The sequence below is a fragment of the Elephas maximus genome, chromosome 13 (assembly GCF_024166365.1).
Source record: "Elephas maximus indicus isolate mEleMax1 chromosome 13, mEleMax1 primary haplotype, whole genome shotgun sequence".
Taxonomy (NCBI): domain Eukaryota; kingdom Metazoa; phylum Chordata; class Mammalia; order Proboscidea; family Elephantidae; genus Elephas; species Elephas maximus.
Window position 1 is genome coordinate 59,747,300 of NC_064831.1, and position 71,686 is coordinate 59,818,985.

Genomic DNA, 71,686 nt, shown 5'->3' on the forward strand with positions numbered 1-71,686 from the left:
GGGGGGTGGCGGTTACTGAGAGGTGGATGGGGCAAGGGGCACCAGAAGTGGTGTGGACATGATGTGGAAGTTGGAATCACACAGCCTTGCATTTTAATTCCATCTTTCCTCCTTGCGCTGGGAGATCTTGGGGGTAGTGCTTTACTGTCCCTGAGCAATTGTTTCTCCATCTGTGAAATGGGATACTGATGCTGCGTCATTGGGCTTTTGTGGGTGTGAGGAGAACTGAAGAGTTGCAGAGCAACGAGCAGAGTGCTTGGCACAAGGCAGAGGCTACTGAAGGTACGCTCCCCATTCCCCACCTCTGAGAGGCCTATGGTGACAAACTTCTTTTTTAAAAAGCAAACAGCTCTGGGGGCGGGGGGAGGGGGAGCGTGGTAGCAAATCCTTTTCCTGACTTCGCATGAATCTCTTCAACGTGCTAGTCAGATCTTTGGCCAAGGACCCTCTCAGGGGCAGGGAGCTGGGGTAAGGGGTGGCAGTTGGGGGACTTGAAAAGTAAGGTGGTGTCTTTTTGAGGGACATGTGTGTGTATGTGTGTGTGTAAAAACCTTTGGTTGTGCTTGGAGTGAAGGGAGGGAGCAGGGTTTAGAAAGAGAGCTGAGAGAACCCCAGAGGCTTTGCCATTTTGCCAGGGAGTGGCTGCTGGATACTAGAGTGGAGGGTGGGGACAGCCATCTTCCTGGACTGTAGAGCCCTCTCTGGTTTGCATACTCCTTTCACTTCCACAGTCCATCTTGTCTGCCCGAGAGCCCCCATGGTCATGAGTTCAGAGTAAAGCTGCATCATTTGGAGAGTCCTCTGTAATACGAAAATCTGTGGCTCCTGGTTCATCATTTATTAAGAATTTCAAGAAGGCAACAGCAGAGAGTTAAACTGAGCGCGAGCCCTTGTGTGCATCGGGCTTAAGAGGGACACGAGTCGTATGCCCTGACGCGGCCCTGGGGCAGGCATGGGCTGGGCCTCCCAGTGAGCTTTTTGTGGGGAGCTGGAAGCCGTGGGGACCAGGAGGAATAGAAGGCTGTTGCTCCCTCAGAGTCTTCCCCACTGCCCTGAGGAGAACTAGAGTCGACCACCTTCCTTATCCCACTGAGGTGGAAAGAGCTGGCTTTAGGCCCATCGGGGTTTCCATCCTGGTTTTGTCATCAAGAAACTGTGTGACTTGGGATGGAGCACCTAATTCCTGGAGCCACCGACTCCTCAGCTACAAAATGACATTGACACTTTCCTCATCAGGTTATTGAGGGGCTAAGTGAGAGGATACAAAAGAGCCTAGTACAGTGCAGGACACAATGTTGGCACCCAGTAAACGTGTACCCTTCCTCCCCATCATCACAACACTCATCACACTAGCCTAAGCAGGACTGAAGGCCCACTCCATTTCACTCGGTTTATTAGGATCTATTTACCCACCCCAGTGCCATCGAGTCGATTCCAACTCATAGCGACTCTCTCTATAAGACAGAGTAGAACTGCCCCATAGAGTTTTCAAGGAGCATCTGGTGGATTTGAACTGCCTACTCTTTGGTTAGCAACCGTATAAGAACCTATAGAGAAGAAAAACTGTGTACGAACTGGAAGCTCAACGGCCTTCAGAGGCTAAGCAGAGAATAGATATGAAAAAGCAAGCCCCAGGGTAGTGCTTTGGGAGCGGTGGAGACTGTGGTAAATAAGCTGGAGGATTGATTTGTGCCCTACTTAAAGCCACTGAAATTCAAAAGAAAAATTTTAACAGAAGGATTCTGCAGCTTAATTTGGCGTAGGCTGCCATTTTGCAACCTACTGGGATAGGGAAGGTATTCATTAGTTTAATACCAAGGGGGGAAATTAAAATGTCAAAAGATCCTACATGGTGGCCTATAAATTTAGTTTTAAGCTTCTTAGTGGCCAAAACAACAACCAGTCAAATGCTTCTAATTGTCTATGAAGGAAAAATACACAGGATTTCCTGTTAACTGGTTCTGGAAGACAGTTCTGGGGTTGTGTTTCGTGCATGTTGACCTGGGTACCAAGGGTGGGGTAATGGAAGTGGCCTTTCCTAAGTGCAGGCAATCCGTACGTGTAGAGGAGTTTAAAAAAAACGATAAATCTGACTGAAATTTGGCCTGATTTTATTAACACTGTACACTGGCAGGGAAAAATACCCCTCCATGAAACGTCTTTTCTTGCCTAAGGTCAATTGCTATAAAAAAAAAATAGTACTGTGGAATTTAATAATAATAATAACTCCTTGCTGTCGAGTTAGATTCTGACTCATAGAGACCCTTTGGGACGGAGTAGAACTGCCCTACAGGGGTTCCAAGGAGCGCCTGGCAGATTTGAACTGCCGTACAGGGGTTCCAAGGAGCGCCTGGCAGATTTGAACTGCCGACCCTTTAGTTAGCAGCTGTAGCACTTAACCACTACACCACCAGGGTTTCCGAAATGACATCAGCTCAGTGGAATTCAACAAAGAAAATCAAAAAGAGCAAAAGAGGAGGCAATTGAAGCAACGTCTGGTTATATTTTAAGATATGTGATACTTTCACTAACATTTGTGTATTGTTAGTGAAAATTCTGAAGAAGGGCCAATTGGCACATCCAATACAGAGTACTTTGCTATTCTTCGTTTCATTTCAGGATTTTTTTACAGAACATAATTTTGTTGTAGAGAGGAGGGGAGAGTTAAAAAATGGTCCTTCCCGGGTGTCAAATACTCTAGTTACACCACTGTGTCTGCCACTCTCTGGATGAGACACGTGAGCATGGCCCGGGGGTGGGTCTCGGTCAGCAGCAAAGACAAGGCCAAGTCAGAGCCTGACAACAATTGGTCTTCTTTCTGAACTGGCTCCCACTCCCTTGAGAAGGGGCTTCTCTTCAGGCTCTTGTTTCGACAAGAATCAGCAACCCATCCAGCCTGGCTCAAGTCAAGTGTGTGTGGCTGCTCGGCCCTCCTGTCCCACAGTCATAGTCCATGCTTTCCTGAGGGATGACACTGAGGCTGACCCCGGAGTGTCACCAGTCCCTGGAATTGCCCAGCTCATAGCAGCCCCTCTGTCTGTTTTCAGGTAGCCATGTTTAAAATGGGATTATCTAGAAGACACAAATAGGTACAGAGTTTTTTCCAAGGCCCTCTGGGAAAATTTTATTAGTTTTAGTCAATAATATGTATGAAATGCCTTCTTTGGCACTTGTGCTTGGCAACATGGGGTACACAATGCAGAAAAGACCAGTATCTGTCCTCCTGGGGCAGTAATGACACACATGCACGTAACTGGAATTCAAGGAAGGGCGGAGGCCAGCTCCACGAAAGAGGTTCTGAGGGAGCTCAAAGAGGGGTGGGAGAACTGCCCTCCAGGGATCTCAGGGAGGCGCTGGGACCTTTGTAGGATCTGAGATACACTAGGAGGCTGACACGTGTGCTCATTTCTTGGAACCACCCGTGACCAGCTCCACGGTTGTTGTGGATTGCATCGTGCCCCTCCAAAGTATTTGTTGTAAATTCTAACCGCTGTATCTGTGAATGTGGTCTCATTTGGAAATAGGGTTTTCTTTGTTATGTTAATGAGGATATTAGCAGTGTAGGGGTGTGTCTTAAGCCTATCATTTCTGAGATATAAAAGAGCAGATTTAGCACAGAAGCAAGCAGGCAGGAAGGGAGAAAGATGGATGCCACGTGGAGATCACCAAGGAACCTGGTCATATTGAGGTTACAGAAGTTGAGAAGTACCTTCCCCAGAGCCCACAGACAGACAGCCTTTCCCTAGAGCTGGCACCCTGAATTCAGATTTCTAGCTTCCTAAACTGTGAGAAGATACATTTCTGTTTGTCAAATGTAGCCACTTGTGATATTTCTGTTATAGCAGCGTTAAGAAACTAAGACAGTGGTCTTGAGTAAGTCCGTCTTGCCTTCTGGGTCTCAGCTCACTCCTCTGAGAAATTAGGGGGTGGGGTTATTAGTGTGACCCCAAAGGGCCTGAATGTGTGGGGAGAAGGTGAAGCCCCACCCCTGCCTGAGGAAGTGCTTAATAAATGGTGGCTGATGTCATGGTCCCAGGATCTCCCAAGAGATTCCCTTAACTGGTGGCTCTTGACCCTGATGGACCGTAGAATCAGGGATTAACTCACGTCTTGACTCAGCTTGGCCTTTCTGCAGAAGCTGAGCTAATTCTGGGTACGTGGTTCTCTGGAGAGCGAGCCTGATCCAAACTTGGAATACCCAGAGGAATGGACAAATACCGTGGCCCTGGCCCAACCTTCCTCAAATATAAATTATCTCAGCGGGGCTTTGGAGAGAAACTGGATAGCTCTCATAAAAATGTGAATCGTCGTTTTTGATGCTAATAATAATGATGACAATAATTCCTGGGCTCCTGCCCTGAAATCATAGTCTGTAGACAACTTTCACCACTCACTCAAGGACTGGCCTGGCCCCCAGAATAATAATTTCAACATTGTCTACACCCCAGAGTCTCATTGAGACGGTGCCCATGAGTTCCTGGCTCATCTCTATAGATGGTGCATGTGTTTCTCTCTCTATGGAAGCATGGTTATCTCTATATATGGTACATGTAGAAGATCCTGATGTGCCAGGCCACGTATTTCAGGTGCTTTAGTTATATGGCCTAATTTAATCACACGGCAACCTTGTGAAGGAAGTCATCTTATCTCCACTTGACAACTGTGCCTCAGAGAGGGTAGGTGACTTACCCAAGGCCACACAGCTTGCAAGAGACAGAGCTGGGATTCAAACTCATGTCTGTCTGAGTCCAGAGCCAAGCTCTTAACCACAGCCTCTTTGCTATTTGATGGAAATAGTCCCAGCTCTCAGAGTTACAGGATAAGATGGCCACCCTGAAACAGACGAATAAGAAAAGGAAGGAAGATAAAATTCTTAACCTACCTCAATGAAATGTCTTATACTCAGATACCACCAAGTCAGAATTTGTAAAAATCTGGTCAGTCCTAGGCTGAAGTTGCCTGTAGGACTCTCAAGGTAGGAGAAGCTGTCGAATTAATAAAACACATTAACGTAATTGCAGGGGAAACATTTAATCTCAGAGGATAATACACTGTTTGGAGGCATTTTCAAGTACTTTCGAAGACACCCTTTTCCACACCCATAATTGATAGACCAACCTCAAATTGTTCTTATTTGTTCATTAAAATAAGTCCCCCAAGGGCTTGCTATGCAACACTTTATTAGCCTGAACTGAGTAATATATTTTAAAGTAATAAAACTACATTATTTTAAAATTATTTTTTAATGTGGACTTTCCAGTCTTTGACTGCCCTCTCTGATAGGCCTGAATTAGTGAGTTTTAATTATGTGTAAAGAAGCAATAAAATGATCATTACTAAGATGATGGGATGCTTAATGTACGGTGGGCACTGTGCTTGGCACGGGGCATGCATTGTCCCACTGTCGTCACAAAGTCCTTCACAGGCAAGGACCCCAACTCTGAGGGATTAAATGCCTTGCCCAGGATCTCTCAGCTAATGAGTGGTGGGACCAGGAGTTAAGCCCAATCCCATCACCTCCAAGGCCACACTCATTCCACAACGCCCACTGAACACGGCCAAGGTACGGGCATTGTGTGGTGCTGAGTGACCTGTGCAGTACAGTGAATTACTGAATATATCCCCTTTAGCCATGGTCTTGTGACTCCCATAAAATTATCAGAAGGGACTATGCAAATAAGGTGTTTATGGCCCACCAAGGAGGTTGGACAGCCTGCTAATAATGTAGATAAAGTACATGGAACACTTGTGGCAATGGGGCCATGCAAATAAGGTGTATAGAACCCTAATGAGGGATTGGTCATTTTTGTCATTCCACTAGGCTTAAGGGGAGCCAATTCCAGAGTCGGGAAGGTGACCTCAGCATTATCAAGAGAAAAAACCAGCAGCAGAGCATGTCTTTTGGATCCAGGGTCCCTGCGCTGAGAGTCTCCTAGACTATAACACCAGAGCTATAACACCAGAGAAGGTGCTAGATAGCAAGAAGTGGTGGCAAACACGGCAGAGTCCAGTGGCAGAAAAATGGCTGAAGCAGAACCAGGAGACTCATGAGAGACAGTGCAGTGGACTTCCCGGACCTCAGAGTGAGGTGGCTATAGGGGATGTACTGATAAACAGAGTGAGAGAGCTGAGCACCTTTGGGCTGAGGCTTGCTGATGGAGTGGGGTGCCTCTGAGTCCTTCTGGTGGCGCTAAAGAGTTTTGTAGCACTTTGCCAAGCAAGGCAGAGGTCAAGCTGAGGGGCTGAAGGGCCAAGGGGCCAAGGAGCCAAGGGGCCAAGGGGTCTAGAGCTGAGACAGAGGCCTGCCTGTGGGCACTGCCAAGAAGCTCTTCTGACCAAAGAACTGTATCCTGAGTCATTCCTGATCCTGAATTGTAACCTGTCACTTCCCCAATAAACCCATGACTCTGAGTATAGTCTGTAGGTTCTGAGTGGCCATTGCAATGAATTATTGAACCCAGCACAGAATGGAATATGCCTGGGAGCAATGGCTGTTGTCAGAGTTGGTAAAAAGTTTGGAGGGTGGAAGTGTGTCTGACCTGCACCTCATAGCAATCCGCCTTGGACTGACGTTGATCTTGATTCTCTCTCCTCCTCCTCGTGAAGTTGACAAGGAGGTCTGATGCTGCCTCTGTGCCATCTTTACAACCTGGGACAAGAAAAAGAAGAGAGAAATCAAGATATGTCATGGCACACTTAGGACTCCCCGTCATTTATTCGCTCAGGATGCACCATCCCTGTGTGCCAGGTGAACGTGCAAAGGTGACTAAGAGGTGGAGATGTGGCTGCTTCTCACATCTCCTGGGGGGTGATCAGCATGTGTCAGACAATCATGGCAGCGGCGGGCGGGGGGGGAGGTGTCTAGGGTCTATTAGGGTAGCCAATATCCTTATAAGTAGAAGCAACAGGGTACTACATGTTGGGGACCCCAAAGAAGGTGAAGAGATTAAAACGGAGGCGGAGAAGGTTCAGCCAGGCTGCATCATCTACCCCTGCCACACCTGAGCATCTCCTTCCCGCTAAGTCTTGGAGAATCTGATGTTTGTTTTATTATTATTCCCAGCCAGTATTCACTCTAGAAGGGACCTTAACCATCATGAAATGCAACCCTTTTGTTTTACAGATGGGGAAACCAAGTCTCTCAGAGCTTTCTGTCAAACTGGCAAAGGTAGCAGGTCTTGGTGACCAGGAACAGAAACCACAGCAGTTCTTCACTCCTATTTTATTTCAGTACACCTGCCCATAATCATATTAAAATATATTACAGCCCCCAAATAACTGGATTTTTATCATACTTGATTCCACTGAGGAAGAATCAAGGAAAATAAAGGACTCTCAGGGATTTATCGGAAATTCCCACTCTAAGCCCATCTGGGCTCCAGGTCTACTCAACGCTGTCTACTACAGCCACCCTTGTCCAGCCATGGGCTGTGTGGTCCTGCAGGCTGGCAGGACACATGCTAGCAGAGCTGTCTCTAGGCATGGTCCCAATGACGTGCTCTTTCAGGAATCATAGAAGGATTTGTAGCCACAAGAGTTGAAATCAAAGAGGCTTCTAATTATCTAGAAAATTCAATTCCCCAGCACGTGCCAGGAGATCGATTTCTGCTCTGGAGCCCTTTGATCAGGTAGCATTGTGGCCCGTCTTGCACGTGTTATCTTTTATTCAAATATCTCCACTACAAAGGGACCTGTAGGAAACAGGGGCTCATGAGCTCTTGTCCTCATTTCCACTCCTACTGGACAGTGGTCACAGGAAAGTAGAGATAGTTCTCATTTTATAAAAGGAGAAACTGAGGCAGAGAGAAGGGTGCCATTAGTTGCTGATCCTGGCCTGCACTGATGGCAAGCCAGGGAAGGAGTGTTGGCAGGGCAGCCTGCAGGCGCTGGCCCCAGGGAAGCCTGTCTGTCACGTGAGGGGACAGGGGCACCATTTAACTTGGCCTTGCAAATTAGAACCAGTGAAGCTGCTTCCAAGACGCCCAAGTCGGTGAAATGTGAGCATGTGGGCAAGCGTTTAAATAATCATGATTCTTTCTGTTCCTACAGTTCACTCAGATCCAAGGCAACCCCATGTTGTTGGAATGCTCTGTGATCTTCTGTCCTCTCTTCCAGTCTTACTGACTCTGGAATGAAAGGTGCTGTCCTTGGGGAACAAGGATTTTAACTAGAGGGTCAGGGAGAGACATCTTCTGTTAAAATAGACAGAGAACACAGTCTGGATACCTAGATTTTAATCCCAAATTCCTTTGTTTACTAGCTGCGTGACCTTAGGCAAGTCACTTAACCCCTCTGAGCCTCAGTTTCTGCCTCTGTAAAATGGGAATAGTAAGAATAACTGTCCCTAGAGGTTTATCAGTGTATCAAATGAAATAATAAACATGACTGTGTTTTGTAGACTCTAAAGCGATATATAAACATTAGTTATCTTGATCATTATTTTTCAATATGTCCTAAAGGAGATGGGAGAAGGGAGAGGCCTAGAATTGGGGGATTTGGCTTTCTCCAATCTTATCGTGTTACAGTGAGGACATTTGCCCCAAGTCTCAGAGAGCAAGGAAGCAGGATTTGGGTTGGGTCAAGAGGTTAGGTGGAGAGCTAATGGGATTGTCCTATTAGTGCCCAGGGACAGGAGTATGATGAGACCCAAGAGGAATCCAGGAGGGGAATACTGGGGGGCAGTGGGCAGCGAGGTTGGGAAAGGAGGCCGAGCCAGGCCAGGTGGGCAGCAGCTCAAACCTGGGCTGAGGAGTCAGCCCTGTTGTTTGGGGGAAGTGCCAAACCTGTTCACCGAAACCTGAGTTGGGGTCTCTGCGTACAAAGACACACAGTGGTGCCAATCACTCCTGAGATGTGGTTTCTGCTTTGGAGATATGAAATAAACAGAATGCTGCTATTCAGACTATTCCAGAACGGTAGTTAAAGCGGTGGGTAGGGAGAGGGGGCGAAAGGCAGAGTTTTTCAAGGAAAATAAAAATCAGCACTTTCACTCGCCAAGGTTGCCATCACTAAAACGATGACCTAGTCACTTTTGGCTAGAATTTAGGGAACACGGGGCAGGGAGGCAGGGTGTGCGTGCCTGTGTGGGCACCACACCCACACACATCCCTCAAATTCGAGTTTACCTCTAAAAAGGCCTGAAGCATTCTGGTAACAAGAGTTGTCGTTCTAGGCAGGCCTTGACTCATTCCTCCCTCCCACAAAGGAGGAAACTGAAAAGTCAGCAACAGGTAGTCGAATTCATATGTAGGTGGATCTTGGGTGCCCAGTCTACCCTCCCTTCTATCAAATATTTCCCTCTTTGGCCTCTCTCACTGCCTTACATTTCAGCATTACAGATTTATTCCTTTGGATAGTCAGTCTCCAAGAGTTGTGATGCAAATGCAAAAATTCCTGGAAGAGGCAACAGGTAAGCCTGGACTGTGATCCAACTCAGGTAACTGGGATCCAGTATTGGTACTGTATGGGGGGTGGTGGTGTTGCTAGGTACCGCCGAGTAGATTGTGTCTCGTAGCAACCCCATGTAACAGAGTAGAATTGCCCCACAGGATTTTCTTGGCTGTAATTTTTATGGGAGCGGATCACCAGTCTTTCTTCCACAGAGCTGTTACGTGGGTTCAAACTGCCAACTTTTTGGTTCGCAGCTGAGCGCTTAACTGTTGTACCACCAGGGCATGAGGGCCAAAAGGGTTGAGAGAAAGGGAGGGGTAGAGACTGAGATTATTGTCTCCATTTTACAGATGAGGAAACTGAGATTTAGAGATATAAAGAAAGAAAGTAACACAAAGAAAGCAAGTGACAGGCTTACTTCCTTACTCAAAATTGTTTATCTCCTTCAGAGTACACTCAAGGGCCACTCCAAGCTCTTCAGAGAAAACAATCATTCTTTGCCTTTCCCACCTGTGAAAGGGTGGAAGTAGTCAGAGCCTGTCTAACTTCAGAAGGGATAATGAGGACAAGATCAGCCCAAATCTGATTCCTGTGAGGCGGAGCTCAGACATACCTCCATTCTCCAACCTTTCTACCAATTCTGGCACTAGCTGTCTCTCCCATAGCACTCTGCTTCTCTGCGGTGTTTGCCAATCCACTGCAGTGGACACACAGAACTCACAGACCAAACTTACAGTTAAGTGGTTTATTAAGGAAGCAACAGGCTACACCTGGGATCAGGATCAACAGGCTACAACTAGGGACCAGATCAGGATCAGGGAGCACGTAGGCGGTCTCCCTTCTGCAGTGTGGGACAGCTCTCTCGGCTCCTCCGGGCCATGCAGGCCTCCTCTCAGCCACCTTAGGACAGGCTCCCCTTGGTCCCCTCAGGATAGGCTCCCGTTGGCCTTGCCATCTGTCACCACCGACTCTGCTGCACTGCCCCTTCCAGGCCTGTCATTGTCGTCAGTGTTATAGCCCTTGACCCGTTTTACAGCTCTTTTAGGAGGTTCCTTGCCTCCTCTCTCTCTCTGCTTCCTCTCTCTTCTTTCTTTCTCCCACTTTTCTTCTTGCCTCTTTCTTTCTGAAAAACCTCTGTGGAGCTGGCTGCATCTATACACAACTCTGTGTCAATTTCAAGGCATGGCCCTTCCCAGCTGGGGGCCACAAACTGACTAATTCCCTCTCAGTAAGACATAGACACTTCATTTGCATGGTTTGCTGAAGGTGAAGATGACTTGAAACACTTACCGATGAAGATCAAAAGACTACAGCCTTCGGATGGATTACACCTCAACATAAAGAAAACCAAAATCCTCACAACTGGACCAACAAGCAACATCATGATAAATGAAAAAAAGATTGAAGTTGTCAAGGATTTCATTTTACTTGGATCCACAATCAACACTCATGGAAGCAGCAGTCAAGAAATCAAAAGACGCATTGCATTGTGCAAATCTGCTGCGAAGGACCTCTTTTAAATGTTAAAAAGCAAAGATGTCACCTTGAGGATTAAGGTGCACGTGACCCAAGCCACTGTGTTTTCAATCGCCTCATATGCATGTGTGAAAGCTGGACAATGAACAAGGAAGACCAAAGAAGAATTGATGCCTTTGAATTGTGGTGTTGACGAAGAATATTGAATACACCATGGAGTGTCAAAAGAACCAACAAATCTGTCTTGGAAGAAGTACAGTCAGAATGCCCCTTAGAGGCAAGGATGGCGAGACTACGTCTCACATACTTTGAATGTTATCTGGAGGGATCAGTCCCTGGAGGGTGTGTCTCCTATTTTTCCTCTTTGCAACTGTTCATTGCCAGTATCTTGTTCTTGTTGCACCCGTGGATACTGAGTGCTGGCAGGGGGTAGTAACAAATTCTTAGGTCATAAGTCTCTGAGTCAAGAGCAACCATACCTGTATGTGATGCAGAGGTTACTGCGCATTACTCCTGACGTACAGACCCCGACAGCCACCCTGAGATCCTGTACCTTGAGCTCGATGCTGTGACTGGATTTGGGGAGCTGTCTCCTTTGGGGGAAGGAGCCCTGATGGCACAGTGGTTAAGCACTTGGCTGTCAATCAAAAGGCTGGTGGTTCAAACACACACAGTGGCTCTGTGGGAGAAAAGACCTGGCCATATGCTCCTGCAAAGATTACAGCCAAGAAAACCCTGTGGGGCAGTTCTCTTCTGTGACATGTTTGGGTGGGGCTGTATGACTCCATCAGGCCAAGGGGTTGTAAGCGGGAGATTTAATGGTCTATTTGAAGCCCCTAATCGCTCCTGCCCTCTGCATCACACGATGCCAGCAGCATTCGAGATGGTGGCTGCTCCCTCAGCCTGAATCCCAGAGAGAGGAACCGTGCAGCAGTGCCCCAGACAACCAGGTCCAAGAAAGAGCCCTTAGTCGCTGAGGATTGAGTTGTGTGCCCTAAAAAGATATGTTCAAGTCCTAACTGTGGTATGTGTGAATGTGATCTTGTTTGGAAATAGGGTTTTTTGCTGACGTAATCAAGTTAAGATTGGGTCATACCGGGTTAGGGTGGGCCCTAAACTCAATGACTGGCGTTCTCATAAAAAGGACGTTTGGACATGGACACACAGAGGGAAGATACCACGTGAGGATGGAGGCAGAAATTGGAATGATGCAGCTGTTAAGCTGAGGAACGCCAAGAATTGCCAGGAGCCGTTAGAAGCTAGGAGAGAGGTGTGGAATGGTTTGTCTCTCAGTGCCTCCAGAAGGAACTGACCCTCTTGACACCTTAATTGGACTTCTAGCCCCCAGAACTGTGAGAGGATGCATTTTGTTGTCTTAAGCCACCAAGTTTGTGGTGATTTGTTATGGCAGACCCTGAGCCGTGCAAACAGTTAATATGCTTAGCTGCTAATCTAAAGGTTGGTGGTTCTAGTCCTTCCGGAGGTGCCTTGGAAGAAAGGCCTGGCGATCTATTTCCGAAAATTCAGCCATTGAAAACCTTATGGAGCAGAGCTCTACTTTGACACACATGGTGCCAACTGGTGTTTAGGGAACTAAGACATTTGTCAAAGTGATTCTTTGCTACCATGGTGCACCTTGGCCTGTTCTGACCGGGGCTTTGAACTGGTTCGTTCCACTCCAAACCCCTGCTGAGAATGTGCATTTCCACCCCAGATATACTGAATCAGAATCCAAATGTCAGCAAGACCCGCAGGTGATTCTTATGTATAACTTTCTGGGAACTTGTTAGAAATGCAAAATCTCAGCAGGGGTTCGAACTGGAAGGTAATGGTTCAAAGCCCTGGTTCTGACAGATACTTGATCTTTCTCAGGGCTTGAGCATCTGGTTTTTGGAAAGTAAATGGAGGGGCTGCTACAGCTGGGCATCCCCAGGACTGGTGACATTCCCAAGGATCCCCCCCAGCCTCGCCGACATCCCTCAGCCTAGAGACTTGGAGCACCCGACAGCAGAGGGCACCAGAGGCCTGTCTCTGGTTTCCCCGTCCTGGCGCCATACTGCAGGTGCGGGTGGTGCTGGCTCGGTAGAAGGGGGGCGCTCGGGGCCTTACCGGAGAGACTTCAGGGACCACTCTTCTTTCGGTTCATTGTAGCTGTAGGCGAGTGTTTGTAAGATTCAGTCCTACCCCTCAGTAGGCTCCAGAGAGCACCTGGGGACCAGGAGCTGAGGACCGCCTATATAGGCTTATAGAAGCAGGGATGGCAACTGCCTTCAACTGTCCTCAGTCAGACTTAGAGTGAGGCTGGGAGGGAAGCCAGGAGCCCGAGCAGAGCCTAAGTGGGCACGGCTTACCTACAGCAGGCCCCACCTGTCAGAGCAGCGAGAGGTTAGGTCTGCCCCCAGGCTTCTCCTCTGGGACTTTGCAGATCCCACCATTGGACTTTTGCCCCATGAGCACAGGGCTTTCATCTCTATTAAAATGCAGCCCCTGATTGTTTTTTGGGGGGGTGGGGCTGGGTGGAAGCTGCAGAGGGCAGGATTCACCAAAGCTCTTTTCATAGATTGACTCTAGTGTGAGTGAAGGGTTTGAGAGCTTCATCTCTACAAAGAGTCTGGCAGCTGGGTGAGCGCCGCTAAATCCCTTTCCCTCTCTGGGTCTTAGTTTCCTTCTCTGTAAAAAGGAGGTTTGGGCCAGCCCCCAGCGAGCTTTGAGTCCCTTCCAGCTTTAGTCACCTATGCTCTTGGGGGTAGGCTTTGCTAGTCAGGAATGGGGATATAGCCTGGCCCTGGGGAAGGAGTGAAAGGAGGAGGAGGGGCCATCAATAGGGCAAAGGGGGCAGGAAGAGGGACACTCAGGCTACTGAGAGCCACTAGCTTGACGATGATGTTTTGCCAGGTGTGGCTGAATTGCCTGCACCCGCTTGCTTCTCTTTAGTTTCAGTATTTACATTTCTCCAGATCATGTAAAGACCAAGGTCGGGTCAAGTCCATTAAGCCTAACCCTAGTTGGCCCAAAGTCAAGCAGAAGAGGTTGCCAGTGGAACTCAGCCTCCTGGCCCTCCCTCCCTGCCCTCTCTCTGGGTGTTATTCCTTGTCTCCTGGCTCTGGCCACCTTCCACTGGGGCCTGAGGTCTGGCCTGGACTCTGGAGTCCTGATCAGGCTCAGTCTTCCAGAAAGTCAGGTGACAGGCACTCCAGGCAGTCACCTTTTTGGGGTGTAGTGGGGGCACGTCCACCCGGCTTCCTGTTGCTTAGTGGGTGGGGGAGCTTCCTTCTGCTGAGCATGCCTCTGCTTTCCCCTCCCACAATGCTCACCAGGCTACCTAGTCAGTCAGGCTCGCTGGTGAAAAGGAGGCAGTGAGCTCTTCCTGGCAGGAGCCCAGGAGTTGTGGAGGTGCCTTTTCGCTGGGGTTTTGCTGGATAAGAGAAGAGTTTCCTTCAGCCCTCATCCTCCAACCCTGGAAGGATGGGACTATAGCAGGGAGGGAGACCACTTCCTAACCCTTCATCAGCTCCCCCAGTGCCACTGTTTCTCTCTGCTCCAGAGGTGAGCAGGGCACCGCAGAGCTAACTGTAAGCCATTCTGTTTGTTAGATGTTCTGAGAGACTTCTCTCTCTAGTTGAGTTGTTGGAGCCCTGGTGGCGCAGAGGTTAAATGTTCAGCTGCTAACCAAAATGTTGGCGGTACGAATCCACTAGCTGCTCCTTGGAAACCCTATGGGACAGTTCTACTCTGTCCTATAGGGTTGCTATGTAAGTTCCTTGAGGCCTGGCAGATGGATTTTTGCCCTCTTGACTTGTTGGTACTGTCATGCTCAGTCCCTGGTGGATATCTTTTTATTCCATCAAGTCTGCCAATCCACATCATTCATTCATTCATTCATTCATTGAGGTCCACCATGGCCGGCAACCACAAGGAAAACATGATCCTTAAGGAGTTCTGAGCCTAGTGGGGTGTGAGACTTTTAACTAAGGTCTTACAAATCACGGTGGTAGGTGTGGGTTCTCACGGGGGCACCCAGGGGAGACCATGAACAAATGACTGTGGAGTCCAAGAAGAGACTCTTGCTTTTTAAGACTGGTGAGCCTTGACACTTGAGTGTCTCACCTCTCCCACCTCCGCACCCCCAAAGTGAGTCAAACTCAGAGAGATAACGGACAGGGAGTTTCCAGTTCTTATCCGGATCTGAACATGATGAGCTACCCTGGGAAGAATGCGAGGCCTGTTTGAAAAGAGCATTAGTGCCCTTGCCTTCAAGGTGAGGACTCCTTCTGTCTGGGGGCTTTCCTATAGACCCTGCCTTGTTGTCACCCCCAGGTGGTCAGCTAGACCTTCAGGGAAGCTCTGACTCACTGGGCTTTGGAGGCAAAGCTTCTCTTTGGGGGATTGGACAGCTGGAGAGCCTAGCCCAAGTCGGCAGTCATCATATGGAAGGAGCACTGAAGTAGAAGTCCTGGTCTCAGACTCTGGTCCAAGCTCTGCTCTTATCTTGTGTGAAATAGTCATCTCTCTGGGCCTCAGTTTCCCTATCTGTAAAGCAGGCATTCAATACTGTATTTACAGGGGTATTCCAAGAATAAAATGGGATAAGGGATGCAAAAGTGATGTGAAAGTAGAAAGTGTTACATGTATGCCAGGGTTTTCTTCATTCATTCATTCATTCACCCATACATGCATTGATTTAACAGAAAATGGCCAAGTGCCCACTGGGTGCAATGATTATAAAATACTAAGTGTTCGGAGTAAAAAGACTGGGCAGACCTTGCGACAGAGCTGACCCCTGACCACATCTCCTCCTGCCCCACTGTCTCCGGGGGAGAAGGATGCACTGATGGGGCACCAGGCATCAGTGCCCCTGTCTGGGAGGGTGGCCACCAGCCCTGACATTGCCCTGGAATGAACTCCCAGAGTTAGTAGTTTGTGCTGCCTGGGACTTGGCAATGCCAGGAATTTCCCCCTCTCCTGGTGGCATAGTGCTTAAGAGCTACGGCTGCTAACCAAGAGGTTGGCAGTTCAGATCCACCAGGTAATCCTTGGAAACCCTATGGGGCAGTTCTACCCTGTGCTTTAGGATCTTTATGAGTCGGAGTCGACTCTACAGAGATGGGTTGGGTTTGGTTTGGTTTCTCAGGGTAGGGGAGGGTTTGTAATGAGCAAGGTCAAGGGTAGTTTTTCTGCTTTGTCATCTTGACCTCACCTGTTAAGCAGCAGCAAGAGTTCATTGGCCATTCACTGGGCAAACATCACTGTCCTGGGATGTGTGAGGGAGAACCCAGGGGCAGCTGCAGCAGATCACCATCAGAGACATTTCAATGAACTCACAGCTGGCTCTGGAATATGAAAGACTTGTGTTCAAGTTAGGCGAGTGAACTTGGACAAGGTGGTTGACCTTAATGAGACTCAGCTTGCCCGCGGGACTCTTAATACCTGCTCCGTGTGCCTGGTGAGGGTAAGGTGAGAGTTGTGAGGGAACTTGGGAAAATTGTACAGACTCTCCTTCCTCCTCTTCCATTGATGTCATCAACATCATCATGTCTGATGCAAGTGTATTGTATCTAATATATGGGTACAATAACTGCTGCATCCTTCATGTATGCCTCAATTTGGGGGTCTCAGGCTCCTGGGGATGTGCAGAGTCAGTTCAGAAGCCATGGCTTCTGAATTGTGAGTAAATTAAGACAGCTCTTGTCTAAAGGGGATGGGGAGAGAAGCCCAGGTGTCTTCTTAAGCCCCACTTCCAAGCCAGCTCCCTGGATTGCTCTTCCTCCCTCCCTGAAGGTCCTGGGAACTTAGCCTGTGGCAATTTCCTCCTTCGCTCCTCCACCAATCATGACAACATAACCGTTGTCCTGCCCCTAAGCCTGGCTGGGGGGTGGAAACTAGCCTCCCAGCACATCACCACCTCCTCAGTGCTTCCGAGCACATGAATCCTTTCACAATGGGGGCTTCTTGCTAATCAGAGATGGGAAACGCCAGGCAACAACACAGTAAGTACAGGGAAGGGCAAAGATTCCAGGAATCCCACAGATTTCTTCAGCCTCAGGCCCTGTCACCTGGAGGCCCTGTTGGACCCATTCTTTCTGAGTCAGGGTGGGTGAAGAGGGCGGGAGCCAGTGGTTTTGACCTGCTGCATCATCTCCCTCCCAGTTTCAGGGGATTTCCAGACCGATGAACTACTCCCCCAATCACACCAGCCCCCTCTATCCCAGCGTTGACTAAATCCCTGCTTCTGGAAGGCGAGAAAGATGCCGTATTCCTTCCTGTGTCCTCAGGGCTAACACAAGCCTGGCTCAGAGAAGAGCACAGTGACGCTGGCTGTAGGCGCCTGGACTGCTCTTCAGGGTCATTGGCTCACATCTCTCCAGTCTTCTCTAGGGACAGTCTGTATGGCCAATGCCATTACCCAGATGTTTGCCTTGCTCGGCTCTCACCTTCTGGTAGAGCCCTCTGGGGGCTTCTGTGACATGTCCACTCAGTGAGACAGCCATTGAAATGTGTCCCCATCTCATCCCTCCTTGGCTCAATGACCCCTGGATATCTGGTTTGCTGGCGAAGGTTTGCTGGTAAAGATTTTGCTGATTTCTTGTCGTAACTCTATTCTGCCACATCTCATAGAGGTGGTAACCCAAAGGATTCTGGGTCTTGGAACCACAAAATATCAGAGTAGGAGGAAGCCTTGGGCAGTGTGGCCTAGACTCATCATATGACTGAAAAGAAAAATGTAAATAAAAAATTGTTTGGATGATGCCCTTCAGATGTGAGTGACTCTGACATCAATCCCACCAGCTCTCTGACCACATATAATGTGGAGAGAGGGGTCAAAGTGGGCATGGGTTAGGGCAGGGCCCACACAGGTGCACCCTATCCTTCAGCAGGCATCCATGGGGTATTCAGATTTGGGTGCCCTGGCAGGAGAAAAAGGAGGTGCAGGGGATCGCTGGGCTTTACTGATTAAGCTTTGAGGTTTAACCACCCATAATCGACTTCAGGAAGGAGTCCTGGTGGTGCAACGGTTGAGTTCTTGGGTGCTAGCTGCAAGGTGGGCAGTTTGAAGAAGACCTGGTGATCTGCTTCCATAAAGATTACAGCCTAGGAAACCTTATGGGGCAGTTCTACTCTGTCCTATAGAGTCGTTGTGAGTCAGAATCAACTCAATGGCACACAACAACAACGAATGACTTCAGGAGTCCCTGGGTAGTGGAAATACTTAACACAGTGTTAGTGACTACTAATTGAAAGGTTGGCGGTTTGAGTCCACCAGAGGTGCCTTGGAAAAAAAGCCTGGTGATCTATTTCTGGAAAATGAGTGATTGGAAATCCTATGGAGCACAGTTCTACTCTGACACACATGGCATCGCCAGGAGTCAGAGTCAACTTGGCATCAACCGTTTTTAGTTGACTTCAAGGCCCATTACTGTGGCCATTTTCAAACTGACCCAGGCTGAATGTGAATCATCAGTCCCCAGGTCACCTGGGAGGGACGGAGACTTGCCCCAGGAAAGTCCACTCATCGCTCAGCATCTCATCTCATCTCAAAGTGGATTGGCCAGGCTCTACCTGTCATCAAATTCTCACTAATTCTTGTGAAATGGTAATAAAGAAAACCAGCTGCCCGGAGTCGGGGCTATTTGCTCAAGGCACCATGTGGTGGAGGAAGGACGGAGACCTCTGGAGGCAGGCAGATCTTGGTCCTGCCACTCTCACCTTGTGTGGCCGTGGGCGAGTTGTTTCTCCCTCCACAAAAGAATTCCTAAATGTACTGGCCCTATGCGGCTCCTGTGCAGAGTGCAGCCTGTGCTTGCTTCCCTTCTCCAGAGCGGCTGCAGTCACACCGGCAGGCCTTTGTGTACAGCGGATTGTGGGTGGGTAAGTTGGTTCCCTGGACCCCAGACCCAAGGCCACCCCAAAGGCAGCCAGGCTTCCGGTCATCCTCTGACATTAGCGTCTCCACTGGGCCCGCTGGTGCCTGGAGGTCTCTCTCCTCTGTGGCTGAGGGAGAGGCCTGCCCCCTGGGAGCCCTCCTCCCCCGCCCACCAGTCTCCTCCCTCACTACTGGCTGGTGGATATCCGTCTGGGAGCAGGACTAGACACCCAAAATCAATTTGCTAAAAGCCAATTTTCCAAATGATCAATTCGCTGGATGACTAATTTGCCATAGGACTGAGGATTCGTTTTTAAATTTGTTTCCCCGCGGCTTTGCATAGCAGTTCTGGCAGCATATTTTGCATGAGTGTCAAATTTTCAGTGCTGAGTATGACTCCGGTGTTCCAGATTTGACATCGAATGGATTGGTTTGTCCCTACCTGTGCCCACAAATCCTCCCAGTCTCTGTTTGCTAGGTGGCCTTCAGCTGGAGCCCTGGTGGTTCGGTGGTTAAAAGCCCAGGCTGCTAACCAAAAGGTTGACAGTTGGAATCCACCAGTCGCTCCGTGGAAGCCCTGTGACCTGTGAGGCCGTCCTACTCTGTCCTATAAGGTCGCTATGAGTTGGAATCGACTGGAGGGCAGAGGGTTAACGGGTTTTTTTTCAGGTGCAGTTTCCGCGTTGTGTATTTTTGCAGACTTGCACGGGCCCTGTGTCTGCCTTTTGGAAATGGTAATGACAGTGGATTTCTGTTGGGGTGGGGGCCCAGCGCCTTCCTCTCAGGGGCTGAGTACCTCGTACTAGGGTAATTTAAAGGGATGGAAGAGTGATTCTGCTTGCGCGCTTGGATTTGTGGCGTCTGATTCATACCCGCATTATTACTACTTAGCATTTTAATAAAAGCTGTAATAAATGCTAAAATAGTGTGTAGGGCTAAGTGAAGAGATCCAATCTTCTATTTATTTATTTAAATTTTAGCATCTGAAGTTTGGTTTAGAACCAACTCCTTGCCAGCATGCAGGACCATAAAATTTGCTAATCACCCCAAACCAGCAGTTTAAGATCTTGAGTTACGGGGAAAAAAATCAGGTATTTGAATTCTTGATTTCCCATGTGTGTATATCTGTATGGAGCCCTGGTGGCGCAGCGGTTAAGAGAACCGTAGAAAATATTGACTCTGAAGGGAGGCTAGTTCAACACTGACCTTTGCAAAAAAGAGGAAGGCTAAGACCCTGGGAAGTAAACTGAGGCTGCCTGACCCACCTCTTCTGCCTTAGTGACTCCTTCCTTTGGTTCTACTCAGTCCTGTAGGGTCGCTATGAGTCGGAATTGACTCGACGACAATGGGTTTAGTTTTCTTTGGTTTCCGTTGGTTCAGAATGTTGGATGCTAATGCCTTAAGCCATTATTAGGTGCCATATTTAGGGGGGTTAGAGGACAACCAGCTGCGAGCCCGCCCCGTGGGAACAGGCAGCAGGACCCAGCGCTGAGGTGGGAAAGCACTGGCCTGGGATTGAGAGAGCATGGTTCTCTTCCTGTCCGGTCATACCCGGGCCGTGGAGCCTCCCATGAGCTGCCTACTCTTTTGGAGTCTCAGTTTCCTCATCTATTGAATGGGCCAATAACCTTGTCCCTGGACTGCCACTCACCAGGGAGGTTGTGAAGGGTTTCATGAGGGGACAGAAGTTGGACTGCCTAATTTCTGAAGCCATCCCATAATTCTAGGGGTGTCTCTCTTGGCGTCTGGCCTGGGACTAACAGGATGGTCTTAGCAGGGTTCAAGTCCAAGACAGAGCAGCGTGGGAAGAGGGTGCTGGTTAAGCAAGGGGAGAGGAGGGAGCATCCTGCTGAAACATCAGCTTCTCTTGGGCCCCTCTCTGATGGGCCACCTGCCCCACCCTCCCTGAGCAGGTTAACTGTTGGCAGACCCCTCTCTCACTCAGAGTGACAAGGGTTCCAACCTCATCGCTGGATTCCTGGTAGGAAAGCCTACTGGGGGGGGGGGACACAGAGTTGTGCTTTTTTAAGAAAAGTCAACATTTCCTCTAACATTTGGTGAGGGAGCTACTGAATGCTTCTCAGCACCGTGGGAATCCCTAGCCTGTGTTCCTCTAAGTCCAACAGCCAATCAGGGCCTTTGATAGGAAAGAGGTCAGTGTCACTAAGGGAGAACCTGGTTTTCACTAGGGCACATCTCCCGCCTCTCCTCCCCAGTCTTCAGGCGTTAGAGCTGTAGCCTCGGCCATGTCCTTCCCCATCAGAGCAGGCAGAGCCCTCTGACCTGGCTTCGTCAGCCTCTCCATCTGCCCATCCTGGCTCCCTCTTCCCTAGCACACATGAACGTGGCCCCAAAGCCCGTGTCGTAACCTAGCTTCCTTTATCTTCCTTCTGTCGTCCCAGCCCCCACACTGAGAGGCTAAGGAGACAACCAATCATGTGGAGATGCAATGGGGATGGAGAGGCTGAAATAGTCAGGGAGGCCTTCCTAGAGGAGGAGGAGGCCCTGGACTTGGCTCTAGAGGATGGATGAGAGGGCGGTGGTGGTTCACAGTAGTGGAATTCTTGCCTCCCACGTGAAAGACCCTGGTTAGAGTCCTGTCCAGGTGCCTCTCATGCTCACCCACCAGCTGTCTGTCAGTGGAGGCTTGCATGCTGCTGTGTTGCTGAATTACTTTCAGCAGAGCTTCCAGACTAAGAGGAGCCCTGGTGGCTCAGTGGTTAAAGAGTTCATCTGCTAACTGAAAGGTCTGAAGTTCAAATCCACTAGCTGCTCTTTGGAAACCCTATGGGGCAGTTCTACTCTGTCCTATGGGGTCACTATGAGTTGGACTCGAGGGCAATAGGGTTGGTTTTTCTTTTTTTTTTGGTTTTCCAGACTCAGACAGGCTAGGAAGAAAGGCCTGATGTTCTACTTTGGAAAATCAGCCAGTAAAAACCTTAGAGATCTTAACTGTTTCATCTGCAGCTGATCACGGGGACGGTGCAGGACTCGGCAGTGTTTCGTTCCACTGAGATGGCGTTGCCATGACTCGGGTCGACTGGATGGCAGCTAACAACAGGGTTTGGAGAAGCACAGAGAAAGCGGGACAGGCAACAGGAGTAAGAGCTGAAGGGTGGGTGTGAGGAGCCCAGCTGAAGACAGAGGTGCGCAGGGGTCACTGGGTGGGGTGGGTGTGAGCTGTGGAACTGGGAGGGGCCGGCTAAGAGAAGGTTGGGAAGCCACGGCCGAGACGTTTGCTTTGACACAGAACCCAGTGGTCCTTGGCCGCAGCTGTTTTAGCTAAATAAAGCAGTCGCTGTGATTTTGAAACCACAGCGGACTTGTCCCACTGCGATGACAACTAATTATGGATTGTCATTGTTGAAACACAGGGAGGTATTTTGACCTGAATAGTAATCACGTGACAGGCCTCCTTTGGTGTCTGCCCGCAGCCAGCCCTCTAGCCATGGGCACCTCTCCGCATACCCCACCCTACTCCAGATGCTTGGCCCGGGCAAAGGTGAAGCCAGGGGCAGCTTCCACTCTGGCATCAGGAGCTGTCCTCTGTTGCTCTTCGCTAGGCAGGCTGCAGTGGTGGAGAGAACCACAGAGAGACCTGGCTCGAATCCTTGTCTGTAAGCAGGGTCCAACAGCCCCTCGCTGGCAGGGCTGCTGTGGATGGAGTAAGGGGCAGGGGAAGGCACCTGCACGCGGCAGACACTGGACCAGTGAGAGCTGGACTGCTGTTGGTAGCAAAGCAAAAGTGACCATTTTACAGATGAGGAGCCTGAGCCCCGGGGGAAGCTTGACCACAGTCACACAGTGACACAGAGATTTGGGGCTATCGAAAGACTCTCACCAGCATGGTCTTATCTCATGTTCATAGTCACTCAGAGTCATCTCATTACTTTATCTCTCTGAGCCTCCGAGCCTCGGTGTCCTCATTTGTGAAGTAGGAATAATTAATACCTATCGGATACAGCAATTTGCAAGGTTAAATGAGATAATACCACATGACTCAGCAATTCCACTCCTGGGTATACACCCAAAAGAACTGAAAGCAAGGACTGAAACAGATATGTGTACACCAGTGTTCATTGCAGCACTATTCTCAATAGCCAAAAGGGGGAAACAGCCCAAGTGACCACAGATGAACAGATAAACAAAAAGTGGATTATTACTCAGCCATAAAGAGAAATGAAGTCCTGATACATGCTACAGTGTGGATGAACCTGGAAAACATTATGCTGCGTGAAATAAACTAGACACAAAAGGGCAAATACTGTGTGGTCCCACTCATACAAAAGATCTAGAATAAGAAAATGCATAGAGACACAAAGGAGATGAGGGGTTACCAGGGGCTGGGGGAGAGGGGAGTGGGGAGTTACTGCTTACTGGGTACAGAGTTTCTGTTTGGGGTGATGGAAAAGTTTGAGAAACGAATAGTGGTGATGGTTGCACACCATTGTGAGTGTGATTAATGCCACTGGATTGTACACTTGGAAATGGTTAAAACAGCAAATTTCATGTTGTGCATACTTTACCACAATTAAAAAAAGAGAGAGAGAGAGAATACATGCAGCTACACACAGTCCTTGCCTGCAGAACATGCCTCATAAGTGGTGGTTCTCCCCCTCCCACCCCACTGTCCCACCCCCACCATGTGGCCTTCATCAAGAGTCATGTCCCAGAAGAGGTCTTCAGTGGTGTTCACAGCCATCCCCCATCCTTCTGCAGGGAGGACAGTGACCCAGCAGTGGAATGTCCCAGGGCAGCACAAGGCTGAGGCTCGTCTTAGTCACCGTGCCTGACCGTGCGCAGATTCGAATCTTTCTGATTCCTCCGTTAGGGCTTGATTTCTTGCCTGTTCCAGTTCTCCACTTACAAGCTTTTAAACAGTATGAGTTTTCTCTGTTCATTTTGCCTGGAAGCCCCAAGAGAATGGGACCTTGGCATAGAGTGTTGTGGCTTCTCCCTGCCCCAGAGTAACCTAGCAGAGGCCCTGATCAATATTTCACAGGCTCTGGGTGCTGAGCGCTCACTTTACAGCTGAGAGGTGCAGAGCGGGGCGGGACACTCCCGTGCAGCCAGGACCGCAAGCTAGGCCTCCTGACCTCCACCTCAGTGCTCTCTCTGCAGCCTTGCTGAGTTCACACCTGGACTGCCTTCTGGGGGTGAGCACTGGTTTCCTCACCTGGAGTGCTTCCGCTTCCCCTTTGTGCCATCAGGGCTCCTTTTTCTGTAAAACGCTGTTAGGTGCTGTAAAGTCAATTCCAACTCACAGCGACCGTACGTACAGCACAACAAAGCACTGCCTGATCCTGCACCATCCTCACAATTGCTGTTATGCTTGAGCTCACTGTTGCAGCCACTGTGTCAATCCATCTTGTTGAAGGTTGTCTTAGTCATCTAATGCTGCCATAGCAGAAACACCACAAGTGGATGGCCTTAACAAACAGAAATTTATTTTCTCACAGTCTAGTAGGTTACAAGTCCAAATTCAGGGCATTGGCTCCAGGGGAAAGCTTCCTCTCTCTGTCAGCTCTGGAGGAAGGCTTCTCCTGGTCGAGGAGCTTCTCAGGCACAGGAACCCCGTGTCCAAAGGATGTGCTCTGCTCCTGGTGCTGCTTTCTTGGTATGAGGTCCCCCACTCTCTGCTTGCTGACCTTTCCTTTTATCTCTTGAGAGATTAAAGGTGGTACAGGCCACGCCCCATGGAAACTCCCTTTACCTGGGATCAGGGAGGTGACCTGAGTAAGGGTGGTATTACGATCCCAACCTAATCCTCTCAACATAAAATTATAATCACAAAATGGAGGACAACCACACAATACTGAGAATCACGGCCTAACCACGTTGATACACACATTATTGGGGGGACATAATTCAATCCATGACAATGATCTTCCCGTTTTTCCCTGGCCCTCTACCAAGCATAATGTCCTTCTCCAGGGACTGGTCCTTCCTGATAACATGTCCAAAGTACGTGAGACAAAGTCTCACCATCCTTACTTCTAAGGAGCATTCTGGCTGTACCATAAAAACAGGATGGGATACATTTCTTCTCGGTTTTCTTCCCCGGCTGGGGCTAAGGCAGTGTGAGCAGCTGAGAGAATCCCTGGTACTATAGGGGGTCCAGCTGTATTTTCACTTCTTTGGGGTCTTTTCAGAATTCCGTACCTGGGGACTGTTTTTTTCCCTTAATGGACAACACGTAGCTAATGCCCGTCCACAGTGAGCAAAGTAAAAGCTGTGCCTGTGTTGGCGCTTCTCTTTTCAGCTGGGTTGTTGGAGTAACTGGTAACTTCTAGCTCCATGAGGACTGGTAGCACATCGGAATTCCTCCTTGATTGTAATAGGAAAATGGAAATTTATGCTTCATTTGTTCTTCAAAAGTTTTTTGTTTTTATTTTTGTCCCCCCACCCCACCCCACCCCCATCTTGCCAGGGTTAGGGCATAGTTTGATGAATGTTTGTTGAATGACTAATTGTTGACTGATACGCTAAGAAAGCCTCCATTAAAGCAGGCTGAGCAAACAAATCGGAGGGGAATGTGGTGTCTAGGTTACACACTTACTCATCTGCTGATTCTTATTACCCAAAACATTAAAAGGAAGCACTAAAAATGAAACACGTTGAAACACCAGGAGAGGAAGGTGCCAAGTTAGAGTGAAGGGTGGGCGAGAGGAAGGGGTGAGACAGTCAGTGTTGAACAAATGCAGTGCAGAAAACAGGCGATTTTTAAAAAGGGTATCTTGGTAAAGAACTGTTTGGTTGCAAGAACTAGAATATTATAAACTTAGCTCTTAATAATAATAAAGAAATTTTTAGATGGCTGCTGGAAGAAGGGCCTGGTGAACTGCTTCCATAAAGATTACAGTCAAGAAAACCCTATGAAGCAACTCTACTCTGTTAACACGTGGGGTTGCTGGGACTTGGGGGCCCACTGGGTGGCAGCTTACAACAACAACTACAAGGAATCTCCTCGAATCCGAGGACAGTGATGGTAACTGGTCCCCATGAAAGGCTCAAGGTGAAACTGGAAAGTTATCAGAGACCCAGAGAGCTGCTTGCCCACGCTCTCTGTGCCTACTTTCCTGGGGCTAAAACAAACAAGGAAAAAAGCCAAACCCGTTGCCGTGGAGTCGATTCCGACTCACGGGGCCATGTAGTTTTTTTTTTTTTTTTTTTGTCTTGTCCCCTCCAGATATGTGTTTCATTTTTTTCTCAGCAGACCGGCTTTCTCTGGTCTGCCTTTTCCAGGTCCAAAAAACGTTCACTTTAAGCAAGACACGATCTCTCAGTTCCTGGACCCAACACTAAAGGCTAAATCCAAATTCCCAGAAGAAAGAATCTGATTGGCCAATGGCCAGCCAATGGGCGGCCTCCCTTCAGTCGGGCGTCCATCTCTGTTCGAACAGTTGGAACCAGGAAGGGGGGATCTTCAGGTGGAATAAACATGGCTGCCGGGATCTCTCCTGTTGGTGGGAGGGCGTTTTTCAGAGAAAGAGGCAGTGAAGGGGAACCAAATCAGCTAACACATCTGCTGTGGGGAAGAATTAGGATGACTCGGCGGCTGCGTGAAATATTCAACCACAAGTAGAAAATGCCCACCATGTATTTTAAAAAATGAATAGTTTCTGAAGCTTGGAGTCCAGGTCATGTTAACACATAATAGCTGCGTAATAGCTGACCTCTGAAGAATTTCCTCCTCATTTTCAAAGCCTTTGGAGAGAGCAGTTAGTAGAAAATGTTAACGAGCAATTTTAGCAAATGACCATTGTGGTGCTCCCTGGCCATTGGGGCTGGCTGGACTAATTTTTAGGATGCCCCCTTGATGATGCTGGCAACTTGTTTAATATTGGCCTAGAGACAGCGGTGGGCCCAGATCCAAACCTATAGCTAAGCCTACGCTTGTTTCATTTTTGGGCCAGGAAAAGCCTCCTCACTTCTTCGTGCAGATTTTCGCCTCTGAACACTCCAGGTCTTGTCTGATCTCATTGTAGACACACCAGGTGTGTTTGGGCAGTTGTGCCTGGTCTTACAGAGGTGGCCATGCTCACGACTCTCATCAGGATCTCTCAGGGGCCTTGACTGAATGCTGGTTTCATGGTTTCGTTTCTGTGCTTCTAGGCTCCCCTGGTGGACTGTAAGCTCTGGGACGCAGGGGAGGCGCCTTCCTCTTATGTCACCCATGCAGCTCTGTCCCCTCCAAAATGGCTCCCAGGAGGACCCTGACGTCCATCTTTACACTTGGATGTGAATAGGTCACTGTAGCTCCTCTCCTGGGCCTGTTGCATTTTAAGGCCTGTCTTTCACTGCGGCATATTCCACTTTGGGTACAGAGACGTCAGCCCAGCTCTCAGGGAGAATGCCATTCTGGGAAGGGGCTTGGTCACAGTTCTGAACTCACACCTAGTGGCTGAGGCGAGGCACCCGAGGGACAGAAAGACCAGCAGGGCCTTCCCAGGCCTCCTTGACCTGCCTGCCCTCCAACCACCCAGAGGTGCTTCAAAAGAAAGTCTTGGTGATCTCCTTCCCCAAAATCAGCCACTGAACACCCTGTGGAGCACGGTCCTACCCTGACACACGTGGGGTTGCGGTGAGTCGGAGTTGACCCTCTGGGAAGTGGTTTGATTTTTTCTCCATCACGAAAACATGGCAGCTGCATTAGCTTATCCACCAGGACCCTTCTGTTCTGTGCTTCCTGTCCTATTCAGCACAGAAGCTGGCCCCTAGTAGGTCCCCACCTAATGGGTGCTTGGTTGATGGATGGATTGGTAATCTCTCTGCTTCGTCATGTGGAGCCAATGAACCAATGAACCTTTCCCTGTAGTTCCTGACAGCAGAATTTGCTATATAGCCTGTAACAGCCTCACCATCACTTCTTGCTGGCTCCACCCCAAAGAACGGCCTCCCGTGTAACCTTTTTCAGTTGCTCCAACTTCCCAGGAGTGTTGACTTAGCCAGGAGCACGCTCCTCTCTAACCTCGGTGTGTTTGCTCAGCGGAGGAGCGGGGCATTAAGGTCTGCTCCACTCAGTGAGCACGTAGGTTCCTCAGTCTTTACAGCAGCGTCCCACGGAGGGGGTGTGGTGGTGCCGGAGGGAGGGGCAGCTTCCTGTTCTGCCACCAGTTATCACAGGCTGTTCTAATGCTGCTCAAACAATATGGAGAATAACCCTGGCTCAATAGCACCAGTGTTAGGCTGCAGAGTCAATATTGGCTGAACAAACACAGCAAATAAGGAGTTGCTATTTGTGTAGCTCTGAGTACTTGTGTGCTCCGGCTGCCTCGACAAGGCCCTTGGAAATGAGGGCGAGAGGAGGTGGTGTCTGGAGGTGGAGGGGCCGTGAGAGGGGCTAGGCCAGGGTTTCTCACCTTGGCGCTATTGACATCTGGGGCTGGATAATTCTTTGTTGTGGGGGGCTGTCCTGTGTATTGCAGAGGGTTAGCAGCGTCCCTGGCGTAGGCTCACTAGGTGCCAGTAGAGCCACCCCCCTTCAGCTGTAACAACGGAATGTTCCTTGGGGGACAAAATCTCCCCGTAGAGGACCACTAGATTAGGCCCCAGGCCCAGCTGAGGGACAGAAGGACCAGCAGGGCCTTCCCAGGCCTCCTTGACCCTCCTGCCCTCCAGCTTGGCCTCTCCCCAGTCTGTGTCAAGTGCCGAGAAAAGCCAGCCTCTTTAAGAAATGCATGCAGTGTCCAAGTGCCTCTTCAATCCAAGAGCCTTTGCAGCTGCTGGCGGGGTGTCTGTGGCTGCCCTCACTCCCTTGCCCTCTTTGAAACCCACTTCTGTCCGCCACCCCCAGTGAGAGCTTGTGGGGCGCCGCTGAGAACTGACATGTCTTCCTCTGGTGGAATTTCTGGCAGGGTTTTCTCTGGCCTGTGACCTTCTTAGTCAGACATGCCTATTTATAACAGTCTGTCCCTGGCTCTCCTTCCTCCCTTTTGCCGCCGAGACTGGCCTGTGTGCTCTTGAATCGTGCAAGTAGCCAAGGTCGGGCCCTGGAGGAGGGCATGTGGCAGGGGAAGCAGGGACCTCCCTGGGGACTGGCTGCTCTGGCTTGGCGTGTTCTCCTTCGGCTCTGCAGGGTTGAGTCCTGGCTCACCTTTGCTCCTCCCTGGGGAAGGCAGGGGAGAAAGTGTTTATAGCCTGACGAAAACCCAGGCTGCGACCAGGGCTTTCTGTGCCATAACCACCCGTCCTCATCGCTGGGCCTTAAGCTAGAGGAAGGCCAGCGAACCAGCCCTGAGCTGCCCTGGCCATGTCCTCATGCTATGCTGGGCTCTCATCCCAGGCTGGGGTGGATTAGGAATGAAAATAATGATACTACCACCAAGTGACCCTCACATACAGTTCCCCTCCCAGACGTTGGTCCCTTTTGTATGGTGGGAGCAGAAGGGGAGGCTGCACTTGATGGCCAGGAGATGGGGGTCGAGACCACCATACCCATTGTCTGACTCCAGAAGGCAGCATCTTAGGAGAAGGCAAGGCTCCTGTATCCTCAGACGCTGAGGAGGAAGGAAACGTGTTCATGCGTCAGGAAGGGAGGAAATGGGCAGTCAGAACTGAGCGGGGCAGCCTTAATGCATTTACGCAGCTATAGAAAGGCAGAAAGTTGTGTTACCTTGTTTTTTTTCTTTTCCCAAAGTTAATGCTTTTCCATGCTCCACCCCGTTTGGCTTGGTCCCCCACCCACCCATCCTCTCCTTCCTCACACCCCTGTCCCTTAGCCTTGCCACTTATGCTGTTCCCAAAGGCGATTGTTGTGTTAGTCACCATCAAGTCGGCCCCTGACTCATGGTGACCCCGTGCCCAGTGGGATTGGACTATTGTGACCCGGAAGGTTTTTGCTAGCTGATTTTCACAGGTCTGTCACCAGGTCTTTCTTCCTAGTCTGTCTTAGTAGCTCCACTGAGACCTGTTCAACATCACAGCAACACACCTGTCTCCACTGGCAGACGGTGGTGGCTGCACATGAGGTGCGTTGGCCAGGAAGAGAACCCAGGTCTCTCACATTAAAGAAAAAAAAACCAAACCTGTTGCCGTTGAGTCGATTCCGACTCATAGCGACTCTATAGGACAGAGTAGAACTGCCCCATAGGGTTTCCAAGGAGCACCTGGTGGATTCGAACTGCTGACCTTTTGGTTAGCAGCTGTAGCCCTTAACCAATGCACCACCGGGGTTTCCGGTCCCGGCAAGAATTCTACCGTTGAATCACCACTGCCATCTTCTCAAAGGTACTTGCCCACTAATGTCTAACAAAGCAATGGGGAATAATTAGAAACTTTTAAGACTCATTGCCTGGAAAGTATTCTTTAGGTACTTGGCTGAGGGCTGCTTGTTATAGTTAGGCCCCAGGCCCCAGGTTCCAAAGGTAGGAAACACTCCTTATGCTGCCACCCCATCTGTGGGGCCTCATGGGGAAACTGGGATCCCTTCAGAAGCTGAGATCTGTATTTGGAGCATCTAGGAAGAGAGTCCAGGGCATGACCCACCCCAGTCAGAGCCCCCTTGGTCTGATTGATCCTCAGTCTTCTGTGATCCTTGGTCCCTTAATACTGGCTCCCTGCAAGTGTGCTTCTCTTCCTGCTTGGAAGGTGGTGGGATGTGGGGCTGTGGAAGACCCTCAGTGAGATAGGTTTACACAGTGGCTGCAACAATGGGCTCAAACGTGGCATGATTGTGAGGATGGTGCAGGGCCGGGCAGTGTTTCATTCTGTTGTACATGGGGTCGGTATGAGTTGGAATGGACTATACAGCAACAGGTGTTTTTTTTTTTTTTTTTCTTTAGAGGATAATAGTAAATCAGGAGCTGTGCATTTCAAATGTTAGTTTAATTATGCACTCCCCTTTGGAATTTGCTACAAATGCAGATTTCTTGGCCCTCCTGCCCAGAGCTTCTGATATAATTGGTCTGGGGTTGGGCCCAAGAATTTGCATTTTAGACAAGCAAGCAGGTGATTCTGATGTAGAAAGGTTATTGAAACACTCGGGTGTAGTGTTTGTACAAACCCAGTGTTTACAGGTAAGGTCACCAACTTAGCACAATTACCCTATTCTCTCCGGCTCTGGCAGGACTACCAGCTAAGCCTTCTCAGGGATTCCTGAGATTGCCCCAAAGTGCCATGTGATGCTGTATCACACTCAGTGTCGGCCTGCCTCACTGAGAAAATAAGACCCTTAGGAGGAACCCGTCTCCAGCAGCCTGCCTCTGCTTCACCTGCTCCCCTGTTGGCCCCACACCCAACCTGGCCACCTTTCTCTGTTCCTGCTTCACAGGCTCACCCCCTCCTCTGCTCTCTGGGCTCCCCCTACCCCTGCCAGGGGCTTCATCCATTAGACCCCTTCTCAGTGTTTCATCTCTCCTCTGCTGCCTCTTTCCTCCTAGCTCAATCTCTTCCATCTTAGTGTTATTAGTAATAATACTACCTGTTTGCTGAATTCAATGCAGGTTATTCTTATATTTTTTTAATTTTTATTGTGCTTTAAGTGAAAGTGAACAAATCAAGTCAGTCTCTCACACAAAAACCCATATACATCTTGCTACACACTCCCAATTACTCTCCCCCTAATGAGACAGCCTGCTCTCTCCCTCCACTCTCTCATTTCATGTCCTTTTCGCCAGCTTCTAACCCCCTCCACCCTCTCATCTCCCCTCCAGGCAGGAGATGCCAACATAGTCTCAAGTGTCCACCTGATCCAAGAAGCTCACTCCTCACCAGCGTCCCTCTCCAACCCATTGTCCAGTCCAATCCATGTCTGAAGTGTTGGCTTCAGGAGTGGTTCCTGTCCTGGGGCAACAGAAGGTCTGGGGGCCATGACCACAGGGGTCCTTCTAGTCTCAGTCAGACCATTAAGTCTGGTCTTTTTATGAGAATTTGGGGTCTGCATCTTACTGCTCTCCTGCTCCCTCAGGGGTTCTCTATTGTGTTCCCTGTCAGGGCAGTCATTGGTTGTAGCCAGGTACCATCTATTTCTTCTGGTCTCAGGATGATGTAGTCTCTGGTTCATGTGGCCCTTTCTGTCTCTCGGGCTCGTAGTTACCTTGTGTCCTTGGTGTTCTTCATTCTCCTTTGATCCAGGTGGATTGAGACCAATTGATGCATCTTAGATGGCTGCTTGCTAGCGTTTAAGACCCCAGATGCCACTCTTCAAAGTGGGATGCAGAATGTTTTCTTAATAGATTTTATTATGCCAATTGACTTAGATGTCTCCTGAAACCACGGCGCCCAGACCCCTGCCCCTGCTACACTGGCCTTTGAAGCATTCAGTTTATTCAGGAAACTTCTTTGCTTTTGGTTTAGTCCAGTTGTGCTGACCTCCCCTGTATTGTGTGTTGTCTTTCCCTTCACCTAAAGTAGTTCTTATCTACTATCTAATTAGTGAATACTATTCTCCCACCCTCCCTCCCTCCCGCCTCTCATAACCACAAAAGAATGTTTTCTTCTCAGTTTAAAGTATTTTTCAAGATCTTATAGTAGTGGTCTTATATAATATTTGTTTGTCCTTTCGCAACTGACTAATTTCACTCAGCATGATGCCTTCCAGGTTTCTCCATGTTATGAAATGTTTCACAGATTCCTCACTGTTCTGTATTGATGAGTAGTATTCCATTGTGTGAATATACCATAATTTATTTATCCATTCAGCCATTGATGGGCACCTTGGTTGTTTTCATCTTTTTGCTGTTGTAAACAGTGCTGCAATAAACATGGGTGTGCATATATCTGTTCGTGTAAAGGCTCTTATTTCTCAAGGATATATTCCGAGGAGTGGGATTGCTGGATCGTATGGTAGTTCTATTTCTAGCTTTTTAAGGAAGCGCCAAATCGATTTCCAAAGTGGTTGTACCTTTTGACATTCCCACCAGCAGTGTATAAGTGTTCCAATCTCTCCACAGCCTCTCCAACATTTATTATTTTGTGTTTTTTGGATTAATGCCAGCCTTGTTGGAGTGAGATGAAATCTCATTGTAGTTTTGATCTGCATTTCTCTAATGGCTAATGATCGTGGAATTTCCTCATGTACTTGAATGTCTTCTTTAGTGAAGTGTCTATTCAGATCTTTTGCCCATTTTTTAATTGGGTTATTTGCCTTTTTGTAGTTGAGTTTTTGCAGTATCATGTAGATTTTAGAGATCAGGCACTGATTGGAAATGTCATAGCTAAAAACTTTTTCCCAGTCTGTAGGTAGCCTTTTTACTCTTTTGGTGAAGTCTTTGGATGAGCATAGGTGTTTAATGCAGGTTAATCTTATTGACGAGATTAGTCACAAGGGACCAGCTATAAAATGGCCACTTGGGGTGGGGTGGGCGTGTGAAAGGGAAGAGGAACCTGAGGCCCCTTAGGGGAGAGGAGAAGGGAGAACCAGCACCGCTTGAGCGTTTACTATGGCCAGACGCTTTATGTGGGCTCTCTTATTTAACCGTCACAGCGACTTTATGGAGTAGGTGTTAAATACTCTGTTTTGTCTTTGAAAGGTGAAGTAACTTGCCTCAGGTTGTACCAGCCAGTGAGCAGGAAAACAGAAGCTACCCCATGTGCTCCAAGTACAGAAGGTGTGAAGGCTGGGAAGTAGAGGCGTAGGCGGTGTTGGGGGGACTGGGGGCAGCCAGGTCAGGAAGCCATAACTGAAGGTCAGCCCGCAGGTCCTACAGGGGAGGGCTCTCACCTGGACGCGGTGGCATCTCAAGACTCTCCAAGAAGCTCAGGTGACATTCAGCCTGCTGCTGTGAGCAGGTGCTATGTGGAAACTGTCCAGAAGCTGCTACAAAGCTCACATCTGTCTGCCTCCAATTGCTTCTGGAGAATAATGGCCTCTCCTGTCTTCTGCCTTCCAAACATCATGAGTGTTTCTCATTGGCAGAATCCAGCCTGGGATCATCTGGAGAACACCCGTCTCCAGTTTGCAGGGGAGACCATGGCAGAGGATGGTGAGGGTGCTAAGCTGATCACAGACAGTCCAGCATGGGTGCTATGGGGCAGAGCTGGGGTTTGAACTCAGATCTGCCACCATCCAACCCTCCACGCCTTTTCTCAAACCACGCTGACTCCTGTGAAACGTATTCTTTCCTGACCACTCTCTAGAATTTTCTGAAATTCCTTCAACTGCCAGTGGATGTGGAAGACTATGGGCTACTGACTGTGGTCACAAATGACCTTTCATGTATTTTCCTTCCGCTGGAATAAAACTTCGTGCTTTAGGATCAAACCCAAACTATTGAGGTAGCAGTTTCCAACAAGTGGGCTTGAAGTAGGTTTAGAAGCAGAGTCCTTCATTCACCTATTACACCCCAATATATATATACTTGACAGGACTGCCTTGTTTGTCTGGGTCTCACAAGTTTTCCACTTTTGACAGGGTGCAGGCTTACCACTTTTCTATCACCCTCTATTAGTAGAAAATATTTGAGTTTTCCTTCTCTGATGAGTTTCCACCTTACACAGGTTCTGGCTCTCACAGGTTTTACTGGGTAACAGGAGTCCCTGAATGGTGCAAATGGCTAACATGCTTGTCTGCCAACTGAAAAGTTGGAGGTTTGAGTCCACCCAGAGGTGCCTTGGAAGAAAGGCCTGACTATCTACTTCTGAAAAATCAGCCATCAGCCTGTGGAGCACAGTTCTGCTCTGACACACACAGGGTTACTATGAGTGGTGGCGTTGACTCCTCGGCAGTTGGTACTGTGGGACCGCTGGATTCCATGCCGGGGATCCTGTTCTCTCCCCTGGGGCAGGTTTGGGTAATTACCAAGTTCTGGAGACCATCATGTAGAAGGGAAGGAGCTTCCTCTAAACCCAGACCGTCTTGGCAAGTGACAGAAGTGTGGGCTAAGAAGGAAAAGGCCTCTATCTATTTCCTCCCACTCACATATGTGACTTTTATAGTTCACTGACCAGACTTCTTTGGAAAGGAATGTGGCCTCGAGGTTTAATAATATCCAGGAATGGAGCTAAACAGAAATCTGTGTCCCTTTGACCACAAGTTTCCATGAGCCTCATCATCCTTTCCTGGAGTGGCGTTGGTGGGGAGGACTGGGGACTCTGTTGACATGAAGTTCCTGGTCTGGGTGGGGCCTTCTTTAGGGATCTTCAGAGTCTAGAGTTTTGTTTTCTCTCCCATCTCTAGTCCCTGCAGACCCCAGGGCAGAGTGTGTGTGTGTGTGTGTGTGTGTGTGTGTGTGTGCGTGTGTGCGTGTGTGCGTGTGTGTGTGTGTGTGTGTGTGTGTGTGTGTGAGAGAGAGAGAGAGAGAGACAAACAGGAAGACAGAGAGGGAGAGAGAGACACTGGATCCTAAATTCTTCTTGGTCAATTGCAAATATTGTGAAACGTGTTAACACTTTGGGCTAAGACAACTGTAATTTTGGATTATTAAGTCCACATGGCAAGTGAGTGCTTATTAATTTCTATTTGTCTTGAGTGAATTAACAGAAACTAGCAATGAAAAAAAAATGTCTTTCTGCCCCTTTGCACGGGGAACAGCTGATTTGGACAAAGCCCTAAGAAACGGCAGCATAATATCACGGAATGCTGGAGCTTAGAGAAACCTTTATTTGCTCTAATTCAACAAAATCCCCTAGGTCCTGGGGATTCAAAAGCAGAGAAGAAAATGTTCTAGTCCCCAAGGAGCTCAGAGTCTGGTAGGGACAACTACTGGTGGGAAACTATAACGATGGAAATTTTATCAAGGAATAAATTAGACTGTATGAAGTAGAGTTCAGCTATCATTAACTCTGGGGGAAAAGGGGAGTCAGGAAGGCTTCCTGGAGGAAGTTATATCTAAGTTGAGTTTTGCAGGATGAGTAGGAGTTTGGCAGGAAAAAAAAGGAGAAGAAAGACATTCTTATCAGAAAGAACAAGAACATGGGATTATTAAACTGTGTGGTGAAGTCAGAAATCCAGCAGTCTGAAGGTATAAAATGCAGAGAGATAAGAAGCGAGAGGCCAAATTGTGAAGGCTCTTTTCTGCTGTGCTGAGGAAGGGTTTGGACTTGTCCTCTGTGGGACATCAAAGGGGAAGCAGGAGAGAGACCACTTCAGTGGTCCTCTAAAGGATGCCCTGGAGGAGGCAAGGCTGGGAGCAGGAGACCCTTAAGAGGAGATGGCAGTGGGTGAAGACAGAAACCGGCAGGGGCAGTGGGAAAGGAGAACAGTAGACGGATTGTTTAATTTCCTGTTGCTGCTGTATCCAATTACCATAAACTTGGTGGTTTAAAACAATACAAATTTATTCCATCATAGTTCTGGAGGTCGGAAGCCTGAAATCAGCCTCACTGGGCTGAAGCTAAGATGTCAGCAGGGCTGGTTCCTTGTAGAGGCCCCGGGGAAGAATCTGCTTCCTTGCCTTTTTCAGTTTGTGGAGGATGCTTGCGTTCATTGGCTCATGGCCCTCTCCTCATCTTCAAGGTATATCCCTCTAATCGCTGCTTCTGTCGTCACGTTGCCTTCTCTTATGACTCTGCTCCACCTGCATCACCCATAAAGGACTGTTGTGATTACATTGGGCCCACCTGGGGAATCCAGGCTTATCTCCCCACCTCAGGAGTCTTAATTTAAGCACATCTGTGAAGTGCCTTTTGCCATGTAAGTTAACATATCTACAGGTTCTGGGAATTCGGATGTGGAGATATTGTGGGCGGGGGGGTGGGGAGGGACAGTATTCAGCCTACTTCATGAATGCAAAGGACTGTGGGCGATGTAGCCAATCCAATTTGATGATTGACTAGAGAACAATGGGGTGAGAAATGGGTAGCTGGGATAACACCCTTGGTTACTGGTTTGGGCTACCATTGAATGGTGGGGCCAACAACTCAGAGAAAGAGGAAGAAGAGCAGGTTTGGGGAGGAGGTACAGCAGAAGGTAGGGAGCAATGCTCCCAAATTTGGACACACTGAGTTTGAGATGTCCAATGGGAATTCAGGGGAGAGGTCTCGGTGAGAAAGAAATCTGAGTCTCTAATGTGGAAACCCTGGTGGCACAGTGGTTAAGACCTACGGCTGCTAACCAAAAGGTAGGCAGTTCGAATCCACCAGGTGCTCCTTGGAAACTCTATGGGGCAGTTCTACTCTGCACTATAGGGTCGCTATGAGTCAAAATCAACTTGACAGCAATGCGTTAATGTGTAGTTAAGGAGTCCTGGTGGCACAGTGGGTTAAGGGCTTAGCTGCTAACCAGAGGCTTGGCAGTTTGAACCCACCAGCCACTCCATGGCAGAAAGATGTGGCAGTCTACTTCTGTAAAGATTATGGCCTTGGAAACCCAGTGGGGCAGTTCTACTCTGTACTATAGGGTCACTATGAGTTGGAATAGACTCGATGGCCATGGGAATATGTAGTTGATAATCGAAATTGTGGCTATAGATAGGGTAAATCAGGAAGGGTATATAAAAGAGATTCTAGAACTTTATGGTACGTCAAGATCACCTGGTGATAGGGCAGCTAGATTTAGCAAATAAAAATACAGGATGCCCAAATATATCTGAACTTCAGATCAACAACCAATCATTTTTTAGTGTAAGTATGTCACACATATGGCATGTACTTCTCTTGCCCCACCTCTCGTTGCTTGTCTGAAATTTCCATTGAACTGGGCACCCTGCATTTTATCTGACACCCCCACCTTGGGAGCTTGTTAAAAGGCATGTTCCTGGGCTCCATTTTCAGAGATTCTGCTCTTTGACACGCAGTTTTGATGCAGTTAGACCTGTGAGAAACATTGAAAGGGAGAGACTCAGAGAAGACCCTGGGGGTCTCAGCACTTGAGGGGGAAAGAGGAAAGAAGCCTGCAGACAAGCCCATGAAGGAATAGGCTGAGCTGTAAGAGGCGCACCAGCCTGTGGTGGTATCATGGGGGCATTTCCAAAAGGAGGTGGAATGCAGTGAGACTCTGTAGGAGTTGCAATAAGTGGAGGCCGTTGATTGACAACGTGGAAGTCTGTAATGATGACTGTAGTCGGCTCCATGGACACCCTACCACATAGGCCCTTGGTCCATGGGAAGTTGTCCTGTGGTGTGGACTATTCTGGAGGCTGTGACAGCACCTGCCTCCCTACCTGAGGGCTTTCTCCAACAATGCTTAGCCACTAGCAGACACACTGGGAAATTTAGGAGAGTACCAGCTCCCAAAGGCAACCTTCCCCAGTGGGGAAGGTGGAGTCAGTGGATAAATGTCCCAGCCTCCAAGGCTCTAGGAACTCAATCTACTTAGTTTCTCCTAGGTTCCCCAGAGGGTTTGAGCCTCAGTTGCCCACATCAGCAACCTGCTCACTAATTGTCTTTGCTTACTTTTTGTCCTTTTCCTGTCTCACTACTCATGCTTTCTGGAATCACTCCCAATTATACTGTAGGCCTGGTGGCTTTGTCTCAGGGTCTGCTTCTGGGAGAACCCAAACCAAGGCTTGGAGATGGCTGCTTCCATGGAGTCATGGGATGGCTTGAGGGCAATGGGGAGGGGTGATGGGCCCTTGAAGGAGCTCTGAAGCAGGGAAAGGTTGTTCTTAGTGGACCCCAGACTTCCTTTGGTGCACCCCAGACTTCCTTTGGTGCACCCCATCTTCATATCCAGCATCTGTTCCTTAGTGCCTACATTGCAACTCTGGATTCCCTTAGCCCTTCTACGGAACCTCCTTTCGGGGCCCTTGAATCCTGGATGGCTATTTCACTGGAATTCTGCCCTCTGCAAGTGTGCTAATGAGTGCAGGTATCTCCCCCTCCCTCCACCCCAAATCACACGGGTAATGTTCTTGCGTTTCAACTCGGGCCTTCAATATCATAGAGAAGGAAAGAGAAGATCTATTGAATACTACTCTGTGACCGGCTCTGCTACTCATTTAATTCTCACAACAACCCCGTAAGGGAGTTACCATCACTCCCATCTTTCAGAAGGGGAAACTGAAGCTCAGGAGAATTAAATAACTGCTAAGGTCACAAAAAAAAAAATTTTTTTTTTTTTTTTTTTAAGGTCACCCAACTAGGGAAGTGGTAGAGCTGGCATTTGAATTTTGATCCATTGTCACTGTAGACTGGCTCATACACCTTTCAGGTGCTTGGAGGTGTCACCCACATTCAGACATGTCCTTCCTTTCTCTTTCCAGGCCAGTGATTATATTTTTCAAGGGGCATGGCTTCCTGACCCTTTACCCGCTGGGTGACATTCTTGGTCTGTGTGTCTGGCAAAATGTGACACCCAGGGCTGGTATCTTTCCAAATGAAGTCTGAGCCCTGTGCCCATTACCTCTGCTGACCTGAACATTATACCTCATGTCTGATCCTAGGATCGCATTGCTTTTGAAATTCAGCTTTGGGGTTACCTTAAACCTGCAGGTCTTTTTCACATGGTCTGCTGCCAAGTAAGGATGCTCCTGGGTGGTCCTGAGACAATCAATCATTTTGAACTCAAATGCTGGCCTTGACATTTATTGCTATTCTTGTTAGCTGTCATCAAGTTGGCCCCTGACTCATAGTGACCTCGTATGTTACTGAGTAGAACTGCTCCATAGGGTTTTCTGGCTGTAATCTTTTTGGAAGAAGTTTGGCAGGCCTATCTTCTGTGGAGTCAGTGGGTGGATTTGGGTGGAGTGTTCCGTATATGTCTATGAAGTCAAGTTGGTCGATTGTAGCCTTTAGAGCTTCTGTATCTTTGTTGAGTTTCTTTCTAGGTGGTCTGTCCTTTACCAACACTGGTGTGTTCAAGTCTCCTACTATTATTGTGGAACTATTAATTTCTCTTTTCAGTGCTGTTTCAGTGGGTGTAAAACCCCCCTCTGCCTCAGCTCCTGCCTTCCTTCCCCACCCTTTTGGTTTGCTCCTAGCCTGCTGCCCTTGCAAACTGCGGTCCCTAACAGTGGTTTGTATTTGGTGGCAGATCTTTGCACATGCGCAGGCCAGGGTCTTGGTGCCTGCACAGGTCTGAAGAATCTTCTCCTTACCTGACCCCAGACCTGAGCATACCCGGGGTGGGGCGGGGGGGAGGATTTTCTCTGGCACACATCACCACTCGAGCTCCTTTCCAAAGCGAGAAGTCCCATTACATGGACTTCCTATGAAGAGTAACTCAGCATGACTCAGCACCTGGATCTCCAAATTTGGGCATGTGAGGGCTTGGGGTGTAGAGTTTCAGGTGCCAGTCCCTGCCTCCTAGGGACTTGAGGACGTGAAAGGTCCCTGATCCCCTCCATGGTGGCTTAGTGGTTAAAGTGCTACGGCTGCTAACCAAAAGGTTGGCAGTTCGAATCCACCAGGTGCTCCTTGGAAACTCTATGAGGCAGTTCTACCGTGTACTGTAGGGTCGCTATGAGTCAGAATTGACTCAACGGCAATGGGTTTGGTTTTGGTTTTTTGGATCCCCTCGAGTGGGAGAGTGTGGTGTTTCAGCCTTGAGGCCCCACGTTGCCCCTTTTCTGTGCAGAAAATAAATTGTCACTTCTGTTTCTCTTGCAGTTGGTGTCCGTCTTATTTCTACTGGCTAATAGGACACGACAAGAACCTGAGAAATTCGGTTACAGGTGGATTTGAACCACCAACTTTTAGGTTAGCAGCTGATTGGAGACAACCTATGCCATCTGTCATGGTTTGGATTGTGTCCCCTAAAAACATCTGTCAACTTGGCTAGGTCATGATTCCCCTTATTGTATGGTTGTCCACTTTTTTGTCATCTGATGTGATTTTCATGTGTTGTAAATCCTATCACTATGATGTAATGAGATGGATTATTGGCAGTTATATTGATGAGGTCTACAAGATTAGATTGTGTCTTAAGCCAATCCCTTTTGAGATATAAAAGACAGAAGTGAGCAGAGAGACAGGGGGACCTCATACCACCAAGAAAGCTGTGCTGGGAGAAGAGTATGTCCTTTGGACCTGGGGTTCCTGCGTGGAGAAACTACTAGTCCAGGGGAAGATTGATGACAAAGACCTTCCTCCAGAGCTGACAGAGACAGAAAGCCTTCTCCTAGAGCTGACACCCTGAATTTGAACTTCTAGATTACTAGACTGTGAGAAAATAAACTTCTGTTAGTTAAAACCATTCACTTGTGGTATTTCTGTTACAGCAGCACTAGATAACTAAGACACCATCCATGCTTCTTTGACATTTGTTGGGTTTTCATGGTTTGGGCCAATATTATAGCACAGTGAAATGCAATAGGTTTTGATTTCTGTATTTGGCCATTTCTTGGCAATTAAGAGATTCATATTTATATGCCTCATATTCCCAAGTAGATTGCTAATTGCTTGAGGGCAGAGGACATGCCTTGCCTCTTCTGCATGGTCCACAGGGCCTGGTACAAAGATTTGCGAACAGTAGGTATTCCATGAGTACTCCCATTGCCTGACTGAGGAACAAAGATTGTACTCATAGCTCCCCAAACCAACTCCCCGGCCCTAGCTCCAGCACCTGCCCTTCCCAGCATCACCAGCTGCTAACTCTGGTACACATAACACTCCATTTGAACCAGTCCTGTAGACTAGCTTCTTACAGTAGCAATGGCAGGTCATGTGGTAGAGTGAATGAAAGAGCCCCGGCCCCAGAGCAGAGACATCTGCTCTGATTCCCAGCTCCAGCACTCAGGTACTGTCTCCTCACCTGTAAAATAAGGACAGTAGTAATAGATAGTATGTATTGAGCCCTTTGGATAAACTGTGATCAGTGCTTCACACCCATAGCCTCCACCCAGTGAACTAAGGATAATTTTCTAGAGGAGGAAACCGAGACTGAGGATAATTAAATAACTTGCTCAGGGTCACACAGGGAGAGTGGCAGAACTGGCATTCAAACAAAAGCTGTCTGCTCTGCCCCTCTGCCCTTAGCCATTACATGCTGTGCTACCTTGGAGGTTATTGCAAGGAGCAAATGAAAACTCCTATGTAAAATGCCCATTACCATGCCTGGCACACAGTAAGTGCTCAGTGAACGCTAGTTCTCTCCTCCTGTCCTAGTGGTAGGGCAGAACTGAACTAATGGTTGGAGGCAGCACATTTACGTTCAGCTCCGAGCAAGGAAGAACTGCCTGACAATCTGAGTCATCCCGCAGAGACTCTGTTCTTGGAAGGGAACACAGAGCCGGTCAAACCAGCTGTTGGTGATGGAAGAGAAGAGCTCACCATGGCGGGGTTGTCTGGGAGCTCATGGACCTTTGAGGATGGAATTCATTAATTCACAAGTCGTCCTTGACTCCTCTCTCTCCCTGTTTCTCACACACAATCTATCATCAAATTGTGTTGATTCCACCCCCTAACTCCCCAGCTTTTGTCCTCTTCTCTGCATCCTCCTTGCTATCACCTGATCCAGGCCACCAGTAACTCTGCTGTGGACCATGGCATTGGCCATTTAACTGAGAGTGTGGTGGCCTCTTGTAACTTGGGTCCACCCAGACAGCACTCTGCGGGATCTTTCTAAAGCATGGTGATCATGCCCCACCTTGCTCACGATCCCCGGGCCTCTCCATCACTTTAGGGGAAGGCTCACATCCTGGCTTTAGGATCCTCTTTGCTACAGTCATTCTGGATGCCTCAAGGTCATTAAACCTCAGCCAGAACTGTGCACTTCTTTTCCCTCTGCCTGGGACCCTGTTCCTACCTCCTCTCTCCTGGCTAATTCTTCCTCCTTCTTCCTGCCTCACTTTGGGCTTTGTTCCTCTTGGGAGCTGTCCTAGATTATCTTCTTTCCTCAATCCCCACCCCAGTTGATGGGGAGAGTCTACTTGTCCCATGTTGTCAGAGCCCCACATCTTTTCTTGTCTCCAGGGATTAGCCCTGAGCCATGTACCACAAGCCTCTCCTGAGTCTTCCAAGTGCCAAGCCCTTGGCTGGACCCCGAGGACAAGGATGCAGAGATAAATGAATGGTGCTCCTGGGCCAGGAGGAGCTCAGCATGAGAATGGGGGGCAGGTGCATGCTAGCATGGGGTGAAGTGTTGATGAAGGTAAGCCCGGGTGCTCTGGGAGGGAGCATGGGGAAGATAGGTAACCCAGCCTGAGGGGGTCAGAATGGCTTCCTGGAGAAAGAAGTGTCAAGGTGGAGTTTTAAAGTCTAAGGAGCTATGAGACCAAAAAGGGAAGGAGAAAGTAGGTACTCAGCCAGACTCTTGAAAAGTAAGAAAGCCCAGGAACTGAAGAGGGCTGGGCTAGAGTGGGGGGTGACACTTGCTGATAGATGTCACACTGGATGAGCAGAAGGAGAGTCCGTGGAGGCTTTCCAAGTTTCTGGAAGGGCACTAGTGGGATGGAGGTACATTCGTGGAGACGCACAAGAGGACTCAGTGTGGGAGGACAATGGGATGAAGAGGTTGGTTTGGAACCTGCTTGATTTGGGGTCCTTGTGGTATCACCTAGTGGAAACTGCTTGGATTAAGACTAAGAGGCCAGAATGACTGGGGTACAGGTGGGACAGTGAGGACCCCTGCTGGCTGGGGCATGGGGAGTGAGAAGGAGGAACTGGAAATACAGCTGGATGGTCAGCCACAGGAGGTTCCCCAGGTGATTATATTTGAGTTATGAGCTAGACCCTGTGTTAAGTGCTGTTTTGAACATCACCCTTCATCTTTCTGACAATCCTGTACCAGCCCATTTTACAGATGAGAACATGGAGGCTCAGAAGGGATTAATGACTTGTTCAAGACCACGTATAATTGGCCGGAGCCTGGTATACAGCAGGTGCTCAATGTGTGTGTGTAAATGACTGACTCACTCACTGAATGAATGAGTGAGTGAGTGAATGACACCATGGCAGGGTTGGCTGGGAGTGTCTGTCTTAGTCTAAGCTCTAATCTGCCTTGACCATGTTGCCTTAATTCTCTCCATCTCAATAATTATAGTAATCATCTTAGAGCTGACGAGGAAGAATAACAGCTTCCCCTGAAATGTGCTGGTTGGCTTGAGCAAAGTCCCCACTTCTTTCAGGCCATTCATGGGCCGCATACTTCCCGTCTTCTAGAATCTTCTCTAACTGCTCCTGGGGCAGCTCCATGCCAGTGCCATAGCTGCCCTTTTGAAGCCAGTGTTTGCTTTTCCTGCCTCAAGTTTTACCATTTTCTCCAGGACAATATTTGTCTTCCCATTACTTTAATCATGCCTCTCGGGTCCAGTGGGGAGGCCTTGGAGGAGAATTAGTCCTGTTTTCTGTTTGCTGTGCTGGGAGAGCAAACAGGCTTATTTGACTTACCTGCGCTTTCCCAGTAAGTGGACCCCTTGGAGCAAACACGGAGGAGGCCCGTCTCCTGCCCCTTGGACCTGGAGTTGACTGCAGAGCATTTAAAACCGAAAGGACTCCACCCATGCCAGGCCAGGGTGGGCCAGGCTGGGTCCTCACTGGTTTACTTCAAAGCTCATGTAAAGGCTGGATTCCTTTCACTACATGGGCGCCCTGGTGGTGCATTGGTTAAGAGCTTGGCTGCTAACCAAAAGGTTGGCAGTTCGAATCCAGCAGCCGCTCCTTGGAAACCCAGTGGGGCAGTTCTACTCTGTCCTATATAGGGGTCACTCTAAGTTGGAATTGACTCAACAGCAGTAGGCTTGGTTTTTGTTTTTTTTCATTATATGAGGTGTCTGAACTGGGACTGGATCGACCTAAAAGGTGAGTGGTGAGGATTAGGTGGGAGCTGTGATCAGCAAGAAATTTGACTTTGTTAGGGTGTAAAGAGCCCTGGATTGGGAGCCAGATGGATTTGGTTCAAATTCAATTATGAGCAAGTTACTTACTACATAAATGCTGCTAAGGGTTGAGCTGGTACTTCATTAGTTCTTCAAATGTTTAGTGAGTACTTCCTATGGCCAGCACAATTTTAGGTGTTGGGGACAGATGGGTGAACAAATCAGGTAATAATCTCTGCCCTTTGGAGCTTACATTCTAGTGGAGGGAGGCATACAAACATAACCACAGAAGAAATACATGTAGTGTGTTAGAAAGGGAACAAATGCTGTGAATAAATAGAGCAGGATAAGGGTGATTGAGAAGGTCTGAGGGGTGAGGGCTCAGTGTAAATAGGCGGTCAAAGTAGGTCTCTTGAAGGTGATACTTGAGTAAAGACCTGAAGGGGGGGAGGTACTTGATTCCAGGCATGTCTAATTCCAAAGCCCAAGCTCTTCAGCCTACACCACCTCTCTCCCAATTGAATGAGACCACAGAGTTGAGCACATAGTAAAAAACAGTTGCTGTCAAGTCGACCCTGACTCATGGTGACCCCCATGTGTGATGTGTCAGAGTAGAACTGTGCTCCATTGGGTTTTCCACGCTGGTTTTCCCAAAGTGGATTGTCAGGTCTTTCTTCTGAGGTGCCTAGAGTACCCAGCCTTTTGGTTAGCGCATCAACCGTTTGCACCACCCAGAGACTCTGAACAAATAGTAGGTGCTTGGTAAGTGTTAGTTCCCCTCCCACCCCTCTTCCTTTTAGAGACTCTTGGGGATTCATCCACAAGGAGGGCAGATTAGAGGGTGGTAGGTGGGATCCTGGTAAGGCAGCATCCCTGGAGCAAGAAGTTGGCATGAAGTGGGGAGCCTAAGGAGGCAGACAGTCACCCAGACGGTCATGACTGACACTGAGATTGGATTTAGCTCTGGTTGAGGAGTGGAGTTAGACTGGGGAGGGATGGGTCCAGCTGGGAAATCCGAGGCTTATGCATTGATGCTTACTGCGCTGCTCTCTGCCCTCCCTCCCTGAATTTGCCATGGAGACAAAATAATTAAACAAACATTTAGTTTGAGGGCCAGCTAGGAGCCAGATAATTCCAGATGCTTTCCCATCCACATCATTCTTACAACAGCCCTCTGAGCTAGGCAATATTATCTGGGTCTTCCAGTCAGAGAAACTGAGACCCAAAGGTCGAGAAGTCTGTGGGTTGCTGACTGGCTGGGATACAGGTCCAGATCTGTCTGGTTCCATAGACCAGTCAATTTTTACTTCACAATCATTATCAGCTTCCTCTTCTGAATAACTGCCAACAACATCACCAACACCAACATAACCATCAACATCACCAACACCATCACCATCATCACCATCATCATCTGTATCACCAACAACATCAGCATCGGCGTTACCCATTAACATCACCATCATCAACATCACCAACATCACCATCAATATCACCTTTGTCAGGTATCCCGAGGTATCCCATCAATGACCCCACGATCACAGGCAGCAAGGTAACAGGGTAGAGTGCCAACTCTACCACTTACTAGGCTTTGGAAAGTCTTACCATCTCTCTCAGCTTCAAGTTGCCTCTCTATAAGATGGGGATAAGCAGATCTACCTCAGAGGGCAGATGAGGTGGTGAAATCAGCCTTCTGTTTCCTCCACGTCACCAATTGTTCTTGTCAAGATCATCAATGACCTCCACAATTGTCATAATACTTGCCCTCCAGGAGCATTTGATGCATCTGATCACTTCCTCCTCCTTCACTCCTCTTGGCTTCTGTGACACTTTCTGATTTTCCTCCCAACCCACTGACCCCTCCCTCTCCTTTGTTGACTCTGTGTCTTTTATCTGACCTCTAAACATTTGTGAGGAAACCCTGGTGGCGACGGCACTGGGTTCTGGGTTAAATATTTGTGTGTTCCAGGGCTGGGTTGTAGCCTCTCCTCTTTTCTCCATCCAAGGTCCCTACTGTTTCTAGCCTAGTCTACGTGACCATTTTGTCACCTTGCTTCACCAGGGTAGCAAACCTTAGAATGGACCACTGAGCCTGCCTGTGGAAGAAGAGCCCCTTCCCGGTCCCATCTGGTATAGCGTCATCTCTAAGAAGAATTCGTTGCAGGTAGTTTGAGGGGCCTTCACCTCTTGAATCTGTGTGCCTTTAACCTTTCTGTTGCTCACTGGGTCTGGGCCTGCGTTACCTCAGTTGATCAGTGCTTTTGGACTCCCTTCACCCCAAACACATTCACAATGACCTTTCAGTGACAGACAACCTCTTAGAGACTGCTCTCACTACCTGGGGAGTTTCTACTTTAAAAAGAACAAATCAGAGTGCTATCTGGAGATCTCTAGTTAATGGGTGGGGACATTTTGGGGGCTCAGGAAGCCTTTATGGAAACTCTGAAATAACATCCCTTTGGGGGCTACTGTTTCTGCCCCCACATTGGCTCCATCCTGAGACAGATGGTCTCCTGTTGGGCTGTTCTTGCACACACGAGCGTAGAAATTCTTTTAGGTCCTCCTGGCCTCGGGAGCATTTTGAATCGGATGCCAGGAGAAACAGATTGCCTACCCCTTATTCTGGGGGCTGTGGGTGGACAGCTTAGAGAGGAGATCTCTTCCAAGAATGTGTTTCCCCCTATATCTTTAGGATGCGATGTACTCCTCTCTGCTCTTTTGAGGCTGGCATAAGTATGAGAGTTGTTTAGGGGGTAACGCCTACACTGCCTATGCCCCCACTGCTGAGGAGAAGTGAGGAGTGGGCAAGTCACTTTTAACGTGGTCCTTGGTGTCCTTTGCACAGGCTACCCAACTGGCAACACGGCAGTCTGCTCCCCACTGACAGATTAGTGGTCTGAAATTAGCTCAGCGTGACTGGGCCATTCTGCTGAAGAACCACTCAAAGTCTCCTGCTGCCTGTGGAATAAAGTCCCAGGCTTCAGTCTAGCATTCAAGGCCCCAACAATCCACCCTTCTTTGGCTTTTCCAACCATCTCCCTCACATCTCCTCTACCCAAGGTCTTCACTCCAACCAGACAGGGCTGCCCTAATCCCAAAATACACTGGGATCATAGCTGCCTCCATACCACCCTCTTGGCTAAAATGCCCCCTCCCACCTTGTTGCCTATATAAACTTCTTTCTGTTTTAGACAGTGCTCAAAAAGAGCCCTGGGGGTAAAGTGGTTAAGCACTCTCCTGCTAACCAGAAGGTCGTAGGCTCTAACCCACCAGCTGCTCCATAGGAGAAAGATGAGGTAATCTGCTTCCGCAAAGATTCCATCCTTGGAAACCCTAGGGGGCAGTTCTACTCTGTCCTACAGAGTAGCCCTGAGTCAGAACCTATCTGATGGTGATGGATTTGGTTTAGGCTGGGCTTAAGTGTGAACTTTCAAAGGGTCCCCTACTTCTCTTGGAGTTCTTCCTTGGTCCCCCTGTTTGTTCACCCCCAGAGCCATATGACCATCCAGAGGAATCCCCGTCTACCTTATGACTTCTCCCACTGGGATAATTAACTCAAGTTTATTTCATTTCATATGTCAACTTTTTCTCCCCATTTAAACCTCTTACTTCTTGAGGGCGAAACTACTGCTTAGATCTCTGCCTCCTGCCCAAGATTTAGCTCAGGACTAAGCATAGAGTAGATGCTTAATAAAAATGTGTTAACTCTGGGCCTCCATTTGAATTTCCATGGCCTTCCTTTGCTGTTAATGTAGTGAGATTCAGGACAGCTAGCTTGCATACCGGTACTTTCCAGAACACCTTTGCAACTGTTATCTGTGGCTATTTATTTAGTCCTCACCACCATCTGGAGGCTGGTCTCTGTAACATTCCCACTCTATAGCTAGGGCCTGGAACAGCAGAGATTTATGCTAGCCTGAGGTCATTCAGAGAGTAAGTTCTGAGGCAGAACTTGGCCGTTCTGTCTCTAAGGTGTAGGGTAAGTGAAGCCCCATAGAGAGTAGTGTGTGTGGGTTGTGTATTTTAAGGGAACGGCTCTGTAGTGGAATCTGAAAGAGCTGTTCACTTATGTCTGAAACATGTTGGATTCCAAGCAACACTGCTGTGGGACCCCCTGTAACGGTGCGGCACAAAACAAAGAGATCAACGCTCCCCCACCCGACCAAGACCTCATTTTCTTTTAACTCTTTCATCCAATTTTCCCCTTTTAGAAAAAATAAGACTGTATAGTTTTTACAATTTTCAAACATCCGTATTAATTACTGTTTACGTCTCACAACACTTCCTTTCTCTGAATCTTTTCCTGTTTTTTTTCTGTCTCCTCCTTTCAGCCTTTCCCTTCCTTGTCTGCATCTTTACCCTTCTTGATCTCTATCTTCGTCTTCTCTTCTCTTTTTTTTTTTTCCCACTCCTCTCTCTTCCGAAAAACCATAGCTTCCTTCTAGTTTGATATGTCTAAAACATTGTTCTAGAAACTTTTTACTTGTTTCATGATATCAACAATGAGTATGCACGTTAAAGAGGTGAATTGTAAGGTATGGAAATTATATCTCAATAAAGCTGTTAATAAAAAACAAACAAAAGTGGGTGTACATAGGTGCATCTGTTGGGAGAATTCCTGCTGCATGGAGAAAGACTAACTGGGTGATTTTTGGCTCTTGTACCAACCAAAAGTTCAGCAGTTCCAATCCACCAGCCACTCCTTGGAAACTCTGTGGGGCAGTTCTGCTCTGTCCTACAGGGTCACTATGAGTTGGAATCGACTTGATGGCAAGATTTTTTTTTTTTAACCAACCAAAAGGCTATTTGCAGGCAGTACATAAAAATCATGTCATTGAGCAATCTTTCCCCGAATCCGTTAGATTTGACATCTGCTTGCTGTTTAATTATCTTCTGACTAAGGAAATGGAAAAGTTGACAAATAGTTTAACCCAACAAGAGTCAGGTTCTTTATTTTCCCTTTTGTGAGCGTGTTTATAGAACACGGATCTGCCAACATCTTCCAGTCTCTCCAGGGCACTGGCAAAAAATACAGACAAATATTTATATTCTATGCACTCAAGATGGTTTTCATGTTTAAATGATTTCAAATGGACGACAATGGCCCTTAATGTGGTTGCAAGAATTTGCCATTAGTTTTCACTTAAAATTGGATCCAGCCGGTTCATACGACAACACTGTATTCCAGCTCTTAATGATTTGCCTCCCGCACAAAACAGGCTGCTTCACATTGGCTGATTGGCACAACAGCTTGGTGAGGGCATCCATCTCCTATTCCATGTGAACAAAAATCAAGTTCAGAATATCACTCCTGTTTTGGAGCTCTTTGCACATTGCGTCTGAGGCAGGCAGTTGGCAAGCTGGGTGAAGACCACAGAGTGAGGCTGGCTCAGCACACCACCATTTCCTGGGGATGAAGACGCTGGTCTCAAGCAGGAGAAGGAGCTGGATTGCCGGGGCACCCAGGAGCGTGGTTCAAGGTTTCAGATCATTTAACAAGCCTTCTGGTGTCTGTGTACTTTGGCTTCTGAGTGCATCAGGGTAATATTCTAGATTCCTTGTGATGCTTCAAACCTTCTCTCCTTTGATCTAACATGTTTGATTGTGGATGGTGGAACAGAGAGGGACCAGGCCATAAAAAGAGGAGTCAAGCCTGAAGAAGAGTGTTGTCACTTGGCTCTTCACCTTTGGGGAAGTTATTTAACTTGCGTGGGACTCAGCGTCTGTTTAACCAGGGTAACCAAATAATTTAGTGAGCACTCTTGTAAAGAACAAATACTAAACTGGATGAGATGGTGGGAAAACAGGCTTAAACTGGAGATAAGGTCAATCTATATATAAAAAAGGGGTTAGATGACAAATAGGTTTCATATCCATATTAATTCCAAAAGAATAGCAGGGCTGCCAGAAGTGCCTGTGTTGAGGAAGAGAACAGGACTGAAAAAGAGTCCTGTGATTGATTAGCAATGTCTGCCCTGGTGGCAGGAAGGGATTCACAGCACCTATGCCATGTACTGGACAAGCCTGGACTGGACGATTTTTAAGGGCCCTTTCAATTTTATTTTTGTAATAAAGAGTAATTAAGAAGTGAACTCCTCTACGTTGGCCTAAGGCAGTACTTCTTAAACTTGGAAGTGCACGCTTGATCTTCTTAAAATGCAGGTTCTGACCCAGGAGGACTGGGGTGAGGCCCAACAGTTTGCATTTCTAACAAGCACCCAGGCAATGCTGCTGCTGCTGCTGCTGGCCCAAGGGCCACACTTTGAACAAGGCCCTCAGGCAGAGCTCTGAACCTGGGGCAGTGCCCCCTTACTGCAGGCTAACCAGCTTCCAATACAACAGGCATTTGTCAGGCACCTTCTATAAATGCTCCTTTCCAAGGATTTTTTGCAGCTTATTTCATTTATTCCTCCAGACAGACTTTTGATGTTGGATAGGTTATTTCCCATCCCACCACACACTTTATAAACAATTTTGTTTTTCTTGGGTTCAGCAGAATTAAGTGCCCAGCTCAAGGCCTATCAGTGGCAGAGCTGGGGCTCACGTCTACATCTTTCCTCTGCACCAGGCTGGCCCCTGAAGCACCCAACTCGCAATCCTAACTGTAGAGCTCATGCTGTGAGTGCCCTCAAGTCAGGTGGGGCAGCCCATGAAACTGGGCCAAGGGACTGGACAGGTGCCAAATGTGCCCTCAGACCACGCTAGATGGCTAAGTTCTGCCTTGGTGACCCCTGGCCCCACCATTTTAGCCCGTCATTTCAGGCAGGCTGGAAACATCTTGTGATCCTGAATTAGGAGGGCTTGGGAGCCAGACAGACCCAGGCTGACATCCAGGGTAATGTTTTAGGTTCTTTGTGATGTTTCAAGTCTTCTCTCCTTTGATTTAATATAACTTGACTTTGAGCAAGTTACTTAACCTCCTTGGATCTAGGTTCTGTCACCTGTGAGAAGGCGATGATAAACAGTCTCACTTCTTTGAGTTGCTGGGACAATGAAATGAAACAATGTTGCAAAATGCACAGTACAGTGTAGAGCACAGAGGGAGTTCTCAATTTTCCTCTTCTGAAGATTGTAATGGATTAGTCTTGGCTATGCACTGCACAAATATAACCATCGTAGAGTCTCCTTCAATGCAATGGCATAATCTGTAAAAATGATTTCAAAGCAGAAGTTTAATGTGACATCGTCTCCATGCCCCCGCCCCCCCAAAAAGAAAAAAAAAGAAACCAGTTGCTGTCAAGTCTGTCCCAAATCAAGGCAACACCATGTGTCTCAGACTAGAACTGTGCTCCATGGGGCTTTGAATGGCTGATTTCAGAAGTAGATCACCAGGCTTTTCTTCCGAGGTACCTCTAGGCAGACTGGAACCTACAAGGATAACAACAACAACAAAAAACTATTTAAACAAACTTCAAACCTTATACTCTGAAGAAAAAACATGTCATCACCCAGAGATATTTAGTCAATGCAGACAAATTTGAAAATTAAAAGCCAACTTCGAATCTCTGCGTTGTGATTTGGCAGTAGCGAAATCATCGATAAGTTTCGCAACTTCTGCTGCCTTATTTCTGCAGAGAGTGGTGTTAATTCTGTTAAACGTTGTTGTCACAGAGTGTTCCTTAAATAGTCTTTAATTAGTTTTAATTTAGAGGAGGCATGTTCTGCTTAAGCTGGGGGGTAGGAATTGTCAAAAAATAAAATTAGCAGATAACAGTCTATGGAGAAACATGCAGACAGGCGGTGCCATTCTCTACTCCCTTGGCAAATGGCTGGCTACTTTTAATTTTGTCAATTTAACTTGTTAGTGATTGTCACAAAGCAGTGATTTAGTTGGCAATGCTTCTAATAGGTCACTGGAACTTTTCTCTTTCACCTTCCCTGTGGTCTTCACAGAGGATTTTCATCCACATGAATTAATGAGGATGGAGGAAAAAACGCAAACAAATCAGCAACTGCACTTAACCCTGAGATCTTAGGTCTATTTTTAGGTAATTAATGTTATCAATTACCTGCAGGAAAAGAGTAAAACAAACAAACAAAAAAAACCTGTTGCTGTTGCTTATTGATCCAGCTGTGAGGATTTTTGTTTTTTTTATGCTGAGGTGTGATCCATACTGAAGGCTGTAGTCTTTGATCTTCATCAGTAAGTGCTTCAAGTCCACTTCACTTTGAGCAAACAAGGTTGTGTCATCTGCATATCGAAGGTTGTTAATGAGTCTTCCACCAGTCCTTCTTCATATAGTCAAGCTTCTCGGATTATACGTTCAGCATGCGGATTGACTAAGTATAGTGAAAAGATACAACCCTGATGCATATCTTTCCTGATTTTTTAAGACACCCAATATCCCCTTGTTCTGTTCAAATGACTGTCTCTTGGTCTATGTACAGGTTCCTCATGAGCACAATCTAAAAAAAACAACAAAAAAAATCCTGTTGCCTTGGAGTTGATTCCAACTCATAGTGATGCTATAGGACAGAGTAGAACTGCCCTATAGAGTTTCCAAGGACAGCCTGGTGGATTTGAACTGCTGACCTTTTGATTAGCAGCCGTAGCTCTTAACCACTATGCCAACAGGGTTTCTTCTGAGCACAGTTAATATTGTTCTGGAATCCCCATTCTTTGCAATGTTAGTCAAAATTTGTTATGATCATCCACACAGTTGAATGCCTTTGCATAGTCGATAAAACACAGGTAAGCATCTTTCTGGTATTCTCTGTTTTCAGTCAAGATCTCTCTGACATCAGCAATATCCCACATTCCACATCCTCCTCTGAATCCAGCTTGATTTTCTGCAAGTTTCCTGTCCATGTACTACTGCAGCTGTTTTTGAATTATCTTCAGCAAAATTTCACTTCTTTGTGATATTGATATGGTTTGATAATTTCCGCATTCGGTTGGATCACTTTTCTTTGGAACGGGTGCAAATACGAATCTCTTTCAGTCAGTTGGCCAGGTAGCTGTCTTAAAATTTCTTGGTATAGACAAGTGAGCAGTCCCAGTGCTGTGTCCTTTCGTTGAAACATCTCAATTGGTATTCCGTCAATTCCTGGAGCCTTGTTTTTTGCCAGTGCCTTCAGTGTAGCTTGGACTTCTTCCTTCAGTACCGTTGGTTCTTGATCATATGCTACCTCCTGAAATAGTCGGAAGCCGGCCAGTTCTTTTTGGTACAGTGACTCTGTGTATTCCTTCCACGTTCTTTTGATGCTTCCTGCATCGTTCAGTATTTTGCCCATAGAATCCTTCATTATTGCAGCTCATTCTCTCAGCTTGAGAAATGCCAAGTGCGTTCTTCCCTTTTGATTTTCTAACTCCAGGTCTTTGCACATTTCATTCTAATACTTTATTTTGTCTTCTCTAGTTGCCCTTTGAAATCTTCCTTTCAGCTCTTTTACTTCATCGTTTCTTCCATTTGCTTTAGCTACTGTACATTCAAGAGCAAGTTTCAGAGTCTCTTCTGACATTCATTTTGGTCTTTTCTTTCTTTCCTGTCTTTTTAATGACCTTTTTCTTTCTTCATGTATGATGTCCTCGATGTCATCCCACAACTCGTCTGGTCTTCAGTCATTAGTGTTCAATGTGTCAAATCTATTTTTCAGATGGTCTCCAAATTCAGGTGGGATATACTCAAGATTGATTTCTGGCTTGCAGGTACTTGTTTTAATTTTCTTCAGCTTCAACTTGAACTTGCATATTAGTAATTGATGGTCTGTTCCCCAGTGGGCCCCTGGCCTTGTTCTGACTGATGTTGAGCATTTCCATTGTCTCTTTCTGCAGATGTAGTTGATTTGATTCCCGTGTTTTCCACCTGGGTGAGGTCCACGTGTATAGTCACCATTTATGTTGTTGAAAAAAGGTATTTGCAAAGAATAAGTCGTTGTCGCATAATTCTGTCACTAGATCTCCGGCATTAGTAGTTGAGCACAAACCGTTTGTACTATCCAGGGACGTGTGGGGTAGAAAAAGGATAAGTGATACAAAATCATTAAAAGATATGAAAATTTCTCCTAAAAGAAGATCAGAATATAGTCATCCTGAAACTCAGCAAATCAATGGGTGGAAGCAGATGATGCAATAATCTTCTTGTTTTCACGGTGAAAGCAAAAGATTGAATTGTGTTCCCCAAATATATGTATCAACTTGGCTAGTCCACAATTCCCTGTATGGTGCGGTTGTCCACCATTTTGTGATCTGGTGTGATTACCCTATGTGTTGTAAATCCTACCTCTGTGATATTACTGAAGCAGGATTAAAGGCAATTAGGTTAATGAGGCAGGACTCAATTTACAGGAGTAGATTGTATCTTGAGTCAGTCTCTTTTGAGATATAAAAGAGAGACTCTAGCAGAGAGGAAAGGGATCTTCTACCACCAAGAAAGCAGAGCTGGGAGTGGAGCATGTCCTTTGGACCTGGGATCCCTGGGCGGAGATGCTCCTAGACTGGGGAAGATTGAGAACAAGGACCTTCCTCTACAATCAACAGAGAGACAAAGCCTTCCCCTGGAGATGGCACCCTGAATTTGGACTTCTAGCCTCCTAAACTGTGAGAGAATAAATTTCTCTTTGTTAAATCCAACTACTTTGTGGTATTTCTGTTATAGCAGCACTGGATAACTAAGACACATGGTATCTTGGCAAAATTTCGGCCAAGACAGTCTTTTTTTTCTTTGAGAACTATAGTCAGAATTTTTCATTTATCTTTTAAGATATTAGCATAGCTCTATATGTATCCATGCATGATTCTAATAAAGAATCCTGCATCCCTTCCGCTAAGGGAGCAGCAGCTGCTCTGACAGCTCTCGGTCTTTGCAAATACCAGCCAAGGCACCCACATTCTCCTGGCTATAAAGGCGATAGAGGTCAATATGCTTTCACAGGCATTGTATTGCAAGGAATAGCCCCAATCTCATTGCATATAGCATTGCAAGCAAGCCGTACTCTAGTCAAATGGCCTCTGGAATAAAAAACACTTTAGAAATGTATTTTTTTTTCCAAAAATAGAAAAGGTCTGAATCATACAAGGCAAAATCAACGAGCACAGGGACAGCTGTGGTGTATCTACACTTATGTACCATGCCCTTGCATTTGCTTACCTGATAAGGTATTAAGAAGCAGTGTTTTCATGTTCCTATCTAACCGGCAGAATTATGTATTTATTACTCCATAGGTCATTGGCATCAATGGCATACAGAAGAGAAGTACTTGAATATTAATGGAATTTTACTCACTTGATTGTCATGGAAGCCAGCGTGGAATTCTATTCAAGTGTGGTTTTATTTGTTTGCCAGTACTGTAGTGTGTATTCAAAAAGCAGTTGTGTATGTGATAGCCATGGTTGGTACCACAGAAAATTTCAACTCAAGGGAGGCCCTAGTAACCTATGGTCCTGAAACGGGGTCTTGTCCTAGTTTGACATAGGTCCACTGGCTTCCTACTCTAGTAGTTCCAACTCCTCGCCTAGAGATCAAGGCCCCCACAACCTGGCCCAAGCTGCATCACCAGCTCCCCACTTACCCACAGCCTCCTCTCCAGGAGGAGCTGGTTTCACTGCACTAAGGGCTAAACTCTTTATCCCTGCTTCTCTAACCCTTGATGTTCTTCTGCTTTGCTGCTTCTCTCTTCTCTGTCTGTCTCAGTCCTGCTCATCCCTCAAGATGCCTCATTGATCCTCATATTAGTCAAGCCATGGTGTGTTCAATCTCCTCATATACACGTGAAAGCTTGACAAAGAATAAGGAAGACCAAAGAAGAATCGGTGCCTTTTAATTATGGTGTTGGCAAATACTATCGAATATACCATGGACTGCCAGAAGAATCAACAAATCTGTCTTGGAAGTACAGCCAGAATGCTCCTTAGAAACAAGGTTGGCAAGACTTTGTTTTACATACTTTGGACATATTATCAGGAGGGACCAGTCCCTGGATAAGAGCATCATAGTTGGTAAAGTAGAGGGTCAGCAAAAAAGAGGAAGACCCTCAATGAGATGGACTGACACAGTGGCTACAACAATGGGCTCAAGCATAACAGTGATTGTGAGGACGGCACAGGACCAGGCAGTGTTTCATTCTGTTGCACACAGGATCACTATGAGTCAGAACTGACTGGACGGCACCTAACAACAACAACAATTAGTCAAGAAATAGGTGAAACTTCCGGAAGGGTAAGTGAAGAGAGCTAAGGTAAACCAGTTGGTTGGTTGCTGTTGGGTCGACTATGACTCATGGTGACCCATGTGTTTTAGAGTAGAACTGTGCTCCGTAAGGTTTTCAATAGCTTATTTTTTAGAAGTAGACCTCCAAGCCTTTCTTCTGAGGCATCTGTGGGTGGACTTGAACCTCCAACCTTTTGATTAGCAGCTGAGTGCTTTAAAAGTTTGTACCTTCTAGGGACTCCAGTCTAAGGAAGGCAGTATTTTATAAGGCAATAGCTTGGGTACAGGGTGACCAACAATACACTTCAGCACCCGGGGAGCTGCTACTGTCCCTAGGCCTGAAGGGACCAGGGGAATGAGCTTTACCAGAACCACGAGAGAATCATAGCTGTGAGGCAGGTCTGCCTGCTGGGAGCCATGGCCTACAGTAGAAGAACTTAAGCACTGCCAACACTCAGCCTGGCAGGAGGGAGCCAGAGGCATAGAAGCCCCTGCTCTTTTCTCCTGCCCTCCTTCTTCTGCTGCTGCGCTACTTTGCTAAACCCTGTGTGAAGGTGGAGGACAAGCCCCTGGACACAGCAGGGTGGAGCAGGATGGAGCCTCCGCCTTCTCCGGAGAACATCCCGGATTCTAGCCCAGAGGGGCCCCTCTCTTCTCTGAGCCCCGGAGCACCTCAGGCTTGAATGCTTACTCCCCTGTGAGTAGCTGTAATTCTTCTCAGCATTGTGCTGCCCCTTGTCCCTCTGTGGTATTGTGAGGCAAACCTCTCCAGATTGTATCAGGTCTCCCCATTTTCTGTGGGGTCTTAACTTACTCTTTTTGTATTTCTTTATGGAAACAATCATATATCATGGAATTTCTTGGTTGTGTCAATTTCGAATATTCTGTCCCTTTGTTACATCCCCTCCTTTATGCACACACCACACACACACACCCATACACACCCTGCCAGGGTATCAGGACCTGGCCCTGGGGTAGTGGTAGATTTTTTTCTTTTTTAGTTAGGGATGAAAATTCTTAGGGTCCTGGGTCTGGTTTGGGGAGTTTTCACCAGATGGGATAGAAGACAGGAGCACAGAGAAAGCCAAAGGCCACTCACAGGAGGAAGAGTTGGGTGGGGGAGGGACAAGAAGTGTCACAAAAACCCAAAGATCCAGAGACAGGGATTGGGATGGGATATGAGTCAGCAGTCCAGGGCCAGGGAGACCTGAGCAAGTGAGCCATCAACAGGGAGACACGGGAAAGGTTGGGGAGAGGGCTTATGTACAAGATTAGAGGGGTGCCTGGGCTCTATAGGCTAGACTTGTGCAGTCCCATATGGTAGCCGCTAGCCACAGGTAGCTATTTAAATTTAAGTGAACTAAAATTAAGTAAAATTAAAAACTCGGTTCTTCAGTCACGCTAGCCACATTTCAAGTTCTCAAGAGATACACGTGACTAGTGGCTGCCGTGTTGGCCAACGCAGGTTAGACCATTTCCATCGTTGCAGAGAGTTCATTGTACAGCCTTGGTGGCACAGTGGTTAAGAGCTCGACTGTTGACCAAAAGGTTGGCAGTTCGAATCCACCAGCCACTCCTTGGAAACCCTTTGGGGCAGTTCTACTCTGTCATATAGGGTTGCTACGAGTTGGAATTGACTGGATGGCAATGGGTTTAGTTTTTTGGTTTTGGTCTGGAAATCCTGGCAATCTTAGCGTCTCAACCATGCTAATGAGATACGTGCCTGTCGATTTTATCTGGTCTTATCTGTCCTGATATCCTGATATCAAGCAGACAGAGTTCTGAATCTCTACTTTGCTAGTGAATAACTGTGTGATAGGTCCCCAAAGGTCAGTTTTCTCATCTAGAAAGCCAGGATAATAATAGAGAACTAGATTGAGGATTGAAAGTTATCTTAAATGGAGATAGACTCATAGGAGCTGTTTAGTCAATATTAGTTCTCAGCTACAATGATATCAGCTAGTAGTTACTGGAAACTTGTTCTGCTGGCTCTGTGCTAAAAAGTTTATCTCCACTGCCTCGTGTAATCCTCTTAATAACCCAATAATAAGATAGTACCTTTGATCCATTTTGCAGGTGAGGAAACGAGGTCTCTGAGAGATTAAAAAACTTGCCCAGTGTCACGTCATGGTGGGGGTAAGTTTCTTTATGCCTGGTTAAAAACTATCATGTGTTGTTCTCTTTCTATGTCCTGTCTCCCAACTAGGCCAATAGGAACATTGTCTTGGACTTCATTTAAATCTTGTGACAAGCCTAGCATGGGCTTGGTTGCTAATTGGCACAACCTTGATAAACGTCAATAAAAACTTTCACAAATTCTTGAGCACCGATTATTGCCTTTAACATTCACTTCCCAACGGGGATCTTGAACACAAACCTAGGCAGGCTCAACCTTTACCTTTAATTAAGTGTATTGCTTGCAGAGGACTTTAGATCCAGGAGATATCTGAAGCTTCATGATTCTTGGATGGAGAGGGAGAGGTTGATTCATGTTTGGAGAACTCCAAAAACACAGATAGAAAGTAATGAAACTGGCTTTGAATTTAAGCAACCTTATGCTGAAATTTGTGAGGCATTGATGATTCAGTGGTAGAATTCTTGCCTTTCATGTGGGAAACTTGGGTTCAATTCCCAGCTAATGCAACTCACACACAGATGCCACCCATCCATCAGTGGAGGCTCATGGGTTGCTATGACGCCGAAAAAGTTTTAGCAGAGCTTCCAGATCAAGACAGGCTAGGAAGAAAGGACTGGCCATCTACTTCTGAAAATTAGTTGGTGAGAATCCTATGGATCACCACGGCCAGGCAGCATTTCATTTGGTCGTGCACCTGGTGCCGGTGGCTGACTTGACGTCAGCTGAAAACAGTGTGTTGGAATCCAATGTGTCCTTGGGCGAGGCACTTATACTCTTGGAATTTCAGTTCCTTGATCTGAAAAAGAGAAAGTACTGTGTCTCCTGTGGGTTGTCTTGAGGATTGAATGGATCTAATAGATGTTGACTCAGGATTTGGTACACGGGATGCCCTCACCTTTCCATGGCACTCCTCCAATCACTTTCTTTGGTGAGTGGGAAGGAATTTTTAGTGTTCAGTCTTTTTTACAAGAGATGGGGTCCGTAATGGCATGACACCCCACCCTGCCTTCCCAGGTGCTTTGTGTTTGCTCACGTGTTTAGGTTTGAATGTCTCCAAGAGCGCCATTCCTGCTATTTGTTTTTCTCAGAGTGTTTTCATTGAAGCTTTGGCCCCCCAGGCAGAGCCCAGAGACTTAATTATGGCGCCTGGAGGTTATCTCACCAAACTAAATTTTGTCTCTTGTCAAGTGGCTGGAGCCGGCCCCTACCGGTTATCTTCAAAGCAACAGCAGACCTCATCCTGTCCCTTTGCTGGAAACGAGAGAAGTCTGTAGCTCACGCTTGCTTAATATGCCTGAAATGCTGTAGGAGAGGACTTGTCTACCATGTGGCTCCTGCATACCTTCTAGAATTATAATATAGGTTCTAGTGACTGAGGGCAAGGATTGCAGCTTATTCACCTTTATAGCTCCAGCACTATGCCCTGGCCAATTCCCATAAACTTCTGTTCCACTCAGATTGGTCAACCCAGGGCCTCTTTAGCCTACCTTTAGCTTCCACTGTCTTGTTCAAACTGTTCCCCCTGCTTGGAATGCCCTTCTACTTCTTTCTACTGCTCAACATCTTGTCAGCCTTCAAGGTTGACAATCCCACACCCCACTAAGATGGTGTGGTCCTTAAGAAAAAGGGTTGAGCTCATTTCTGCTTATGTCTATACTGAAAGGAGTCAACATATATTTGTTGAATGAATGACTGATTGAAAGTCTGAGTCCATTGTAAGCTCTTCTCAGAAACAACCCAGCCCGTAGCACTCTCCCCCTCTCACCGGGCTGACTGTCTGGGTTGCCTCTTGACTCTTCAGTCTCTATCCCGCAGCATCCCGTGCTATATGCCTGGCTGTCTTGGAGAATCCTTCTTTCTGTCTCCTAACAGTGTTTGTCCTATTTCCCCGGACTAAATCGTGTCTAAGGGAAGCGCTAGAGGAAAGGCTGTAATGCAGGCTGGTCAAGGTCATGTCCAGAGTGACAGGTCAAATCACAGGTCCAGTAGGAAAGCAGTCAGGTCCTGGTAAAGCAGACCGTGGAGACCAGAATGCTGGGCTTGGAGTCGGGGGAATGTGAGGGCAGGAATGTACCACAGGGCTTAGCACTTAAGCTAGCAAGTCTTTCCATGCAGGAGGGGCACTGTTCCCAAGGGGTGGCATTAGCAGAGACAACTTTGGGGCCAACATCAATGATGCTGGCTGTCAGGAATAGATCCAAGGCAAAGACTCTTGGCTCTCAGCTGTGATTGGTTGCTCTATGCTGGGCCTCGGGGGCTCTTGACCAACAGGAACTGGCAGTGACCAGAGGGTGACTGAGGCCTGCAGATGAATCCTGTAGCAAAGAAGTCAGTGGTACTGTAAGCATTTTGAAGGCTGGGATCATGCCACCACCTCATCCCAGTGTTTGTCAAAGACGCATTGAGACAGATCTTCAGCATGTGGCCTAGAAACCTCCATCTTTAACAGGCTCCCAAGGCCCTGCTTAGTCACACCAAAATTTGACTCCCTCCTGCTTCCTTGAGTTCCCACAGACTATAGCTCATGGTTGGATACCTAGTAGGAATAACATAAATATTTCGTATGATTGAAATCATATGTGATTTGTGTGTCATCTGGGGTCTTCCCTCCCCCTTTAAGATCCAGGTAAGATTGGCTCATACCCCAAATTTCTCCATTCATGGAGATCCAGGAACTCCTGCCATTTGAAACTCTCTTGGAGAACCCCGTTCTATGGGCTTCTGCTGCCTCCAGCTCTGGCTTTCACACATACTGTCTTCATCTCACACCACATGGACCCAGAGGGAAGCTCAGCCTCTTCTCATTTCCATAAACCAACCCGCTGGCACAAACACTTTGTGGGTTAGGCAGATTTATTTGAAGACACGGGGTGGGGCGGGGGTGGGGAAGAAGGAAGGGTTTACATCACAGTAATGCAAACAACTTCAAATTGCACATCAGGCTTTCCCATTCATCACATGTCCTTCTGGCCACCCACCATCAGATGTTTTTCTCTTGTCTTTCACTCCCTGTAGCTATAGCTTTGCATCATCTTCCTGCTCCCCAATTTCCCCCTTCTTCAATCCTCTCTTCTCCCTTTTCCTATTTCATTTCCTGCAGAGCAGGTTGGCCTTGGCCCCCATAGCCTTGGATCTGGCACCCCACCATGTCTTCAGACCTCAACATCTACTCTTCAAGGTCAAACCCCTTGCCTTAGAGTTGGTTCCAACTTACAGTGACCCTACAGACAGGGTAGAATTGCCCCATTGGGTTTCCAAGGCTACAAATTTTTATGGAAGCAGGCTGCCACATCTTTCTCCGTGAAGTGGCTGGTGGGTTCAAACTGCTGACCTTTCACTTAGCAGCTGAATGTTGTCACCCACTGAGCCATCAGAGCTCTTTTACTCTTCAAGGTATCTTCCAAATACAGACAGTTTCATTCTTAGAGGAACCCTGGTACCATCTGTAAGAAATAAAGCTTCACCTCATTACTGGTATGTGGAGTACTGAACCTGTAAGGGATGCCAGAGATCATGAGTCAAGCCCAAGTCAGACAGTCATGGCCCAAGGTCTCCTGGCAGGGGAGAGGCAGAATGGAATCTGGAACTAGGGCTCTCACTTTCATACCAGTGCTCCTGTGGATTACACGAGTAACTCAAAATACTAAAGCATCTCACTAATGTAGAGATTAGGATCAAGGCATTGGGGCAAGAGCACACTGTCCTCAAAGGCTATTAATGACACCTCTTGTTGTTTTCTTTATCACCTCACTATGGCTTAGAAATCAGTTCTCATGAACACAGATCTCCTGCCTCTGTGTAGGGTTCTTGGTATGGCAGACAGAGTCAGAATTCCAGCCACGCATGTGCTAGTAATAAGCTGTTTGACACTGGCCACGTGTTGTCTTCCCTTTGGACCTCAGTTTACTTACCCTTAAAAAGAGGCCTGTGTCTGGTGTTGTTCTAGAAGTGTTTCAGGGGCCTTCGAGAGGTGGCACATTTGCCTCCAAGTGGGTGTGTTCATGTGTGTTGGCGAGGATTCAAGACTTCATCCCCACTCAACTGGAGGTCACTCTACTTATATCTTCTCTAACAACTGGAGTTTCATAAAAGCATCAGAATGGGCTTGATTCTTTTTTTTTGCTTTTGATTTATTGAAGAAAAGTTTCCATTGGTTAAAAAGATACTTGAAAACCTCTGGTCTAGCCAACATCTGGGGTCCAAGGCTCTAGTGACCCATGGATCTTCATGGCTGTGCTGAGGGGGCTGTCCCCAGAGAGCCCCACCTGGCTGTGCCTTCCACATGGCCACCATGTTCAGCAAATTGGGACGTCCATCACGAGGCACCTGGGACAGCGGGATGGTGGGCGGGTGCCCTTGGTGGAGGCTGCGTTGGGGACTTTCTGAGTATTGGTAAATGTGAATCAGGCCCTAAGGTTTCCGTTTCCTCTGCCTAATACACTGTTTCAAAAGAATGTTTATGTGTGTATTTCAGCAAAATGCAGGTGGTGAAAGTTCCATGGGTCCAAGATGGGGTGTGAGAGAGAGCAAAGGGCTGGGCCCAGCTGGCACCCAACATTTCCACTGTGGGTTCTGCTTGGAGGTGAAAAGCCAGCATTTTCTGCCTACAACTTACAAGCCTGCAGGCATTCCTGAGTTCAGCTCCTGGTCAACCTGGGCACTCTGTGGATCCTGTGTGTTTGTCCTTGTCCTGAGTGTCTGAGATTCACAGAGAAGTCAAGGCGCAGAGAGGCAGAGCTGCTGTCCATCATGACACAGGCAACACCAGGGTTAGATGTGGGCTCTCCTGGTCAGCCATAAGGCCTTGGTCCCCTGGACACACACAGATGACAAGCCTGGGGCCACTACGGACTTCCTTTGGTCGCAAAGATGAAAACGAACAATATGGCAGATGTATAACTCTTCAGAGTTTGCCTAATACTTTCACATCCTTGGTCTCATTTGACTTCAGAGGAAGGCAGCCAGGAACCCCTGAGACAACACATGAGAGTCACGTGTAAGACTTAACTCAGGTCTTCTCATCCTAAATCCAGTGCCCTTTGCTCTCCACCAGACGCTGCTCAACCTCAGCCTCGGCCCTCACCTTCATTTCAGATTTTCCCGGCATTAAACGTAGAAACATGGATGTCTCTTACCTAGCCTCAGTTATTAAACTGACAGCTTACATTCATTCATCCATTCATTCTTTCATTCACCTGCAGCATCACTCATTTATTCACACGCAATTTATTCAGCCAGCCCATTCATTAGGTCATTCATTCATTCATTGATTCATCCAGGTCCTTTTCAAGTGCTTACTATGCGTTCAGCGGATACTTTAGGGAATACAAAGAAGGCTAAGGTGTGATTCCTGACTTTGAGAAGCTTATACTCTACTTGAGGAATAACGGGAAGGGATGGAATATATGATTTCCTGGTCAGAGAGTGTTATGGATTGAGCCGTGTCCCCCTAAAATATGTGTTATAAATCCTAACCTCTTTGTCTGTGGTTCTAATCCCACTTGGGAATGGGTTATCTTTTTATGTTAATGAGACAGGATAAGGTATAAGGGTGTATCTTGAGTCAATCTCTTTTGAGATATAAAAAATTAAACACAGACGAGCAAGCAGAGATGGGGGAAGAAAATGCTGAGCCACACGAAAATGGTACAAGAGAAGAAACTCAGAAGAGACAAGGATTTTCCTTGAGAGCCGACAGACAGAGAAAGCCTCCGCCTGGAGCCAGCACCCTGAATTCAGACTTCTCGCTCGCTCCCTAAACTGTGAAAAAATTAATTTCTGTTTGTGAAAGCTGTCCACAGGTGGTGTTTCTGCTATGGCAGCAGTAGATAACTAAGACAGAGAGCTTATGTTTTTATTTGTTCTCAGCATTAAAGGAAAAGTCCTGAGAGCTGGGGTGGTCAGGGAAGGCTTCTTGGAAGAGGCAGAACTTGAGCTGGGCCTGGGAGGATGGGGAGGGTTGGTAAAGAAGAGAGGGGAGTAGGCCAAGGATGGTAGGAGGAGCAGAAGTGAGGGATTGAAGGCCTGGGCATATTCAGAGGCTCGGGAGAGGTCTCCAGGCCAGGTATACTGGAGTGTGTGTGTGTGTGTGTGTGTGTGTGTGAGAGAGAGAGAGAGCGAGCAATTGGCATGTGAGGGGGCTGCGGGGGTAGGGCTGAACGCCAGTTTCTGTGCAGAAGGTTGTGAAAGAACCTGCTGCAGGGCCTTTCTGCACTTCACTGTTTTGTTTTTTGTCAGTTGAACATAAAATGTTCAGAGGGCAGCAGCTCTCAGTAGGTTTACTGCCAGCTTTGACAAGTGACATGGACTCTGCTCTTTGAGTGAGTGCAAAAATAACCTTGGCCTCTTTTGACCTTGGATAATACCAGGATTATCAAATAATTTTCTCTCTCTTTTTTAATTGGAGAGAGATGAATGAACTGTGAGTGAAAAAGGAGGAAGAGGTAAAGAGAGGAGAGAGAAGAAGAGGAAAAGGAGAGAATGCTAAAGGAAGAAAGACAAGAAGTAGAAAAGAGAGGAAAAGGAAATGGACAGAGAAGTGATGGAGTTAAAGGGAGACTAGGGGAGGAAAGACGAGAGGAAGGGAGAGAGGAGGAGATAGGAGAGGGAAGATGAAAAGAAAAGAAAGGGGTGGAGGAGAAAGATGGAGAGAGGTAAGAGAAAAAAGGGGAAGAGAAAAGGAATGAAATAGAGGATCATGAAGAGTGGAGAAAGGCCAGTGGCATCGACTTCACCATTTCCAGAGCTTTGGCTACTTCTTGCCAAAAATACTTGGCATAAATATCTGGATTCCTTCAAGTGAAAATGTCACAGAACAACCAACTTCCCAGGGTTAATGAAAAAATCAACTGCCTTTCCAGATGTCTGTTCCTGCTTTTGCAGAGAGAGAAAGGGGCAGTTGTCTGGGGTCCACTTGCCCCCACGGTCTCTAGTCTGCCGTGGGTGGCTGTGAGCTTGTTCTTCACATGCATCAGAACCCCTCACAGGCTTAGTCTGTAACGTGCCAATTCAGAGTGGGGATGGCAGCAGTTGTCATGGACATCCCTTCTCCCACCTTCCAGCTGAAATGACCACTGAAATTCATCTCTCTATTCTTGAGGAAAAAAACTACACAAGTGCACAAAAGAAACTAAGACAACTTGGGATAGAAGCTATTTCCCTAACCTGATAAAGACAACCTTAATGTAGAAATAAGACAAAGATCTCCTCTACCAACCACATTTCCTTAAACATTTTTTTTTTCTTTTTCTGGAACTTTTAGCCAGCGCAAAATGTCACACAGTAGAAACAAAACACCTTGACTACTGAACACAAGAGGAAAACGTGATTGGTTTTAGGTTCATAATTGTGTGTCTAGAAAACGAGGAGACTCAATAGAGAAATTCTTAGAATTTGTAGTAGAGTTTGGTAAAGTGGCCAAATGAATGGTAACCCTAAAAATCTCAGGGTCCTCTATGGCTCAGTCTCTGTGTAGAGTTGTATTAAAAGGAAACTAAGTTTGACACCTGAAACCTTGAAGAATAACGTGGAACGTGGCTGTAGCCTTTCTTAAAAGGGCTTGCACATGCTCAGAGGTTTTGGTCATCCCACCACACAGATCTTTTCCAGAAATCCTCTCTAGACTTTTTTTTTCCTCTTTCGCCAAAACTAACCACTCATGGTGGAGGCTCAAACCCTGTCCTGCTCCTCCCACTCAGATAGTTCTCTCGCTGTCACCTCTCCCATCTTTACTTTGTCCTTCATCTCATGAACCCCACCGTCCTGTGGCCGACACGTGAGAATGGCTGGAAGAGCAGGCATCCCTGTGGCCCCTGGTTGTCCCTGGGGAACGTAGACATTCTTTCCCTCTGACTGCCTTTCTTGTGAGCAATTGTGGGGAATCTTGCTGGTGGATATAGTTTCCTCTCTGATACGCAAGATAAATATAGAAAAATCAGTAACTTTCTTATATACCACAGTAACCAGCCTGAAGATAGATGCAAACAAAACCCAACCTGTCTCTGAATGATTCTCAGTGAGAATTGTGTGGGACTTATGTGAAGAAAGCCACAAAACTTTATTAGTTTTGTGTAAGAGAAGGTTTGAAAACATTTGTAAAAAGAAGATTTGAGTAAGTGGAGAAACATAACGTACCCCTGGTTAGGAAACAGGAACAATAAAAGATGTTGACTTTCCTTGAATTAATACATAGAGGTAGCCAAAATCTAATCAAAATCTCAGTGGAAACTCTTGATAATGTGACGTAACAACTCTAAAACAAACCCAGAAAATAACAAGTTAAAAATAGTGAAGAAATTTTTGAAAGAACAAGAAGGTGGTATTTGCTGTAACATATATTAAAATGTATTTTAAAGCTACAGGAACTGCACAGCATGGTACTTGGCTCAAGAACCAATCAACATCAATGGCACACTCTACAACCGGCCTTGCTATGTATATAAAAGATACATGAGATAAAAAGAGCCATTACAAATCAGGGGGGAGTGTTGGCGTATTTAACAAACGGTCCTGAAAAAATTGACTATTTGGAAGACAATCACTTTAGATTTTTATCTTTTCCCCAAATAAATTCCAGATAAATTATAGTATTAAGCCGAAGGAACTCCACAACAGTAGAAGAAATTCTAAGTGAATATTTGAATGATTTTAGAGTGGGTAACACCCATCTAAGCCTAAAAGCAATGGAAGAAATCACAAAGGAAGTTGTCACTAGAATTGCTCATACGAAACTTCCAAATGTCAAAAAAAAAAAAAAAAAAGAAAGAAACTACAAAAATAAAAAAGCAAATGGCGAATTGGGAAAAATACTTGCAACAGGTACAACAAAAGTTTAATAGCCTTAATATCAGAAGAGCTCTTATGAAGTCTAAAGGAAAAGACTAAAATTCCAGCAGAAAAATTGGTAAAGAACATTCACAAAATAAGACATACAAATAGCTAAAGACATACCAAACAAATATTTAGTCTCACCGGTAGCCAAAGAAATGCAAAACAAAACAATGTGATCCCATTTTCACCTGTTCGGCTGGCGAGAGTGATAATAATATTAATAATAATACATGTTAGAGATCATATGATGAAATGGGAACATAAATTGACACAACACGTCTGGAAGAACTTTAACACTTCATATCTTTCAACTCAATACTTTTACTTCCAGGAATCCATCCTAAGAAGATACTGGAGATGGAATTAGGATGTTCATCACAACATTATTTATGAGACCTAAATATTGGAAATAACTGAGACATGCAACAACAAAGGATTGATAAGTAAAATATAGGATACTTATTTTGTAGAACACATTTTAAAAGTGTATATTCAAAAAATACTAATAATAACATGGGAATATGTGTATGACTAAATAAATAAACCCGTTGCTACCAAGTCAATTCCAACTTATGGCAACTCCATATGTTAAAGAGCAGGATTGCTCCATAAGATTTTCTTGGCTGTAATCTTTATGGAAGCAGATGGCCAGGCCTTTCTATCGTGATGCCACTGGCTGTGTTCGAGCCTACAACCTTTAGGTTAGTAGTACAACGCAAACTGTTTGTATCACCCAGGGATCTGTGCTTATGATAGGATGTTAAAATTAAAAAAAAAAAAAAAAAGTCCAAGCTATATGTGTGCGTGCATGTGTGTGTGTGTAATGAATCTTGATTTTCTATTTTGCTATGCGTAGCTGAGGAGGAGAGCCATAATTAACATGCTCTGTTACTTAACCTCTTGCCCTCAGTCCTCTCACCTGTTTTAAAATAGGATAATAATGCTTAACTCTCAGGGCTGTGTGAGGATGAAACTGGATATCCCATGTGAGTATTAGAGCCCTGGTGGCGCAGTGGTTAAGCGTTGGCTGCTAACCAAATGGTCAGCAGTTCGAATCTATCAGTCACTCCTTGGAAACCCTATGAGGCAGTTCTACTCTGTCTTATAGGGTCGCTTTGAGTTGGAATGGACCGCACAGCAATGGGTTTGGTTTTTCCATTATGTGAGCCTTATGTTGGTCCAGTCTTCCACGTCTCTGTGCTGTCTCTCCTTGGGGAGGCTGGATTTTCTTAAGGGCAGGCACCACTTGGCTCCCTGACCTGTAAGATGATGGGGCGGACTAGGTGCTCCTTAAGAGCTGCAGTTAAGCTCTAAATTTCTGGGACTGTGTTTAATTCCCGTCTGGACTCAGCCCCGTGATTGATCCCTGCTTGACCTTAGGCAACACGCTGTCAGCCTTTGGGCTGCAGCTCCTTGGGGTCAGATGAGGGAACAGCTATGGGCCCTTCAATAGCTGTCATGATGTGATTCTCTTTTAACCTCAAGTCAAAGTCACAGTCCAAATCACAGTCTATTTGGATCAAGGCTGGGCTCTTAGTGCCCTTGGGCAGGGCAGTAGCCTGAGGACAGATGGACCGACTGACTGATGGAGGGACTGAATAATTTCCAGATACAAGTCAGCACATGAAGGTAGTATTCTTTTTTTTTTCTTGTCTGTAATCTTTTCTTTTTGTGCGTGTGTGCTTTAGATGAAGGTTTACAGAGCAAATTAGTTTCTCATTAAACAATTAACACACATTGTTTTGTGACATTGGTAGTCAACCCCACGATACGTCAACGTTCTCCCCTTCTTGACCTTGGGTTCCACATTTCCATTCATCCAGCTTTCCTCTCCTCTCTTGTCTTCTTGTCCTTGCCCCTGGGCTGGTGTGCCCATTTAGTCTTGTATACATGGTTGAGCTGTGTGCATTCTTGTTTGTTTTACGGGCCTGTCTAAACTTTGGCTGAAGGGTGAACCTCAGGAGTGACTTCAGTACTGAGTTAAATGCGGGTCCAGGGGCTATATTCTCAGGGTTTCTCCAGTCCGTGTCAGACCAGTAAGTCTGGGTTTTTTTTTGTGAGTTTGAATTGTGTTCTACATTTTTCTCCAGTTCTGTCCAGGACCCTGTATTGTGATCCCTGTTGGGGCAGCCGGTGGTGGTAGCCGGGCATCATCTAGTTGTACTGGACTCAGTCTGGTGGAGGTTGTGGTAGTTGCGGTCATTAGTCCTCTGGACTAATCTTTCTCTTGTGTCCTTGTTTTTCTTCATTCTCCCTCGCTCCATTGAAGGCAGAGATTCTTGTCTTCATTCACTCTTTATCCTGAGCGTCTAGAACAGGATCTGGCATTTCGTGGGTGCTCCATGATTGAATAAAGAGTGAATGGAGCCATGGACTGATGGATAGACTGCTTGAAAGACAGACTGGGTAGCTGACTTAAGATGGATGAGCTCAGGACCTCCTCTCTGGCCTTGGAGCCCTCAGGGAGGGAAGCAGAGAGGTGAAGGTAAAGGCGGTGGAGGAGGAGAATAAAATGTTCCAGAAGCCACCAGCCTCCCTCAACCTCCTTGGACAGCCTGATGGAGGCTGGGCTCACAGCCCTTGTTGTGCGCTTATTGTGTCATCCTAGGAGCCCGAGCCTGGCTGTGTGCTACATGTTTTACCTGCATTACATTATTTGAACCTCAATTTAATTTTGGGAGGCCAGTATTATAGGTGTGGAAGAAGGACATGGCAGTCTGCTTCCGTAAAGATTACAGCCTTGGAAACGCTATGGGGCAGTCCTACTCAGTCCTATGGGGTCACTATGAGTTGGAATTGACTCGGCAGCAATGGGTTTGATTTGGTTTGGTTTAGTATTACAGGTCTCTGGGTGGTGCAAACAGTTTGTTCTTGTCTACTAACCTAAAGTTTGGTGGTTCAAATCCACCCAGTGGCACAGTGCAAGAAAGGCCTGGCAATCTTCTTCTATAAAGATTCCAGCCAAGAAAACCTTATGGAGCAGTTCTACTCTGTAACACATGGGGTTACCATCAGTTGGAATTGACTTGATGGCAAAGACTTTGGTTTTTCTTTGCTTTTTTAGTATTATTATCCCCACTTTACATCAAGTCAACGGCCTCAGAGAGGGGGAAGAATTTGCCCCAAGGCCACATAGAGTTTAAGTGAAAGAGCTAAGATTTGAACCCAGGTCTGTCTGATTCCCAAGCCCTTGACCTTGTAACTAACTATACTCTACAAGTGTTTCTCTCCCTAAACTTCTCCCGTTATGGAAAGCAGAGTCCATTTTTGCTAGGTTTGCATCTTTGGAGGGGCCCTGGTTCTGCTTCTAAATCATCTGCTTGGTAAGAGTCTTGTGCTGGGAAGGGGCCGTCGGTGTGGTGATGGATCTCCACTGTCCATCACACCCCTGCGGCTCTCTGACACGCAGAGCTGGAGTGTAATCAGAGTGATGGTGTTCTGATCTATGGAGGATGTTCATCATCTCAGGGCTGGTACCTTGACGTATTACCTTAGCTTGTTGTCAGCGGGACAGCCCCCTAATGTATTTCTGTTATACATCATCTGCTGATGGTGGCCGAGGAGGCACGCGCACACTGTCGGCTAGAGCCCTTTCCGTGAGCCCTAAGTTCTTGGCTTCTGAAAAATTCATGTGTGTTTGTGAGTTTGTGTGTGCATAGAGACAGACAGAGAGAGAGCAGAGGAATGGAGAGAGGATAAGAAGAGAGGCAGAAAGAGACACACAGGACAAGGAAAGGAGAGAAAAGAAATTGATGGTAAGAGAAAAGGAAGAGAGAAAGAGAGGAGAGAAAATAATGAAAAGAGATGGGGAGGAGGGGGAAAATAAAGATGGCATAGAAGAAAGAGAGAAAAGTGGAGGAGGAGGAGAAGACTCGAGGGAGAAGGAGGAAAGGAACAAGAAAGAACGGAGGCTAAGGTAAGGGTGTAAAGACCAGAGAACAGCAGGAGAGAACAAGGAAGTAACCCTGACAGCCCAGCTTTGGAGTCCAGTGCAAATATCATTTGCAGAATGAGAACTTGTGGAGGCCTTGTTCTCTTGGGACCCGGAGGGGCCATGGGAAGATGTATGGTTGCTAGAGGGGTGAGGGTCTAGGACTAGAAACTTCCCCTTCTCCCTCCACGGACAGCCAAGGAGGCTGCATGGTCTGCCCGGACCTTTCTTATTCTGCCTCCATTGCTCCAGCTGTTACCATGGTAAGGAGGATCCCCAAAGCTGCGTATTCTGCTCCCAGTTTCCCATGTCCATCTGCTCACTGGACATCTTTACTCA

General features: G+C 47.2%; 1 long non-coding RNA gene across 1 annotated transcript; it reads left to right on the forward strand.

The window, feature by feature from the left end:
• Nucleotides 1-221: 221 nt before the first annotated feature.
• On the forward strand, nucleotides 222-40,731 carry LOC126057175 (uncharacterized). Its single transcript, XR_007512442.1, has 3 exons — nucleotides 222-282; nucleotides 36,123-36,299; nucleotides 40,154-40,731. It is a non-coding gene; the product is annotated as an uncharacterized LOC126057175 (long non-coding RNA).
• The last annotated feature ends 30,955 nt before the right edge of the window (nucleotides 40,732-71,686 follow it).